Source organism: Nesoenas mayeri, assembly GCF_963082525.1.
Source record: "Nesoenas mayeri genome assembly, chromosome: 2".
In the NCBI taxonomy this organism is placed as follows: Eukaryota; Metazoa; Chordata; class Aves; order Columbiformes; family Columbidae; genus Nesoenas; species Nesoenas mayeri.
In genome coordinates, this window is record NC_137543.1 from 162,642,463 (window position 1) to 162,714,551 (window position 72,089).

A 72,089-nucleotide genomic window follows, 5' to 3' on the forward strand; every position below is an offset into this window, starting at 1 on the left:
TTAGGGTTCCTGCATTACAAGTTAGTTAAAGCATTAACCACCAGCCAAACATCACCTACAAGCAATAAGAAGCTGTTGTGACTTATTTTTTACTCAGCACCTATGGTTTTAATATATGAGAGAACTGAAGAGACACGGTGCAATAGAGAAGACAACAAATTGAACCTAAAATGTGTGTATTCCATCTGTGGGTTGTCAGTGCAGTCCCAAACTGAGCTGCCCTCCAAAAAAGTCAGGTGCCATCATATAAGCACACCATTCCCTATCTTCTTTCATCCACCTTAAGCTTGCTCTAAGGCAACAGTGTTGGATTCACCGTTAAAGCACAGGACCAGCTTCCCAGAGGGCTTGTGCTTTGCAGTGGAGTTATATATGGGGAGAATGCTTTCATTCGCATAAATGCAGATTTCTCCACTGCATATAATAGTCAACAGGGATTGAGTCAGTACAGCCTAAGGGATATTATCTTTAAAAAATGAGCTAAAGTCCTGGGTTTCTTGCTACAAGTCCTATCTGATTTTATGATACTAATGGTATTTTATGATACTAATTGGTAGTAATTCTGAGATAATATAACTGCATTGTTTTGGGATGCAGATCAGTATCTCCTCAGAGCTCTGCGTTGTACCAAGCTGCTAGTTTGACAGTCACCTCAGGAACTCTTTATGCTAAGGATTTATAACCCATCAACATTCAGTTAAACCATCAAGAAGACTCAGGATCATGCTGGTCCATTTTCTTCCCAGGTAAATCATGGCTTGAAATTACTCAAGAGGGTCCAGTGGAGGGCTACAAAGATGATGAGGGGTCTGGAGCATCTTTCTTATGAAGAAAAGCTGAGAGAGCTGGGTCTGTTCACCTAAGGGAAGAGAAGCTGAAAGGGATCTTATTTATGCTTATGAATATATCAACAGCGGGTGTCAAGAGGATGGGACCAGACTCTTTTCAGTGGTGCCCAACAATAGGATGAGAGGAAACAGACACGGACTGAAATATGAGAAACTTATTTTCTTTGAGGTGCCAGAGCCCTGGAACAGGCTTCCCAGAGAGGCTGTGGAGTCTCCTTCTCTGAGACATTCAGAACCTGCCTGGACACCTTCCTCTGCAATGTGCTTTGGGTGAACCTGCTTTAGCAGGTGGGTTGGACTAGATGATCTCCAAAGGTCCCTTCCAACCCCAAACATTCTATCCTTCTGTGATTGGATCACCTATAGACATAGAAACAAGCTCTCTTCCTTCTCATCCTTAGGATAACGGCTGATATTCTAAGGGGAGGCTGGGACCTTTACAGGTCCAGGGCCTGGCGGTGGGTATTGGTACTACTTAGTCCTTGGGGTGGCATTCAGGTTGCAGATTCAGACATGTGAATTCAATCATCTATGTACAGTGTGTTCATATGCATAGGGTGTCTTCGTTATCATTATAGTTTATGTATGTAGACATGGGGTTAATATAATTTGCTAAAACACAGACTCCTATGGCCATTTAAGACACCCTGAGTTATCTGAAATTTTCCCTTGGCTCTTATCATGGGTCTTGTGGGAAGCAGGATACTTGGCCTAGGGGATCTCAAATAGCACCATGTATCTATCTTGAGAAAGTCAAAGTGAGTCTTGCCTCTCTTGAGTATGATAGGAGGTAGCAGTGCACAGGCAGTCACAGGTTGATATCTATGTGTGGGAGTCTAGATGTGGATCTGGCTCTAAGACAAGTACTTACATTAGGAAGTTAATCTTTCTGAGCCCACTCTATAAGTAATACAGAAAGATTCCCTCGAGAGGACAGCTCAGAACAATTAATTGGATCATTCCTCTAAAGCAGTCTTTGAAAGAACCTGTCTCTCTCAATTGACTAGAGGGTAACATTAGGGTATCCTGACTCTTAGTGTTGACCCTAATTTAGATGTCTGACTTTCTTGCGACCACTGCTACAGCAATATATATCCCAAGCAATGCACATGTGCTTAGGAAAATCTCTACCAGCTTCTTTCCCCAGGGAATGGAAAGTTCTGTTGTTATTTTAGTTTCCTTCCCACCCACTGCAAGGATGGGGTATAAAACTAAGTATATGTTTGGCTGTAAACTTTGTGCTGTCCCAGACTAATCCAAACCTCATCAATCTCTAAAGCAGATTTGCCCTGACTGGGGTGGCCCTTGAGTCAGGCCTACAAGATCAAAGATAAAGGGTAAAGAGAGCCAAAGACAGATTTAGAAATACAATAGGCTAGCCATAGCTACATTCTTAATTAAATTGCTATAGGCCAACAGCTGCTCTTTAGGGAGTCTCTAAACTCTAACACATGCCTCTATATTACAGTAGTAAAACCAAGGAATAATTTTGCTCGACAATAGCTTTCCTGTGTGCATTGAAATAGCCTAATATACTTTCATGCCTGAATTTAGTGGTTTGAGGGTAAATATATAACTGTGAGGCTTTCTTTTTTTTCTTTCCTGCTCCTCCAACCATGATGTCAAAGTAAGGGAAAATATTCTGTAAAAAGCCAAATTAACAAACCACAAGAAATCCATATGGCATTTCCCCTCATCTTCCCCACTGTCTAACTCTTGCAGCTGTGAAATCCAAAGTATACCTTTCTCCACAAATATACCTCTCTGTGGACGTCAGTACCACAGATCTTAAACCAAAACTGATGGCAGAGGCTGAGAAAGCAGCAATGACCTATTTTAGAAGGAGCTACCCATAAAGAAGCTTGAGTGTCCCATTCATTCAAATGGTAAGAGACCACAGCAAGGGGAAAGTGAGAAAAGCCAAGGGAAAGGGTTCAACGTAACCCAGAAGATATCAATCAAGCCATCTGAAGTGAGGCCCTGCTTCCCAGAAAGTGGCTGAACATCATCTGTTGGTAGGAATTAGAGAATAAATATTTTTGTTTTCTTTAGCTTCTGTGCACAGCCCTTGCTTTTCTATGTTAAACTGCCTGTATCTTGATCCATGAGACTCACGTTGTATTTTCTCCTCCTGTCCTGTTGAGAAGTGGGAGTGACAGAGTGGCTTGGTGGGCACCTGGCAGGCAGACAAATTGAACACACTGTGCAACATCCAGCTCTATCTTCTTGACAAACTACTCACAGGTACTTGCAGGCTGCTATTAAGTCCCCACAAAGCCTTCTTTTCTTCAGGCTGCACAAACTCGGCTCCTTCAACCTCTCTTCACAGGGCAAATTCTTCAGCCCTGGCCATCTTGGTGGTCCCTGGTGAACTTGCTCCAGATCACCAATATCTTTGATGTAATTTCAACCCAAAAGCAGGAGCAGTATTCTAGATGCAGTCTAAATTTTGATCCAAAACAACAGCAAATCATCACTCCTTCTTTCAATTGATTGAAATATGTCCCCCAGACATTTTTTTTTTTTCAAGAAAATACAAGAAAACCTAGGCCTGAGATTAGCTTGGACTGACTTTAGATGCCTGAAATATAGATGTCTAGCTATAAAACCTTCCTTCATTTATTTTCCTCTACTACAGGTCCCTACTCTCCAGCCTTCCCTGTGCTGATTTATCTGAACAGTTTCTGGATATCTTCTAGCATAATATGAACTGGGTTTAGGCAGATCACTTTTAGCTGTCTAAATCTTGCTCATAATACCCCAACCATCTATAAATACTTGGGAACATGTATTTCAGTGCATTGGTGCAATGAATGTCATAGCCTTATTGAGAAATTATGAAAATGTCTACAGATAACGCTATCCTGCAATCCTATGGCAAAATGAAGAGACTGGGAACTTGCAAATAAATACACTCACAAGCCAGTCACATGCCAACTTAAAATGGTGTCTCAAGTGAGCTCTCAAAATTGTGCCTTCCAACCTCTTCCCCTTGCATGTTTTCCCACTCAACGCCTTCTGTCGAAAGAAGAAAATCTCATTGAATAAAGGGTGTGAACTCCATCAAAGTAACGCACGGTACATTTGAATTCTCCTTTATGAAACAGTTGGTTATTTCATTCAAATTTGTACATCTCTCAGTCTCTCACATCTCTGAATGGCTTTCTTCCTATTGACAAGTTTGCCTTTTTACAGATTGCACTTAAAATACGTATTAGTGTGATGCAGATATATATATGTGTGTGTAAAATAATTTTAGGCTATGGTTAGTGTTTTAACAAAAGCAGAGTAAAATAGGAGAGTTGTTTCTGGAGAGAAGCCAAAAGAGACCGAGAAAGTCTAGCATGCTGAGATGCAGAGGTTTTTCAGAGGTCAAGTAGTCGAGTGCTGGGTGGCCAAGGGCTGTGGAAAGGCCTCAACACCTAGGAGAGATTCAACATACCAGGTCAGTGGCCAGTTCAGCTCCTCTGCCTCGCTCGTGGGTTCACAGAGACAAGAAAAGCAGTGACAATGTGGTATGATGCCAGCAGGACAGCGTCCCATCACCCACACTATCCCCATCATCCCAAGTCATACCAGAGACATCACCCAGTGGGAAGCACCACTGAAAACCAGGGCAAAAACAATCTGAGATTCTTAGGACCATAGTTTACAGGTAGACTTGGCAGTGTTAGTTTGATGGCAGGACTCAATGACCTTAAAGGCCTTTTCCAACCAAAATGACTCTATGATTCTATAAGAGATCAGCATGAGCTAGCTGTAAGTGACTTATTCTGGCTGCTACCAGTGGCTTTCTGCAACAGAGAGCTGCCAAATCCACCTGGCTTTTTGGGGAAAAATATGCCCACTTTAAGCTCTTAGGGAGCTGCAGATGGTGTGTGGAGACCTGGTGTCTGCAGCATCAACACGTATGGCTGAGTTAGTCTTCCTTCTTACAGTCAGCAGAAGGGAATTGGGATTTTAGGGAACAGCTCATCTGAGTTACCTTCAACGGAAACTTTAGGACATGAGGAACCACACTCAGGTTCTTAAATGTATTGAACACTTCTCTGATGACAATATAAAGAATTCAGATGTATCTATCTCTGGTGGAAATGTTGACTCTTAGTCACATAAATCCCATAGTAAATACTTCATGACAGCCACTATATACTGCTGTCCTACAGGGGTCTGTTCACGGATATTTCCTATGAGCTTTGCCATCTTGTAACAGATGTGAGAAATTAAATCTGTAAAGCATCAAAGGATATTATTCTCAGAAATTGCCACCTTGTTGTAAGAGGAGATTGATTCCCACATAGATAGCAGGCAGAGAGCACCTCAGTGAGTCCTCATCACATCTCTGTCATTCAGCCAATTGTTTGCAAGGTTCTGATTACAATCAGTGTCCACATCTTTCATTGTACAGAGGTTGATATTCGTAAATCACAGAAAAACTGTCAGCCCCCTTAAATCAACCCACACCCTACAGAAACTGAGAGATGGGGACACTTGGAAAGAATATGTCAAAGTATGATGGGAATACAGACTGGTTTTCAGCAACACACGCTTCTGCCAGTTTTTCTCAGACTTTCATCAATATGTGCCCTTCAAGAAAGCCAGTAAGAAATCAACAGTTTCAATAGCACAAATTTACACTCACAGCTAAGTCAATAATTGGGTATACTTGGCTTTTTATTTATATCAGTGTGATGAAACCTTCAGAAGGTTTCATATGTGGAAAGGAACTCTTACAGCAATTGATTCCTCACTCCACTCCAGATAACGACTCTATTCATGTTTAATTTAAACAAGTCTGTAATATAAATGTTCACTTTGTCCGCATGCAGAAGTAAAAAAATATCCCTCTCAAATTTCTGTGTCAATTTCAGGATCCCCACAACCTCAAATCAAAAACCCTAAAAAGAAAATGTGCCATAAGAAGGAAATAGGAGGAAGCCTGGATATTGACAATGTCAGAAGACCTTGTAGAGGGAAAAAAATAAAAGGAAAAAAGAAAGGGAAATTTTCTGCTGAGTTGGGTCATTGTCAGTTCAGAAGCAGGAATTTCCACTTTTGTTGCTGTATTTGGATCAGACCTAAGCACAAGGAATAACGTTGCCTCAGACTGCCTTTAATTTTTTTGAAATAAAAAATCCTACTTTCCATCGTTCAGTGAGAAACTGTGGCACAGGCAAACTCACTGTCATACCCAAGAAAAGATGCTCTCTGTGCTACACAGATCTCTCAGGAATATTCTCACTTGACGCATGGAACAGACTGAAGGAAAGGATGCCCCTGTGTCAAGTCCCATACTAGAGATCAGTCTTCATGAAAAGAGCTGGAAAGATGGAAACAATGAAGAAGGAGAGAAAGCCGCAAGGCTATAGAAGTTTGGCTGTGGGAAAGGTGAGAGGTAAGTCTGCCATGAGTGTTTTGGGTGCTGTGGACACAACTGGAAAGCCTGCACAATTATTTGGCGAGCCAAGGCTATAGTCTTGTCTGTGGGAGCTAAAACATAAATCTGTGTGAGTGTTTATGCCACTGAACCCCTGCAGAGTGGGGACCATCAGAGGTTTTTGTGGCTGGGGAATATTTCCTGGGTAAAAAGGTCAGAGCTGAGGCTGGAACTGCATGTCCCTTCAAGTCTGAAACATTTGCCCGTCCTTGGGGAAACTTTGTGCTTCTCTGTCTGGTCATATCCCCACATCCTTTTGTTTACTTTTTTCTATTTTTATGGGTTTTGTTTGTTTCTCTGTTGTTTTTTTTTTTTCTCCTGGAGGGGTTTGTGAGAGAGGTCACCCTCTGGGGAGTAGAAGAAAGGAGGGAGAAGGGTCTGTCTTTTATTTATGCAACATCCAGGCAGGCTGTGGACAGGCTGAGCATCTTGCTCTCTCTTGAAAAAACAAAACAAACCAAACAAACAAACAAACAAACAAAAAACAAAGACAAAACAAACCAGCAACCACAACAAAAAAAAACACACCAAAAAGAAAAAAAACCATCTCTTTAATGGTGGCACTGGGGAGATGGTGGTGGAATATTTTTGGGTGCCTTTAGGGGGTGTTGTCTTTGGCTACATTGTCCTGTCTCTAGATGCTTCCTGTCTTTCTGAGGTTTTGTTAGTTTATAGAGTATCTGTCTCGGACTTGAGTTTCACCAGGGAAATTTGTTCTTGCTGTAGTCAGCAAAAGGGAAAAGAATAGAGAAAAAGACAGTTTCAGACTCCCTGGCCAGCAACCCACCTTCCTGTGAAGCCTCCAGGGCGCTGAAATTTCCCTTTTGCATTGGAGGCAGCATTTTACCCTTCAGCCAGTGTGGGACCAGACCAACTGTCTGTGAAATGGGAAAGCAGATCTTTGATAAACACGATGGCTGGACTGAGCGCTTCCTATAACCTCATTAGCCACGCTGTTTTTCAGACATCACATCTTGCTCAGGACGTATCTTGAGCATCATACACCTGTATCAGTTCTACCATCTCTCATTAACCTTACCCTGTAAGCATGATTATGCCACTCATTAACAAGTTGTCATTTCTGTCTGTGTAAAGGCCGGGAGGAGAATGGATGGAGAGAAGTCCTAAAGAGAAAGACTTGAGGGTGTTGGTTGATGAGAAGGTCAACATGACCTGGCAATGTGCACTTACAGCCCAGAAAGCCAACTGTATCCTGGGATCAATCAAAAGAAGCATGATGAGCAGGTAAGGGAGGTGGTTCTCTCTCTTTACTCCACACTTATGAGATCCCACCTGCATTGCTGTGTTCATCTCTGGGGTCCCTAACATAACAGGGACATGGACCTCTTGGAGTGAGTCCCTCCTGTGAAGACAGATTGAGATAGGTGTGTTTGTTCATCCTGAAGGAGAGAAGGCTTCTGGGAGATCTTATACCAGCCTTTCAGTACTTAAAGGAGATCTACAAGAAAGCTGGAGAGGACTTTTTACAAGGGCTTGTAGTGATAGGACAAGCAGTAATGGCTTTAAACGGAAAGAGGGGAGATTTACATTGGATACAAGGAAGAAATTCATCGCCATGAAGTTGGTGAGGCCTTGGCCTAGGCTGCCCAGAGAAGCTGTGGAGAAGTGTTCAAGGTCAGGTTGGACAGGGCTTTGAGCAACCTGATCTGGTTAAATATGTTCCTGCCCATGGCATGGGGGTTGGAACTAGATGCTCTTTAAGGTCTCTTATAGCCCAAATCATTCTAGGATTCTGTGATGAACACAAAGGGAGACATAGACCACCATACTATGACTATCCAGACTTGGGTACCTACATAAAAATACACATAGACAGACGTATCTGCCACATTCACCCCTTCCCAAACATATTTTCACCCTTGGATGGGAAAAAGACACAGACATGGGATAACTTTGACATAGAAACATTGGTTGCAAAGCCGTATGTAGTCATATACATGCAAACAAGTAACTCAGATAAATACAAAATGTGTGTGTACTGATATCCATAACAGATGTTTCTACAAAATCTCATCTTATTGATAATGACTGGAAAGGGGCTCTTTAGAAAAGAGAAGGGTATGTTGATTGAAGAGAAATGTTTGATACTGGTGTCTGAGCTGTGATTAGAAACTGATCCCCAAAACTCTCTCTCCTGGTTTCTGCTGAGATACAGTTGATTTTCTTCTTAGTAGCTGGTCTAGTGCTGTGGTTTTGATTTAGTATGAGAATAATGTTCATAATACATTAATGTTTTGGTTGTTGTTAAGCAGTTAAGGACTTTTCAGCTTTTCATACTGGTCTGCCAATGACAAGGTGGAGAATGGACAAAAAACTGGGAGAAGACACAGCCAGGACAGCTGACCCCAACTGACCAAGGCGATATTCCACACCAAATGACATCATGCTCAGTATATAAAGCTGGAAGAAGAAGGAAGAAAGGTGGGGATGCTCAGAGTGGTGGCCACAACAGTGCCCATCAAGGAATCTCATTGTCTTTTCAGCCACCACAGGATGGCAGGCAGCAAATGCAGCAAGCTAGTGATGTCCTCAATAAATTAATGTGGGAAGGGTCTTCCCTCGGGTCACAGGTACCTGGTACAATCTCTCCTTCCCCACAGGACAACAGCAGCAATGTCATCTCCATTTCCTTGTGACATTATTTCTATTAGGAAAGCATCCTGTGATTTCATTTCCCTTCTTTGTCCTGCACCTTTTTCCCTGCAGGTCTCATGAGCAGGAGCAGTTCATCAATTCTCTGAGGTGATCTTAGTCAAAGCTGCTCTGTATAAAATAACATGGCTCAAATTATCTTGGTGTGTTCCCATAAATTGTGGCTGCATTTTCATCCCGAGAGGACTTTATTTAGCTCTCTAGATGGTTGTTGTATTTTAAGCTCTGTCCAGGAGCAGCATGAAATTGCCAACACAGCCCAGGGCACACAGTGTGCCACCCACAAATCTGTATGCCATGAACCAAGCCTAACCTTGAAACTTCTTAAAACAGTATTTTTGACTTCTGCTAGAAATATAAACCAGTCCCCTGTGGCACATATTTTCAGTCATCTTCTGGGGTTTTACATTTCAAATCCTTGTTTTTATGGCAAACTGGGCACTGGAGCAGAATCTGGCATCTTGATGCTATTTCTGCATTATTTATGAATGTTTATCTCATTGCATTTTTTTGCAGTGGTTGTGTACATAAAAACAGAGTCTGGACAGTAGTCAGTAATTCTTAAGTATTTACCCTGGCTCTGAAACAGACTCCAGCTTTGACCTTGGAAAGAATCACTTTAATCCATCACCCTTGTTCTAAATAACAGCAATGGGAAGTTGGCTCTGATATGTATGTCAGTGCCCTACAGCAGATGCTGCTAGGCTCCCAAACCCATTTATCATAAGCATTATATTGTTAGCTATGGACAAAGAGCCTCTTTTAACAGAAACAGTCTGTTTCTTTAGGGTGATGAGAATTTCAACGTGCTCTCAGGCATCCTATGGCTCTCTGAGCAGGCACAGCATCCTTCTAAACTCTGCAGCTGTGAGGTCAATTATTGTCCTCCCAGAAAAAGCCCCCTCAGTTGATGAAAAAGGGCCATGCTATGAATTCGTAACATGGATGCTGCACTAGTATCAGCATTTATTAATACTTGTCCTACCTGATATTTCATGCACTTAAGACTGAATCACTGCAGAGGTGTCATTACAAACACATTGCTGCTCTACCTGTGACACTGTGGTGAATAAAATCCTCTTATTTGCATCAAAAAGCACCTAGGCATGATGTCAGATGCATCATCTCCTCTGTGCACATGGTCAAAGACCTTGATATTTCATAAATTCACCAGCTTGATCTTTAACCTAGGTTTTATTAATGCTACATCTCTCAAAGCGGGCTTATAGTAGGAGAGCTTTGATCAGGCAGCTTCACCACTGTGCACAGACTACACCAATTAAGAATAAGCAGTCTTGCTGGTGTAATTATCCTCAGGCCTTCTGAGGCAGAGCTCCATCAGACAGTGCTCACACCTTTTCATGCTATCGAAAAACACATATAAAGGGAAAAACAAGCATAAACACAGCTCACTGCATCAACTTGTGTTTTGAACCAGTTCCCTTTAGACCTGGTGTCACATTTATTCTGGAGGGTAAAATTATCATTATATCACCTGCAGCAAGTGCAGAAATCAATCCCACCGCTGTCTGCAGGGTACTCAAAACCAACAGTTTCTGGTCCCTAAGGGACAGCATCTCCTAAGGGATAGGATCAGAGAGCTTTAGAGCAGGGCAGTTGTCTTCTGGCAATGCCTATAAACAAGGACTTTGAGCATGTAGTTGGAGATGATGCAGTTTCCAGCCTTTTGTGCCAAGGTTAGACACACACAAGTCGATAGGACTGGATGGGATCTACTCAAGACTGCTGAGGGAGGTGGCAGAGGTGCTCACCAAGCAATTGTCAGTCATTTATCAGCAGTCCAGGCTAACTGGGGAGGTCCTAGTTGAGTGGAAGCTGGCAAATTTCCCAGATCCTCTTTCTGGCGGTTCTTGTAGATGGGTATCTATAGGTCTGATAGTCTGACCTCGGTGCCAGGGAAGGTCATGGAATAGATCATCTTGAGTGCCATCACATGGCATATACAGGAGAGAAAAGCAATCAGGCCCATTCAGCATGGGTTTATGAAAGGCAGGTCCTGTTTGACCAACCTGATCACCTTGCGTGACAAGGTTTGCCCAGGAGAAACTGGCGGCTCATGGCTTAGATAGGTGTACTCTGCTGGGTAAAAGACTGATTGGATTGCCAGAACCAAAGAGTTGCGGTGAATGGAGTCAAACCTAGTTGGAGGCTAATCATGAGTGGTGTTCCACATAGCTAAGCATTTGGGCCAGTTCTCTTTAATATTGATCAGTGATCTGAACAAGGAGATCAAGTTTGCAGATGACGCTGAGTTGGGTTGCAGTGTTGATCTGCTGGAGGGTGGGAAGCTCTACAGACAGATCTGGAGAGGCTGGATCCATGGGCTGAGGCCAATTGTATGAGGTTCAACAAGGTCCTGCACTTGGATCCAACAACCCTATGCAACACTACAGGCTCGGGAAAGAGTGGCTGGAAAGCTGCCTGGCAGAGAGGATCTGGGGGTGTTAGCGACAGTGGCTGGACGTGGACCAGTGTGCGCCCAGGTTACCAAAAAGACCACCAGCATCCTGGCTTGTACCAGCACTAGTGTGGCCAGCAGGCCCAGGGCAGTGACCGTCCCTTGGCACTGGGGAGGCCAAACCTCAAATCCTGGGGTCAGTTTTGGGCCAATTCAAGACAAGAAAGCTCTCGAGGTGCTGGTGCCTGTTGAGAGAAGGGAATGGAGCTGGGGAAGGGGCTGGAGCACAAGTGTGATGGGAGCGGCTGAGGGACCTGGGGGGTTCAGCTGGAGAACAGGAGCTGAGGGGAGACAGGGACACAAAGAAACGGCCTCAAGTTGTGCCAGGGGAGGTTGAGGTTGGATGTGGGAACAATTTCTTCCCCAAAGGGCTGTGGGGCATTGGAACAGACTGTCCAGGGCAGTGCTGGAGTCACTGTCCCTGAAGATATTTAAAAGATGTGTACATGAGGTTCTTAGGCCTGTGGTTTAGAGGTGGACTTGGCAATGTGAGGTTAACAGTTGGACTTGATGATCTTAAAGATTTTTTCCTACTCAGATAATTCTACGATTCTGTGATCTTCAGGTGATGAAATACTCACACAGCCAACATGCCCACTCTTCGCGGCTGAGCGTGACGTAACAATGTGAGTCAGTTGTTATGTGAATGCAGGAGAGGTGCAAAGAAAAGTGTCAGAAAAAAAAACTCCATCTTGTGGGGGTGTTGACAACTTTTCTCAGACTAGAATTAATCCTCATTCTCCCAAACAAAAATATGAAATTAGTCTGCTACTTTTCATTTATAGTTTCATCCCAGAAAGTCATGAAAATTTTGGCTTTGTTTTGAAGAATTTTCTTCTGTCATTTTTCATCCAGTGCCTGCACATTTTAATGTTGCTTAAAAGTGTGGGTTTTTTCAGTTGCTCCTTTCCTGTTTGATGAATCACTATTCAATCATCATAAAAATGCATTTTGATGAAAACAATGGTTTTAAAAGAAACTAGACTGTAGATGACACAGCGAAGTAATTGTCTTTTTGTTCTGTTTTGCTCTAGCATCAAGCACAGCACAGTCCCAGTCAATGGCTGTAATTCTTGGCAAGATAAACGATTAATAGCGATTTAGAAAATAATAGCAATTAATGATGAGTAGTGGTTTCTAATAATTCCTCTGTTCATTCAGGGCTCATTGTGCTGGTGATACTGGAATGTACTAATATTTTGCACTGGCCAGCTGTCTCCCACATCCATGCATCAGCCTTCTCTCTCCGCTTTCTTTTTTTTTTCAAAATGTGTGAGAGTTCATTTCTCGGACAGTAAAAGAGGGTCCTTCCTGGAGCCTCCTGGGGAAATCTTTCATTGCTGACCCAGAGGAAAGAAATTAATATTTTAAGACGATGAAGGGAGTGGAGCATCTCCTGTGTGAGGAAAGGCTGAGGGAGCTGGGGCTCTGGAGCTGGACAAGAGGACACTGAGGGGGGACCTCATTAATGTTTACAGATATATAAAGGGTGAGTGTCATGAGGATGGAGCCAGGCTCTTCTCGGTGACAACCAATGATAGGACAAGGGGTAATGGGTACAAACTGGAACATGAAAGGTTCCACTTAAATTTGAGAAGAAACTTCTCAGTGAGGGTGGCAGAGCCTGGCCCAGGCTGCCCAGGGAGGTTGTGGAGTCTTCTTCTCTGCAGACATTCAAATCCACCTGGTCACCTTCCTGTGTAACCTCATCTGGGTGTTCCTGCTCCAGCAGGAGGATTGGACTAGATGATCTTTTGAGGTCCCTTCCAATCCCTGACATTCTGTGATTCTGTGATTCTAAGAGGACTTAGCTGAAGCAGAGATCTCTGCAGTCCACTGACAGTGGTGTTTCTGCTACCTCATGTCTTTCCATTCTAATCTGCAGCCTTTGGTATAGGTTTTGTCATGAGTGTCCCAAATGACACAAACTGAAGGAAATTTTGAGGACATCCATAGTCCAGGATTACAGTGGCTTCAGTGAGATAGGGACTTGCAGACACATTAACTTGCAGGTGGTCAGATAGTTTATTAATATGGTATTATTACTATGGATGCTTCGGAAATACCCACAAGCAACAAGTACAATTCAATCCCATGGAGTTGTCCCATGGTCTACTCAGTTTATCCAAAGATACACTTTTACGTAAATAATTACATCACTATTGTAAAATTTGCCTTTTAAAATCTGGGACATGTGCAACCTCCACAAGGTCCAGTCTCCACTCTGCAGAAAATACCTCACCGGACTCGACCCTTGCATATCAAACAAGCATGTGTTCTATTCAAAATACAAAAAAAAAAATCAGCAGAACCTCTTAAAAAGCTCCAGAAGGTTGAGGCTTTTTTTGTTTTGCTTGGTGGTTTTTGAGTGTTTGTTTGTTTTTTAGTAAAGATGTTATGTATCTGTAACCTTGGAGAGGTTCTTCATAAAATTTATGGCAGATCTGCCTCTGGGCAGAAGTTTGCTTTGGATTGCTCCACTATCAAGACAATAAATCAGTTGTACAGAATAAACCTGCATTTGGCTTTCAAATATAGTTACTTGGAATTCCTCTCTGTCCATTTTCATTTATTGTACTACAGTGTTGGAGAAATGTAACTCAGAGCAAACACTTATCCCAGGCAGCTTCAGATATGACATGAAGCTTCAGGTATTCAGCTCAGCAAAACAAAACAAAAACAGTATGGTGAACACATATCATGTTTTCAAGGACTTGTCCTTTCGGATCAAGGTAGCAGAGTGAAAACCCCATCAAACACAGGCATCTAGAGAAGAGTTGCCCACCCAAGCTTTCCTCATTGGTAGTTTAAATATAGATAATATATTCAATGGAGTTCTGAACATGAGATGTTTTATTCTAATGTTTAAAATGGAAGAGCTGAATCATGACACAGAACTGAGTATTTGCCTTTTTCGACTATGATGGGTGCACCGATCTGCATATCTGTACTGTAGATGTTTAAATTATGTGAGATTTCTGTCTGATTTGCAAACTGATGCTGTAACTGTCTTGAGGGAGATTTAGCATCCAAAGTTATTTTGTGCTTTAGAAACATAATTTTACATATTTCCCCAGGAGAAGAGAGAGAACTGACTCCACTACTATTAAAATAATCAGTGATATTTCAGGCTCAGGTACCCTGTGAGAATAAATAAATGCTACTAACAGCACAGGGACCTGAGATGGACTGAGACAATTGCAAATATATTGTTTTCTGCACACCATAAGCACTTCAAAAACATTTCCCTTCAATAAATACTTAATTCTCAAAGACGGGCTTTGCACCGATTTATTCTGTGACTGTTTATGGTTTCTTGAAACATCCTGGCACATTCCAAAAATCTTCGTTCACATTGTTTACCAACTTCAAGGATTTAAAAACTGCAATAGAGAGGTATTAGTCATGGGTTCAGCACCTTCTGGAAGGACTTTTTTCTGCAATTCCATTGACTGGGATAAAGGTCTTTTTTTTTTTTCTCCTTTGTTTTTTTAAAGATTTATTTAGTGGGTGATGTGCTAAAATACAGGCAGGCTGGCAGGAGTAAGACATGACTAAGTATCACCAGATAATGAGCTCCTCAAAACTGAGACAATCAGTAGAAGCATCACTCTCTAAGCTTTCAAGTTGCTCAGATCAGCTAAGGTAAAACCTTTTCTCTACCACAGATGTGATTTTTCATGCTCTGGTGGGAGCAGGGATGAATTGGGGATGAATCTGCCTAGATCAGGACAGAAATCCCCAAGGATGTTTTGTTTACTTCAGTCAGAAAAGCACTGCATGACAGGTTTATGTCTCTTCTTCTGGACTTGCAGCACATATATTTTTCGCTTTTTCTACAATGGGAATCTTTTTTGCTCCTGCCTGGTGCTCCAGTGATAGCTGATCTGCCACCATTAAAACAGAATTGGGTCCATTCTGTAGACAAGTGCATACTCATGCAGCTAGAAAGTTTGAAATATGGGACAAATGGGAAGCGACAACTCACATAAAAGGTGCCTTCTGGAATGGTAATTGCCAAAGGATTTTCATGTAATGTCCTTATTTTCATATGTCTGTGCATTTAAATTTGTCTGTGAGTACATCTGGAAGGGGCTGAGTTTCTGCAGAAGTTTATTCAGATTTGACCAGCCCTGAATGTGTGACCATGATACTGTCTGGTGTAAACAATACAGAGCATGTGCTGAATTTCTACTTCTTCTTTACAGAAGCTACAGGAAGATGCTACTGAGGTTTTATTTCTGTCAAGCCAGGATGAAGTTAAAGTAGCAGATGGAGGTAATGCCACATAAGCCTACCCAAATCAAATGAAGTTCTTCAGAAGTTTTGAGCTGGTTTGAAAACATACGCCAAGTTCAAATTGGAGAAGTACTTCAGCTTCAAATGCTAGTGCTGTCCCAAATGACACACAGTTGCTTCAATTCCGTGTAAGTCTACCTACACACATATATAGCCTTCTTTCTTCATTTCTCCTGTCTTTTATCTTTAGCATGCATCATAACTCTCCCATGGCACTTTTATTACAGAAAAGTGAAGGAATCCACAGAACAGATAAGTCAGAAATGCAGGCACTTCTGGATTTATAAATGAAAACATTCATTTTGCTGTTCTGTTGGGCTTCTGACGTATTTAGGCAACTTCACCAGATAAATGGGAAAAGAAGAATAGATGGACATAGGCTACATAGGAAACTTTAGGGAATTCAAAGAATACTCTATGTTAAATAAAACTGGGAAAAAATAACCCCACTGTATAACAAGGCATTTGCTGAATTCATAGCTCATGTTGTCTACACTGTGCAGTGGGGTTATATCTCTGCATAAAAACTCATATATATATATATTTAATATGAGTATCTGCAATCAGATATTAATTATACCAGTAAATGTTGATTCATAGGTATTTTCACATCATTATTCCTCCAAAACACTGCTGCTACAATCAGATAAAAATAACCTCTCTTACCTTGAAGAGGGCATTGCCTTGGTGGGGAAAGGAGAGGGTAAAATAGTATGTAGCAAGGTCCATGAATCAACAGTCTCTGTGAGCAGTTTGGTCAAGCTTAGGAGTTGAATAGGATGAGTCTCATCCATAAAAACTCAAAACAGGACTTGCAGCAGACTTGCCACCAAACTGAGTTCAAAAGCCTATTTCTGAAACGTTTGTTCAGGGTCATTATATTCTCAGTGGAGGGAGAACAAAAGCGTTTCTAAGGCAAATTAATCTCATCATAAGAGAAAAAGTTATGAAAAATCAGAAGGATTGTCTGAGAAAAATAAATCTTAAAACCAGTTCTGAGAAAAAAAAATACAGATTCTCTGGTGAATGACATTATGGAGGAAATTCATGCTTAAAACCAGCTGCAATTTTGAGAACAGGTCTGATTGAATAAAAATTCTGGTCATATAGGAAAATGTTGAAAACTTTAAAATGTTTCATTTCAAAATAATGCAGATGGATACATTTTATTTTTCACTCCAAATAATAATTAATTATGCCAGGTTAAAAAATAGCTTTTAGAGTGATTAATAATTTAAAAAATGAGCTGAACATATCACTAGGGGGGAAAGTATTTTTAATTGACCCCCCCAGATTAAATTATTGCTGTATTTATTTCCATGTAGACATTACTGAAAAATTATTACAGTATTCACTTTCCCTCTGGCTTCTGGACCAAAAAGCCCCACATTTACCCCCTGCTTTAATCCAGGCTTGGGTGGGTTTAAGGAGAGGGTAATGAAACACCAGCCAATATCCTTGCTCCGTCTGAAACCCCTTCTGCATGACTGGGTGTCGCAATGCAAGTTACTGCTGGAATGTACTATGTAATTCTGGCAAGAAGTCAATAGGCTCGAACTCCTCAAATAACCAAAGCGTGGTACTAAGAAATCAGCAGAGCAGGCAGCAGCCCAGACAGCCAGTCCATTAGCAGCTTAACCACAGCAGATGTCAAGTCACCAACAAAACTCCCTACGGAGTCTCCCAAAGAGCCAGATGCTACTGCTATAAAAAGATCTTCTAGAAACTTGGCATGGCTCCTGCCCACATTTTTTTTTTAAAGAAACATGCTCTAGATAGGAGGTTATTTTTTTAAAAATAATTGGAGTAAGGGGTAAGGGAGAGAAGAAGGGGAAAGGAAGGGGGAGATATTGCTTATTTATTCTGGTTTGCTTGCATGTGAATCTTGTGCTCATGAAAATAAAATTCAGCGATAGCACGTCCTGAGACATGGAAGGCAATAGGCACATTTCCAGCCTTCTCCCACATGCAGCTTTGCTTATGCACCTTGGACTGATCTGGGGATCCTTCCTCAAAAAGCCCTGCCAATGTGTTTGGAGTGAAACACCAGCTGTTATTTTACTCTGTTCTGCTTCACTGGGTGACCAGTAACTCCAGTTTGCCCCACGTGCTGCACTTGCACTCTTAGCTGGTCCACATCAACTCGAGTGGTTGTGCTTGGCCTGTTGGTCTTTGCCTCTTATGCTGCTCCATCAAAGGACTTCCTCTCTCACTTGCAGCACTCCTTGAAATGTTCCTGAAATAGCTATGAGTCTCGTGTAAGTCCCAGATGATGGACTCACGGGATAATGGTGTTTCAACTGTGATTTTAGTAACAACAGAAACAGTAAAAATAACCCTAACAATATGTAATTCTATGGTACAGATGCCAACTGTACCAATAAGACAAGCATTGAAGCCTAGGAGAGGTGGAGACTCCAGCTCTCCAGATATCTGTACCTAGATGGGTGAATGCCACTCATATGCCCAGATGAGAGGCTCACCTGCATCTTTGGATGAGGACAGATGTTGTTTGGGGAACATATGGTGAAATATTCTGCAAGATTTAGGAGTCTGAGTAGCAGCAGGGTGGTGGCTTTATGTTTGGCAGTTGAGGAAGAATGTAGCTGGTGGCCCACTGGAGGAGAGATTAAGATTTCTCCACCACCTGAGATGCACCTTATGTTATAATTAAATCTCTCTGAAAAGAATCATAGAATAGTTTAGATTGGAAGGGACTATCAAAGCTCATCTAGTCCAACCCTCTGCCATGAGCAGGGACATCTTCACCATCTCAGGTTGCTCAGAACCCCATCAAGCCTGACCTGGGATGTCTCCAGGCACGGGGCATCCACCACCTCTTTGGGAAACCTGAGCCAGTGTTTTACTACCCTTATTGTACTAAGTCAGAACAAATAACCATGCTTTGATTTTCATGGAGATTTTGATAGATCTGACCCTAGGCTAGGCCATATAAGGCTCATTGTGTGATGGTAATAGCTGAAGTTCAAGATTAGTTTTAGTGACAGAGTAACAGGGGATGGAGGACAAAGAGAAGATAGTCAGATGGTTGCTGCTGCCAGAATGTTTCTGTACTCAGCCTTCACAGTGTCCCTCAGCTGTACGAGTCCTAGAGCTCAAGGAGACTTTAAAGAGATACCCTTGTAAGAGTATCACAGAAGAGAGAAGACACTCCCAAGTGACTGATTGCACCACCAGGAAAGGGAGAAAAAGCTGCATTTTCCAACTACAGTATTGATTCAAAACAATATTAAGTTATCATTAGAGTCTAAATATGGATTTACAAGACAGTGAAGGGAAGATACCTATGAAATGTTGCTTGGCCAAGACAAAGTAGGCCCTAGGAAACCACAGGAGCCAACGCTGCAAATGGAAGTGGATGACCACAAAGAGAGCTGTGAGGAGGAGATGGATCACTGGTCACTATCTCTCGTGTCCATCTCTGAAGCACTAGAGCAGACCTAGTTGTTAATCTCATGGCCTTATCAATGACCTCTTTAACACGCAGCTCTGTTCAGGACCACTGCTTCAGATAGTGGTTTCTTCAAAACCAGTGATTCATGATGGTGATATTTTTTTGCTTCTTACTTGCATCTTTGTGTAAAGTTAACCCAGGCTGGATATAAGACATTCTTGTCATTATTAGCATGTTTCTACTCCTCCTTTTGCACTAGCTTTTTGAATTTCCTTTAGCATTTTATTGTTATTGCCATCAGCTTGATACTTCATTAGCTCTCTAGCTGCTGATTTTCTATTGTGGCTATTCAATGGTTCATTCTGTTATGGCTCATATATTCATGTAATTTGATAGTTTGTGTTCTCTTGTTCACAGCAAATCTTCTCTGTGGGGAAGACCTATTCAGTCATTGCTGTGCAGTTTGTAACCCAGTATTCCAGTGTTCCACTGATTATCTTTCCTCTACTGAGTTTCCAAGTTGTTTGTTTTAATAATGCCTCTTGCTTAAATGGAGTGTTACATATTCAGATTTTTGGTATTGCCTAATAAAGTGTACTAGCCTCTAACTTCTCCCTTTTCCATCTCCAAAAGATACCTTTTTTTTTTCTCTTTTCTTTACTTTTAAAATTATTATTCCCCAGAAAATAAGCCAACTTACCCCATGTGCTTTTTCATGCTTCTCAGATTTCCTTTGCCTCTGCTGAGGTTTTTCCCATCATTTATTTCTCATTTCCCCTTCCCTCACACAGACACAGAAACAATGATAAAACCAGGTGACAAAGAATCCCATGTTTTACTGCAAAAAGCTACAGGACCAAGATACATATATCAGAACAATTTCCAGTTTGCATTGGGAAAGACTTTTTACTTGTTTCATAGTTCAAACTGTTGGAGTGGGCAGCAATCCTTGTGGAGAAGAGAGGCATTTTGGCAAACATTGTGTACACTTCTGTTTTGCCTTGTTTTTTTCTTTTTCATCTTCAGTGTTAGGGGTTGTATCTTCCAAAGCTGAGAAACATGTGAATAAGGTTGTGTTTGTTGCTGATTGCCAGGCATTTTACTTTTACTGTTTTCCTCTAAAGACTAAGAGTATTCCTTGCATACGTGAGATTTATACAACTCATTTAGTTGCTTTTCTTCCTTACTCTCTTATAGCTATTTTTTTACAAATGTAATAAACACAAAGAGAAAGGTCCAGTTGTTTTGGAAGGAAGAAGGGAGGGAAGGATACAGCTAAATGACAAATACATTTTTGATTGAATTAGTCATGAAAAAAATTACTTCCTTTTTCTCCCCTCTCTCTTAATAATTTCATATTGCTTGTTTACATTCTGTATTAAAAAGAAAAAAAAAAAGGCAATGCCCAGGTATTCATAGTTCAGATTCCAGTTTCTTCAGTTTCCTGTGTGTATTGAATCTCCACAGAGGCCACCCTCTTCTCATGAAGGAACAAGACAAAACAAACAAAAAAACATTTCTCCAAATAACTTCAGGGACAGCACATTTTGTAGCTCTGTAATGGGAATCTGGGCTGAAAAATGAGAAGACATTCCATTACAGTGAAATCCAAGGCCAGCATCTGGGGTTCTCAGCGCCTATCTTGTCCTGAAAAATAAAGTTATTTTTAATCATTAGAGGAAGAAAGAAAAAACAAACAATGCCACCAGGAATCAGCCTCAGTTGTCCTAATGTATCTGTACGCAGCTTATTGGCAGCGAGGGCTGCAGCTGAGTGTCTCTGTACTATGTAGATGCCAACTGACATCAAAGAGCAATCGCACAACACGACAAAATATCCTTAGTCAGTCCCAGTCCCACAATCTTACACTCAAAGTGTAAATGATGGACAAAACATGGGAAGCAATGATATGGAGAGGCATCATAGCCATGACAGATGAAAAGCCAGGGTAAAGACTCGGCTTTTCAGAAAAACAGACTAGTTCCTTGCCAGTAGACAGTTTCTCCTACTTCTGTTATTTTCTGCAGTCAGTCTCCCATCAGCAACATGTGAGCACAGGGGGTTCTCTCTAGCTAATGTCTAGATTTCAAGCAGGATTCAGTTCCCAACCCATAAACATCTGATGCAATTTGAGATCCCCCAGGTGTTCAGAACATTCCCATACAGATGTCAAATATGACATAGTGTACACGGGAGATTTGTCCTTCTCAACATTGGCAGCTGGACTCCCTGCATCTGTGTCCTTTCTTCAGATGAAGTAAATCACTCTTCATGTTCCTTCTAAATGGACCTCCTTTAGGTTTGGAAACAGAGATACCCCACTTTCATGTAGACACCTACCTGTAGTCACTTTGATATAATGTGAGCCAAGGATGACTATGTCATCTGGTCAAATACTGATGGCATATTCTAGGATTTCACTTAACTTCAAGATAAAGGGCTGAATTCACTTCCCCACACCTCAACACCTAGACCCTGCTTGGCTGCCAGCTGCCACAAGTCTACCATGGGCTCTGCAAACCATCTGTGAGTCCATGAATATCTGACACAGGTGGAGCATCTCAAACAACATGAAGAACCTACATGTGGAACACTGAATCGAGCCTCATGTACACACTATGAACAACCCCTCCAGCTGTACTGCTCTACTACTTGAGCTTACATGATTAAATAGGGTAGTTTAGTAACATAGGATTTATAGTGCAGAAATAAGTATCTGAACAATTCAGACAACATTCAGCTTGATCTCAAAAGTGTTCCATCCTGGCATTTTGGGCTGTTTGATGAGCTCCCATGAATGGATATGCATCCAAGAGATAGGCCATGAGATAATGTTGACCACAAGTAAGGTACAGTGCTTTCTAGCTATGTGAGAAAGCTTAATGTCTCCTGATGCCCATGTGTTTCCCAGTGAATAGTGCAAGGAGTAGATGTGTAGACAAACTGGGAGTGTTTTTTACAGCAATATCTACTGTGAAGGAAGAACAGTTGGTTATAATTCTGTAGAGCAGTTGACCTGGGGGGCAGTGGAGGCAAATAAAAACACCTGGAAGAGTCATTAATTGAAGATGTAATTGATTACTTTGTGTTATAAATAGTACACAACACCGGAGGACAAGCTAGTGGAGAGGCTATATATAAGAAAAGTCAATACAGAGTAGTCACAACAACTATACTCAGAAAATAAAGGAAGGGAAAGTGAAAGGGAAAGAGACAGTTCAGTTCTTATGTTGGGATACAGCTCTAGCTTTCCTTCAGCATACAGGAATGGCCAAGAAACATGAGCCATCGCTTTATTTTTTAATTCAAATCCAGATTCCCACTGAGTTCAAATCCAATGTTTTGGGATTCTTTTGTTATATCCTCTATGGCAAAGGGCCATCACCCTTTAAAGGGTAATGACCACAATTGTCTTTCCCTAAAGGTGCCAACAGTAACACAGCAGGGAGTGGAAGATGCCACCCCCAAATGACGACCATCATGGTTCATTGGCAAATCAGTGGCACATTGGTTCTCTGTGAGTCAGGAGCAATCAGCTCCCTTTCCAAGCCCACATCATAAGCAAAGATACTCTTGCTGGCCTCTATGCTACATCTCCCAGCCCTGTGCCAGCTTTACCAATGCTTGTTTGTCTTCCTTGGTGGCTGGCATTTTGTTAGGTAACTAGAAAGACCTTTGGCATTAGAATAGGAATTTCCCATGACAGTGGGTTTAAGATGGGATTAAGGATTGAAAACATCTCTAAACAACATGTAAGGACCACCCTAACTGCTGGATTACCCACTATGGCTGTGGGCCAGTCCAGATCTTTGGAACTAAAAACTGAGAGCTGGTGCTGAAAAACTGAGTGTGTGTTCGGAGAAGATAAATGCCTTTAAGAAAGATATCTGGACCACAATAAGAAAAAAACAGTCATCTTTTTTAGCTGGTTTACATTTTGGTCAGTTATGTCTTGGGACAGAAGTCCCAAAGACCTGGATGTGACTCCTGCTTAATTCTCTCCCTGGGGTGCCAGTGAACACAATCAAAAGTCACCACACAGCAAACAGGTCCTGGTGGGCTGGGATAATGTCAACTCCAAAACCAAAACAAAGCCAGACCTGGTCAGGACAGAGTAGAAAAATAAACCAAAGGAGAAGAAAGAAAACCCAAACAAATTAAAAGCAAAAAAATCAGAACCGATCTGAAGGAAGCCACTCTGTTTCCCAGTCTGTCAGATACTTTACAGAATAGATGGAGTTGGTTAACTCTCAGGTCAGATCTTCAGCAAGACTTGAATGGAGATAAATGATGGTGAATGCCAGTTGAAAACAGTGGCTGCCTTTTCCAGGAATACAAACATAAATGATGACCAGGAAATACTGGAAATGGAGTTCAGCTCATTTGCAATGGTGGGACAGAGATACCCTTAATGGTGCTGTGGTTTGGACAACACTACTGAATAAAGCCAGAAGTTGTGCTGGACAAAGCTCTTGTGTTTTTCTGGAAAACCAACCCATTTTCAGGAGATGTTAGGAGCCAGATTTATGGAAGGCAAATAATTACCATCCAAGTGTAGGTTCAGTGACATAGGCGTTCATTACTCCTTCTTATCTACTTTTCCATGTACTTTTTGCCCAGTTTTTCTCTAGTCATCTCATTTCTATCTCATCACATTTTTAGGAGAAGTCTAGGAGCAGAGACTTGTAAGTGGACATGAAAAATGTGCATCCTTTGAAGTTTCCAGTCAATCCTCTTTGGAAATCAAATCCTTTTAGGATATATTACAATGGACTTCTAAAATAAATATGTCCAGATTTACCAGACAATTGCAGAAAGGTCACTGATTTTCTGTGCACTTGAAAGGATGAAGAAAACATTTTACTCCTTCTTGTTCTACTTGTTTGTACAGCATCCTGAAAATATTCAGTCTCTTTGATTAGTCACTTATAGATTGTTCAAGCCTATCTCAGATACCAAAACCACAATAATAGGATATGCAAGGAGGACAGAAGAGACTCACCTGGTGTTCAGTTAGCCATGATATGTTTCACAAAAGCTGTAAACAAGAGAAAGAGAAGGGTCATTTATCAACATCCTTTCATTGAACTCAATAATGTCCTGGGTATCTCAGCCTGTTTTTTATTTAAATTCACTCTTGTTCCTTCCTCCGACGCAATGAAGACTACACCATTTTGTAAATAAGACTCAAGATACTAGGTGTTAAACACTTTGTAAGTCCTTATGATAACATATATATACAGTGCAGTGTAGCCAGCAGTCTAGGTAGCCAGTGGAAATGAAAGTTACATCAGTCAATATATAGTTTGCTTAATCCCTTACCCCTGGCAGCCATATGGAACTGGCTTTCCTAAGTATACAGCCATGAGAAACTATGGGTCCTCATCTTGCAAGGCTTTCAAGAATTCATCACATTTGTACTAAGGCAGGGGACACTGAAGATGCCTTGAGTTAACCTCCAGATTCCACAGCAGGTCACTACGTCCAGTATGGTGACCTTATCTCTCCAGTGAACCCAGGTTAATAAAATAACAAGGTATTTTAAAGTCAAATTAAGCTTTTGTTTCAAAAAATTTAGACTTCAATTTTTCTCCATTAAAAAAACAAAACCAAATAAAACACCCCACACACTCATTTTATACAATTTTGAAATTCAAAAGGGAAAGGAAAAATATGTTTTGAAGTTAGCAAATAATTTTCCTTCCCAGTTATCTCTCCATGCTCTGAATTTCTCTGAATTCAGCATGAATTCATTAATCATTTAGATAGGGTAAATCTACAGATTTCTAGCAACACAATACTCATAAGAAATGTTTCCCTGAGCTCAGACCACTGGTATTTTTAAATAGAAGGAGATCACCAACCCAAATACTCACAAAAGGCTTAGATAATATGACAGATGGGCTAAATCACCAAGATGATCAATGGTCAGCCACCAGTCAACCTAAAGGACTCAGCTGTGTACAAAAAAACATGTTCATGATCCCTACTAAAATATTGTTGCTTTATTGAATGGTTTGAAGCACGTAGGCTTGAAAGACACAGAAGAAAACCACGATCCACATGTTCATGAGCAATGAAATGAAATGGGAGGTCTTTGGAAGGTCTTGTAGGAGTCTTAAGACACCAAACAGGATGCTAAGGATAACATTTTTTACTGGGCTTTTGAAGGAAAATTTAGCAATTCTTTTTTAAAGAAGTCTCAAAAGGAATGTGTATCACTTTTTAAAAGGACAAGGAACTGTGGGAGTAGGTAGAAAAAATAATGTGTTGGGTTTTTTTTTAAAGCTAAAGAAAATAATAATATATAGCCCCTCATCCTGAGAGGGCCACAGCCATTCAGCTATGGAAAATACAAGTAAGCTTCAATAGATAGATAGAGTGCATCAGGTGAATTATAGAAACTGAATTGGTCTAAAATTTGGAAAAGCACACATCCTGATTTTTGGAAGCCAAATCTTCCACAGGTTTGAAATTTCTCAGGATAATTGCAACAAAGCCTTCAAGCACATGGCCATGGCTCAGACCAGAGTGGTCATACCTACCCTCATAGTTGATACAGCCATTGGCATCTTCTTGACCAGCCATTAGCTTGTCAACTTCCTCTTCAGTCAACCTCTCACCTGGGTGGAAAGCAAAATGCCTCTTCAGTACCTGGGCCCTTTTTAAAGAATTTACAGAGCACAGTTCAAAGAATAAAGAAGAAAGTGAGAGAGAAGGGGTGGAGGTTTTCTCTTCACTTTAATTTGTGGTGCTGACTGCTAGGAAAGCTAATTTTGTACTTACAAGCTGAGCAAATTTGATCTGGAAACCAAAAAGACAGAATAAATAAGGAAACCCACATGACATCATGTCCACATACTCATTCTTCTAAGAATAAACTTTCTCTAAGTGCCAAATTCTGAAGGTTTCAGTCACTTTTTAACCAAGCCCTCACTAAGCAAACTCTCCGTAGAGTCACCATCTAATTTGCCTCTGAGTTTGAGGTTCATCAAGATTCCAAGGTCAAACATAGGATCTCTGATTTGGATCAGTGATTCACTCAATTTCATTTTCTAAATATTAGGTGCCTATTTGCCTGCAAGGCTTCATTCTGGTTCAGCAGAGATCAACCTGAACCCTTCCCTTATTCTAATATTAGGTACTGATTTTAGGATAAGATCAAATGAGTCCTTGAGAAGTAAATGAGAAATTTGAGGTCGATTTCGGCTGAAATAAGAGAAAATATAAAACAAAACAAAACAAAACAAAACAAATGAAATGAAATGAAATGAAATGAAATAAAATAAAATAAAATAAAAGTAAAGTAAATAAAATAAAATAAAAATAAAGTGCATTGCATGTGCCCTGCTACTCATATTGTTCTGGTTTTTCATCCCTGAGTCCTGGTACATGAAAACAAGACTTCAATTGATGTGAACATGTGAAAATTCAACCAATTTATTGAAAATGGAACAGAAAAGCATGCTAATTTAGAGAATATTTGGATGTGACCAATATTTAGCAATGCCAATCTAAACAGGATGGTTAATTCTGAAGGTTAAAATGCTTCCTATCAGTGCTTGAAAATTAGAAATTTCCATGTTGTTGTGAGTCACTGGAAATAGAAGCGTAAGTACAGAAATATTTCTTGTAGTACTGAAAAACTCACAAAACTGCCCAGAGTGATTTCCTTGTCCCAGGTAAGTTTAGATAGGGCATCAGTCCTGACTGTGGAGTTTTTTGTCATCACTGAATTTGATCCCAAACTAATCTCATATCAACAGTGATAAAAAAAAGAAAGTAGCATTTCTTTCTTTTCTTATTCCCTGTGTCATTACCAGAGATGGATATGTCATGGAATGAAAACTCCTGGGCATAAAAGCGTTGGCTTTTTGAATTGACAACCCAGGTCAAACCCCATCATTGGAATCCTTTCTCCAAATCAAAGCTCTTTTGTAAAGGCTCATTCTTTCTGAAAATAGTACAAAAACACTAGTAGAAAAGGGTGATCTTGAGAAATGCTTACTGAATTCAGCTGACAACATGTCAGTGCCTTCTAATCCAAATTGGAAACCTGTCATTAAGTTACAGCCAAATTTTCTGTCCTTCACTCATTCTGTTGTCATCACTCTCTGTGAAAAACTGAACTTCTGAAGTCAAAATTTGACAGGACAGAGAAATATTGATCCCTATTTTAAAAACAGGAGCTTTCCATTTCAGAGACACTTCTGTTAAACAGGACACCTGATAAAAAAGTGCTTAATCTTAAAACTCTTCTTGAAAGTGCAGAAAAAAATGAGGAAAATATTGAAGAAATAGATGGGGTTTCCAATGTTTGAATAATTTTATTATGATAGAAATGTAATATTTTTTTTGAAAAATGAAATACTAGAGGAAAGAAGGAAGTTGGGAGGGAGGGAGGAAGGAGGGAAGGAAGGAAGGAGGGAAGGAGAGAAGGAGGGAAGGAAGGTGGGAAGGAAGGAAGGAAGGAAGGAAGGAAGGAAGGAAGGAAAGAAGGAAGGAAGGAAGGAAGGACGGACAGACAAATATTTGAGATATAGGTCCATGATTTTCAGCTTAATTATTAAAGAACTATTTTTGGTCATTATAACTGAGGACAATGTGATGGCTGAAGTCTTGCTCAGTCATTTTCTCCATAAAGGTTATCCAGTATTGTACAAGTTATATAGAAAAGATCTCAGTGATGAAACTGCATGAAGAAAGGTTCACCTTACCCAGCGTAGCCAAAACATGACGGAGTTCAGCCCCCATCACTGTTCCATTTCCCTCTTTGTCAAACACACGCAGACCCTCCACAAAGTCCTCGTAGGTGCCTGTGTCTTTCGTCTTGGCAATATGCTGGAGCATGGGTAGGAAGGTCTCAAAGTCAATCATCTTGGAGTTCATCTCTACAATGACACAGATGGAAATGAAAGGTTGGTGGATTCTGGGCGAGCTGAGGACTAATCGTGGGGCATCCACCATGGGTAGGTTGTATGGGTAGAAAAACTGTGGCAATAAATGCCAGCTAAATGGAAGAAAAGTGTGTAGGAATATCATAAGTACAATTGGACAAATGGATAGTGTAGGAAGGAGGTCTGGCAAAGAGAGGAATATGAGTTTTAGATAGATAGATGGATAGATAGACAGACAGATGTGTCCAAGTATCTGACATATGCAAACATCAAGGAAAGAAAATCCTCCCAAGAAAAGTCTCCCAAGACCGTTTCACGCAGCATAAAAGTATGAAACTAAACAGAAGAGAGTAAGAGAAGCTCATTCTCAACCCAAAATCAGCTTTGTTTTGCAGCCCTGTAACACAGCTGTATAAAATCATACTGGGAGAGAAGATTCAAAGCAAATAGGCAGGACCAGGACTGTGTATCTCATTTTCCTGATTCTCTGCCTTTCAGGAGCATCAGAGGACATTTTGTTTCCATATAACTCCTTGTACGACCTGCCACTGTGTCACTACTATATCGTGACATAACATAGCTGTTGGGTGAGGACCTAATTGTCTGTTCCACCTCAGCAGAAGGAAAGGACAGAGAACTCATCTAGAAAATGCCTGAATGTGGATATGGTCTGAGGGAGATTTCCTTTGTTCTGAAGAGTTATCCAGACTATGGTGGATGTTGAAGGGAGATATTACTGGAATCATTACAGACCTTCTAACACATACTTTTGTGGAACAAGTTGTGTCCTCACAATCAGTCTATCCCTTTGCTTCTTTGGATGTCTTCAAAATGTCTGTGTTTTTAGTAAACACAAGTGAATGTCTGTCATCAACGCAATTTTTACAGACAAAACTTGTCATTGTAAAACACACTGACGCACAAGGACATTAAATTAATACATTCTCCTAAATTTGTGACAATTATATTGACTGCAAGATAATTTTTTCCCCATTTACTTTTCTGCTAGTGATTTGCAGAGGCTGTTCCATGTATTTTATTATTTCAAAATTAATCTTTCCATCAGAAAATGGAGACATCATCTGCTTCGCAACTAATTCTTGGAGTGATCTTTTTCAAAACAAACACAGAGGAGGACACCAACCTTCTGGTTTGGGTCTGCCAAGAACTTTCATGACCTCAGCCTGGGTTGGATTTTGCCCCAAAGCTCTCAAGACATCTCCACATTGTGCATATGTGATTTTCATCTCAGATTTAGGAGTCCGGTCGAAGAGTGAGAACGCTTCCTTAAATTCTGGAAGACAAAAGATAAAAAGAAATGCATGCCATGCTCCTTCAGATAAAGTCAAAGGAAGACTAAACCTTCCCCCTAACTAACTCTGCCTGACCCTTTTATTTTGCAGTTTGGGAACAAGTCTGATGAGCTTCATTGTTGCTGTTATCTGCAATGTTTGTGTTCCTCCTATCCTGCATTTTCCATTTCAATCAGGGAATGGAATCAGAGAGGTCAAAATGCTCTTCTCATGGTATTTCCGTCTCAGCTAACATTGGGAAGTGCAGAAAACCTTATAGAAACTGTTGGCCTTGAGAGCTTTCCAGCTCATCAGGAGCACTCAGGATGGCATAGAATTCAATAGCAATTCTGCTCATTAGCTAACTGGATATCCTATTCAGCGTTATACACTTAGAGAGCACTGATGCAGCCCACTGAGCTAAAGCAGCACTTCTATTAGCAGGTAACAAGATATAACATGATAACCAACTGGAATTATCACACAACAGTCTATTGGTGGGGGAGGGTGAAGGTAAATGGAAAACCCTATAATTGATCAATTGTTGTATTTAACAGGAACAGAACTAGAAGAATCCTCTGATTTTTCTTTTTTCTACCGCCTAGTCCAATTGCATTGTAAGAACTAAAGTTTGGTATGCCATCATCTATCGATGCCAGGCCACATCCAATGTATGGAGATGCAGTCATTCTCTCCAGTGGTTTCACATCTGCCTGCTCTCCCCTGTGCACCCATGCAGAGACACCTCCCTTGCAAGACAATCAGCTCTCCTCCACTACATCCTCTTGAACATATCCTCACATCTTCTCTTTACTTCTGGCCAAATAGGGAGTCGCTTACCACTGCAAGCAGTATTTTGACATTCCCATGGCAGAAGGTCCCTGTTCTACCACTAATTAATGGAGTCAGTGCAGGATCCCAGGGGAGACTTCCCCAGATGGTAGTTACTCAAGTTACATCTCTATCCTTGAGTTGCAGAGACAGAGGAGCATCTCTGGACGCAAGTAACCATAATAGGTTGTTATCCTTACTGAACACACTACACAGAGCAATGTCTATAAGTGATCACAAATATCCCTTTGGCTGTAAAGCTGTGAATCTGTGAATCTACCCCTTTCCCTGCTGTTACTCTTCTGTACGTGTTTCTCTCCTGCTCTCCAAACACAGAAAGGCTATATCTTTTTGCCTAGATCCTGACTCATTCAACCATTCAGCCATGCATTCTTCATGCCAGATTTTCTCCATCTTTCCCTTCTCAGTTCCTTGTCCTCTTCATTATTCTCCCTCCATCTTTATTCTTTTTCTCCTTTGTTTATTTTCCTCTCTCCTTCCTTCTTCCCATGTTGTTGTGTTTGCCTTTCCTTCTTTCTCCCTCCCTTTTAATTTTTATCATTCCACTTGTATCTTACTCATTTTCTTCCTCATCTAACACTTTCAAACAGTGATGTAGTTTCTCATTTTTGGACTAATTAACTCTCCTCTTGTTTTCTTCTTTGCATTCTCCTCTTTGTTTCTTCTTTGCATTCTCCTCTTTGTTTCTTCTTTCTTTCTCTCCCTCCATTTTTCTCTTGTATGTTTGTCACCAGCCAGAGCCCAGGTCTCATTGGCCGCCCTCACTCCAGCAGAGGGCAATAGTGGATTTTCACGGATCCTTGCTGAGAGTGGAAGGGGGTCAGAACTCTACTCCCAGCTCTGTCCTTTCATGGGGGTCTCAGCAGCTGAAGTAGATGAGAAGTATTATACACACACCTCCCTGAGCTCATCTGCCTGCAGCTTACCTACTCCCTGAGGCCAATTGCTTGAGCACCCTTTGCTTTGGATCCTAAAGCTTCACAATCTATCATAGTTACTGTCAGTGCTCATTTGTCTTTTTTTTTTTTTTTTTTTTAATATATATAAAATTAAAGTCAGATGTAACCGCCTCCCACCAGCACATTGCCCTGTGGGTTTGGAAACCCCATTTTGTCAATATACAGAAGCAGTCTTTTTTTCATTTGTATTTGCATATTCTGGCTTAATGTAAGTTTCCATCAAAGCAATGAAATCAGCATGGCTATGGTCTCCTTTGTCCTCCAGCTAGCCATTAAACCACTGGCAGGAGCACTCTATATTTTCATATGCCTAATTGCTGCCTATCTTCTCATCTTGAATACCTCATATTATTCCCTTTTCAGCAATTTAGGGGGTTCAAGATACCAGGAATCCAGTTTTATAAATACACATTGCCACAACCAATGAATTTCTCTCGCAGTTGAGGCAGGAGGACATGTGAAGATGGAGTGTTACACACAGCTCCACCCACAAACCATTCTTTTTCTGAGAGGAACATTTTGGGGATTAACATAATAATGAATCCTTGCAGGGAAGTAAGTCTGGTGCAACGAAGTCATTGCATTAGCAAAAGGAAGAGGTTTAGAGTATCCTAGAAGATAGGACTGGAAAAGCCCTTGAGCTGCTGTACTGCCTCTTCCTCCTCCACCACCTCAATTCAGAATCAGCTGCCAAAGAAAATCAGTTGAGTCAATGTTGAGAGACTAACAGTCTATAACATCAAACACATAGGATGGACTTGTTATTGATCTAGTTTCTGTTGACATATGGGGAAGCATCTAGTCTCACTGAGACACCTATGTCCTCATCTGGTCAGTAGAAAGAGATATTATTATTATATATTAAAGCTATAGTTTAAAAAAAAACCCCACATACAAAGGTATGACAGGTGACCCTGACCACCTGATGACTCCCTGAAAGAGGAAATTTGACAAAATTAACAGCATAGCACAGAGCTGAAAATGATCTCAGAACAAAACAAGTGCAACTGAAATCCAGAAGAAAGGAAAAGCTGGCAATCTGGAAAGCCTGAGTGAGGAGATAATGGGAAAGGGAAAACAAAACAAAATTAACATATTAATCTAGAGCTCCTGTGAGTCCCTGTGAGTCATGCCAACAGTCAGTATAACAAGTGGTGTTTGCTTCCTAACCTGTGCTTTTAATACAAAATAAAACAGTCTCAGGTGCTGGAATACTGATTGTCCACTTTCTTAAACTGGTGACAGATTTCTTGGCGAGGTTTTGACATGTGCAAACTAGTACAGAGGACAGGCCAGGAACAATCCAGGGACAACAATGGACCGTGCTGTAGATATAATTCTATATCTGCAATATTTAATGGAGGAAGGGAAGGGAAGGGAAGGGAAGGGAAGGGAAGGGAAGGGAAGGGAAGGGAAGGGAAGGGAAGGGAAGGGAAGGGAAGGGAAGGGAAGGGAAGGGAAGGGAAGGGAAGGGAAGGGAAGGGAAGAGAGGGGAAGGGAAGGGAAGGGAAAGGAAAAAAGTGGGAGAGGAGAGGAGAGGAGAGGAGAGGAGAGGAGAGGAGAGGAGAGGAGAGGAGAGGAGAGGAGAGGAGAGGAGAGGAGAGGAGAGGAGAGGAGAGGAGAGGAGAGGAGAGGAGAGAAAAAAAAATGAAAAAAACAAAACAGAAGAGGGCAGGAGGAAAGGAACTGAAGAGCTGACTGATGAGCAGTACTTTTCTGCTTAGTCCCCGGGTGATGTTCAGGCCATTAGGGACTCCTTCCAACAACCTGTGAACCAAATGTGAGTTTAACCTTGAGTGGATTTAACATTTCTCCCAGAGCTATCACATAGTATAACTGTCATGCTGTTGTAGCTGACGTGGAGTTCTCATAGCCTTTCTCACAGAGATGATATCTGCTTCCTGCCCCATTGCTTTCCCTTGGATATTTCAAGGACATCCTATTTCACTAGTCTTGGATTTCCAGCTTTGTGTGTGTGGTGAGTACAGCTAGACCAGAAGGCAGCCGTAAGGAGAAAAGAAGATGCAACTTCTCTTTCTGGAGACTGCCAACATCTCCTCTTGACCTTTAATGGCAGGACTAGGATTGCTCCCAAGTTTGCCATTTCCTAACCATTCCAATGGGCTTATGGACACACAAGCATCCTTTTTTTGTTTGCTTGTTTTTTTCTGAACAGGTCTTTTATTTTTCCATTCTCTGACATAGTCTCTAGAGCTAGTTCTACTCATGGAGAAAGAAAACTAGGCATGGAAACTAGGTGGGTCCTAACCAATCCCCAAAACATTAGCTGATGAAACACCCAGCTGCTGTGTGCTGCTGGGATAGTTCAAAGGTTTATGGCTCAGCATTTTGCCTCTCCTAAGGTTTCTGGGACTGGAAAAGGGGCAGGTTCCCAGAAATTAACAGTTGCCTCCAATCATGTGTTACTTTTGACCTGTTGTTAGAAAATAGAAACTAAAGCCAGTAAGGGGGGCTTGAAAATGCCAAGGTAATGTTGGAAGTCTGTGGCAAAGCCTTGATCTCTAAGATAGTATGGGACTTGATTGCAGTTCAGAAAATTCTTCTTTCTATATCTCTCCTCTCTGAATCAGCCTGACTGGATAGACTGTGATTTTGTTTTCTGTCTGTTCTAATTAACCCATTTTCTGATACCCTATTTCATAGGCTCTACCAAGTTTTCCAAAGTGTTTAAAAGACCAAAGCATAATTCTGCCAGATGTTTGACTCAATCTATCAATTATCCCTTTAAGTAAAAAGCAGGCTAGTAGTTGAGGAAAAAGGGGACAGCTGCAGAGGTAGTGTTCCCAGGACTTCAGGCATGAGGTTTCAGTATCAGTTTCTTGGGCTGAAATAAGGGGTTCAGAAACTAATCATGATGTTTTGCTTTGAAGCAAACAAAAAAATCCATTGCTGTCACTATTTGCTGATTTCTGTAGATCTGTGACAAAACTGTAACACATTGAATTCTGATCGAATACAGGGAAAAGTTATCAAAAGCAGAGCTGTGAGACTTTCCCTTGAAAGTCTGATATTTTGTTAATGGGTTTTCTTCAAGAAAGATCGTATATTTGGACCGAGGTTTTCAGAGGGCTGGGTTTTCTTCTATTTTTTGTTTTTTGCCTCACTGGCTGATGTTTTCTTTAATGAAGTAAGTACCTAATCTGCATGGTGCATGACTTTCCCCCTTTTCTCTTGACCAACTCAACAGAGGATTTGGAGGAGGGACAGAGCAGGGGTAAAGCCATGAATTAATGCATGGGAGCCAACTCCCTTCCCAAAGGAGATCCAATACCACACCTGTGTTCACCCCAGCCCTCGCCAGTACTTCTCAGTGATGATATTTACTGTGCACAGAAGAGAAACACATCTTGCTTACCTTCAATCTGATCAGGGGTAAATTCAACCTGGAAGAGAAAAAGAATAGAAGTCAGATAAAAACAGAGAACTGAAGCAAATAAGAAGAGCTCTAGGTTCCTCCCTGTGTTATGGTTCTGTGTGCTTGTGAGGTTCATGACAAATACTGACTCATAAATCCATGAAAATAGTTTTATAGATGTGGTATATTGTTCTTTTTTCCTCTTTCACGTTCCGCACACAATAGCCTCATCTTTAGGACCTCTGTCCCCAACATAGTATGGATTCCCTTCTGCTGCTTCTGTGTTCCTGCTGTAGTTCTCTTTCACCTACCCCAAGTGTCTCCCTGCCACTGATGCCCTCTCCAGAGATGATTATGGTAACAACATGGTAAATCCTAAGCTCCTTCACTGAAAAAGTTTTACTGGTTGACATATGGGGATCTGCTATCCATAGTCTTTTCCAGCAGAAGAACTAGGGGGTATCAAGTGAAGCTGTCATGAATCGGGCTCAAAGGAAAGTGAAGAAACTGGTTCTTGGCTCTTAGAGCTGAACTGGGGAAAGCTGGTCATGGGGTACTGTGGATGTTCACAGCCTGCATGTGTGTAAAAGCTCACAGAACCACCTCCTGGAAAAGAATTCTATTTCTGTACATTACCAAATGTATAAAAATATTACCTTAGGAAGTCTCTGCTTGGTGTTTAGGAGAGTGTTTTGGAGGTTTTTTGCTGTTCTTGTACCTTTTCCCTAAGCATCCTCTAACCACCACTTCTGCACTGTATTGGACTACTCTCTGGACCTTGCTCTGATTCTGCCACCTGTCTCTTGTTTACTCATCACTTCATATTTCCCTCCATTTCCTAAGTTTTAAGGTTGTTCCACTCCCTATTCTTACACAGCACTGCACTCTTACAGCTTTACACTTCAAAAGTGCTCCGAGATGCCAACAGGCTGCTGCTGAGCTCAAATGGAAAAGAAGGGAACACAATGTCAGAACATGAGGCCCAAGCCTCTGAATGAACAGGCGCAGGTCAGCAATGTGAATTTACACCAGAATTTACATCTGCTTCCAGCAAAAACCAACAGGGTGGGTATCTCTTCTGACAGGAGCTTTTCTACAGTGCAAGAAGACTGGCATATTGCCCTTACATGCAAACGTATATATGCAAAGCAGGCACTTAGGACAGACCTAACTGTACATGAATATACACCCTTGGACATATTCTTTTGTGGACATACATGGCCTTTCATCGTTCCCCAACATATATGCAACCCTACATAATTTAGGTCAGATTTTCCTCATGAAGCTGACCACCTCTCATTGCTTAGCATCTTATCTCATTCCTCAGTAGCAAAACAGTCAAGAGGAACAGAGGCATAGGAAGAAACTCAAATGAAAACTCCTAATTTCCTTGATTCAAGGTGAAACGCAACATGAAACGTCCCTTCATCATCTACTTGGGGTTTTCATAATATTAAAGGGTGGAGCTGTTGTAACTGCCCAGCTCTCCAGCCAGGACGGCTGTGACATGTCAGAGCATGACACCACCAACCTCTATTCCACCCAGGGCTCAGTGGGCAGTTCCCAGATGCTTTTATATCTCCAGGTACCTTGAGCAGCACAAGGAGCTCCACCATTCACAGGACACTATGAGGGCCTACAGGGCAGATACAGACAGTCCAAACCTCATATTTCCTACCACTGCTCTGCCTGTCTCTCCCTCTTACAGTGTTTCTGAGCATCTTCTGGCTTAGAAGGAAGAACCAGAAAATATCTGGTGTACTTGGAAGGCAAGACTCAACACTAGTCCTGCAATTGCTGAAAATCAGGGCACTATTTTTGTGTCTGCCCTGTTCAGTCCTTATCTGAACTTGTTCATTCATGGAATTACCACTTTGTTTGCAATTCTCAGTCATGATTTACCTTGAATGAAGATCAATTAATAAAATAGCTACCTAAGTGATAGCAAGGAGGCTGTGTGGAAGGAAGCATTTAAAGAATGCAAGAAAGAAGTCCCCAAAAGAACAGCAACACTCTTCCCTTTCCTAACATATGGAGGGATCCAAATACATCTTTCTCATGAAGAGTAAATCATCTACATTGTGTCTTATTCCAAATCCACATACCTTTGTTGAAATAGAAATAAATACACACAGGGAACACATTTATGTAGGTGCATTGTCAGCAGCAGCCTTATGCCCAGTGTCTCTAATTATCTCAAGCTTTGAGAATTTGACTGAAGCTAATTGCATATTGAGTTTATTCAGTCATCAATAACCAGTGTGGGTGAAATAAGAGCAGAGCTGCCAGCAAATTGTATTTGAATCACTGTGATGGGTGGCTCTTGAGAAATAATTAATCTTGGCTACACTTTGATGTAGATATCCACATGTGTCGGCAACCCCACATTTGCTTTATAGCAGCAGAAGGGAATGGGCACTTCTAGGCTGTGATTTGATTTGTTTTAAGTCTATACTTGAGGAGAAGATGAATTATGCTCTACTTTTCATGGAGTGCATCAATCATTTCTACAAGGATGATAAAAAGAGTGTGGGTGACTAGGACAGATGTAGACGTCCTTTTCTGGTGAGACCCACCCAGAAAGCATGTGCTGGCCCTTTGCAGACTGCAGGCCAGAAGAAACTGTAAGAAACTGTGGCAAAGCAAAAAAGGATGGCTGCAGATTCCCACGGTTGGATCAAAAGGAAGGGTTGAGCTGAAGGGCTGAGCGTGCCCCAACTCCAATCATGGCCCCTATAAAAACACCACCCAGAGGTGGAGGACCATGTGTGACAGCTTTCAAGGCAGAGATAGACGGTTTGACCAGACCTCCACCCAGGCATGGCTTCCTCTTAGGAAAGCTACAGAGATGTGTGGGTGGTTGCTGCTGCAATTTTCTCCCCTCTCAGCACATACCACCATGGAGTTGTAGGAAAAGGCAAGTCATCACTTACCCAGCCACAAGGTATCATTGAAGATGGATGAAATGAACTTGAAGCTATATTTAGACTGAAGATGGCTGAGGTTTTGTTCTCCCACCACTCTCCCACAGGATGGTGTGGAGGACACAAAATGAAAACCAAGGGTGGAACTACCTTGGAGACACCGTGCAGGAAGGATCCAGAGGGCAGGCTGTAAAAATGGGGTCAAGCTAAGGCAAAAAGTGGGTCCAAAGCTGGAGGCTGCAAAACTTGCTCACAGGTTTAATGCAGTTTTGCTTTCTCAAGTACAGCTTTGCATTCTCCAATTCCTTGCAAATAGACTGGGATGATTTCCCTTGGGGTTTTGATTATTTGTTTGGGGTTTGGTTTTGGTTTTGTTTGGTTTTTTGTTTTTGGTTTTGTTTTAAATACACTGTCACTTCAGAAGATTTTATTTTCCTCCAGCATTTTTCCTATTGGCAAATGAGGTTTTAAAACAAGGGCATTCCTATAAGTGCCAGGCATCCACAACACCAAGGTTCACAGTGGTGATATTTGGTACAAATCCATATGAAAGACAGAGCTGCTGAATGCTCATCTCTTTCCACTCATCTCCTGCCCTGATGTGCTGTGCTGCATGTTCTTTAAAGACACCAAATGTCTGAATTAAATCCTTTCCATTGCAAATGGAAAATGTTATGCTAGCTTTCCTGCTGTTTTAGCAATCTTGGCTTCAGGGGTTCATCCTCTGGTCACTGGTGGCATCAGCTACTGTCCTCTCTGCCTAAACAAGGGAATTAAGTTGGTTTTGTCCCAGAGATTCCAGGAGGGATGCACGCACCCCTTGGTGCTGTTAACGTCATTCACAGCTTCATATGTCAGGGATTTTTTTTTACAAATTTATTTAACTCTGTGCATGATAAGTCAGACATAACTAAGTCTGAAATATAAGTTATATAAATAAAACTGTTGCTATCCGTCAGTCAAAAGGTTATCCAGGGGGATATAGTTAGACGATGCGAGCAAGGAGCTCCTCCAGAAAAGAAACAATATTCTTCTCATTTCATAGTATTCTTAGGAATCCTAATAGAAACAGTAAGGTTTGCACTTAGCCATGGCAGGGCTAGTTTTGGGGAAGGAGAGCTTGCTTTATTATTATTATTATTATTATTAATATTGTGCTTTTGGGAGACTGATTTAGGAGGTAGGAATGCAGCAGACAGAAAGAGGCCCAGAAGGCTATCGAGGTCAGTGTCATTGTGTTGAGGTTACATTTATATTTCACAAGCACGTGGTTTTTTTCCACTAAGACCTTTTAAAACCGATTAATACACATCATCCCCTTTCTCACCACTTTCTGTGAAGGGCAATTATGATGTCCATAAGCTCCTCCACTGCCCATGGAGAAAACTTGACACATAGTCAAGTCTTATACAGTTCCTTTCCTTACTGTTCTTTGATCTGTCATCTCCTCCGATCTTCCAGCCACTCCTGATCTCTCATCTCCTCTGCGTTCTGAAGTCTTTTGGTGCATCTACATTTAGATCCTGGGATGATCCCCAGGATTTTCCTCATTATTTCTATTCTGCTCATGGTCTGACGGGAAGGAAGATATGGTACCGCATACAGACACTTGACTAATATGTGAACTGTGACACATGGGGAAGAGTTAAAATATGCTGAACATTTTGCAGAATGGAAACCAAACTGTAAAACTCTACCGATACTCTGATTTTTCAGTTTTATGTTTGGTCCCCAGTGTTTTCAGAAGAAAAATCTTTTCAAGTTGAATCGAAATGACAAGTCATTTGGGGATGGCAGAAAATATGTTGTTTGGGAGTCAAATAGAGAACTGAATTGTTGACCTTTTACTGATAATGAATATGAAGTCAAAATAGAAATCAACTGTTATTGTCTTCTGAATTGGTAAAGCCTTTCATTAGAAAGATATGCATTTCAAGATCAAAAAGACAAGGCAAAGTCTTTGTCAAGGTCTTGGAGAACTTGCTGCTACATAGGGAAATGCACAAGCACTTTTTCTCCAGTCTGCACTCTTTTCCACCAGAAAACAGTCACCTTGCATCTTTCTTTTTTTCTGTGTTTCCTGAGGGCTGAAAAATCACAGTAGTATATCACTAACGCTCCTACTATAACTTCTAGCAGACTTTATAGCCTCCAGGTCCCTGCTTTATTTTGGAATAAACCTGGATGAGGTCTGCTACATTGTGGATTTTGATTCACCAGGTCCCTCAAGGAATGGATGTGAGAGGCTTGTGTGAAGAAGCAGTGTCTGGTTTGGGATCAGGAAGCACTAGTTTGGGTCTCAGAGTCACTCCATGGGATGTTCCCAGATGGAGACAGAGGTGGAGAGCTGAAGCAGATGAAAGTGATGGGGAATGAAGGACTGTGGAGAGACTGAGAAATGAATTTGGGGCACCCATGAGTTTCCTACCTCAAGGAAACAAACACAACACAATCCTGAACCTTAATATCTCAGACTAAATCTGCTCAGCCGTACTGTTGTGCTTTGAATTACTACTGGGTGAGGAACCGCAGCCCTCATCCACAGGGCACAGGTTTGGCTTTGTACATGGTAGGAAGCTTATCCAAATACCTTCTGGGGCTGAAGGAACAGTGTGATTTTGAACCACTGCTTTTCCATCAATGTGCTTTTCCAGCTCTGGTAAGTCACCTAGAAGTTGATAGTTCCCATTCTTGGATGGGGAATGTGTTGCCACAGCGTTCCGGAGTGGAAAGGGAAATTTCAGAGCCTCAACAGCAGAATGACAGAGCTGCTTTGGAGAACTGAGACAGCTTCTGGCAACGGCCAGCACCAGAAATATAAAACACTTTGTAGACTGACTGTTCTCTCTGTAGCAACATGGTTTTGGATTCTCCAGCCGTTTGTTGATGGCTGGCTTCCCACCTTCTCTGCAACTCCCCCCCTTCACCAGCCTCACCAGCAGATGTTTGTTCAGATGTTTGCAACCATGGAAGAAATTATAAAACTTAAAAAATACCCTCTGTCAAATCCTGGTGGGGAGCCTGGGGTGTAGGAGAGGTCAGACATTGCCTGTGCTGTCTGCTTGAATCAGACAATAGCACACGGGTTGGGTCTCTGTTGGAGAAGAACCCCAAGGATACAGCTTGTGGACCACATTTCAACACTTTCTGGGGGCTTTAGGCCCTCAAACATCATGGTAAGTAGGTGCTAAGAAGGAAAAAAAGCTCATCTCCCAGTCCACATGCACAGGGACAGGTAGGCTTCACTGTTCCATGTGTATTTACAGTACAGCATTGGACTCGTGCCCTTGCAATAAGATCATCTTAAGGTGGAAGTTCTCAAACAGGACATGAAAAGTTATTCACTAGATAATACAATTGGTGAATAGGATATGTTGGAAAGTGTGCAGGAAAAGTGAAACATTTCTTTATTTAATTTGGTAAACATTATTTTGACATAAATGCCCTTCTCTTTGTCATTCATTTCCAAATTAAAATTTGTATTGTAAAGACTGGCAGCTTTTTCTTTTTCCTTTCCTTTCCTTTCCTTTCCTTTCCTTTCCTTTCCTTTCCTTTCCTTTCCTTTCCTTTCCTTTCCTTTCCTTTCCTTTCTTCCCTTCCCTTCCCTTCCCTTCCCTTCCCTTCCCTTCCCTTCCCTTCCCTTCCCTTCCCTTTCCCTTTCCCTTTCCCTTTCCCTTTCCCTTTCCCTTTCCCTTTCCCTTTCCTTTCCCTTTCCTTTCCTTCTTTTCCTTTGTCTTTTCTTTTTATTTTTCTTTTTCCTTTCCTTTTTCTTTTTCTTTAATCTTAAATTCTAATATTTTCACACTGAAATGGCATATTTCATGAAAAACTGACTTAAAGAATACCACTCCCACACATTACATCACTCCAAACCCTACCAAAACAACCCTTTTTGGGCTGAAAAAAATCCATTTCAAGCTGCCAAAGTAGAATTTTTGCGGGTATTTTTGTGTGTCGCTGAAGTCTTCTCCTGAAAATTCAAGCTGGTTTCTTCTAATATTTTAATTCCTCCACCAAGCTTAAAAACAACAACCCTTTGCTGAACTAATTTTGTTCTCAGATGACATGGTTGTGTAACTCTTCTAGGTTGCTGATTGACATGCCAGTCATGCTCATAGTGAATGAGAGCATGTGAGACATTGAGTTGGTCTAAGTGAAATTAGTTTGATGGGTGTCAGGCAAGACATAGCAGAAAGGTGTCTGTAAATGAATAATCTAAGGAAAAGAAGTCATTTCTGGCTCTGGCAGCTGAAGCTCCCGCTCATACACAGCAAGGTACCCCAAGGAACAAAACACCTTGACAAAGTACTTCCACCAGTAACACCAGCCACCACAACTATCTACCATGTCTTTCTTCCCCTGAGGTCTACTATGACGATCTTCACAGCCCAGCAAACATCACTTTCTCCTAATTCTGTCCCAAAACTGTTATTTTCCTCCACCATTGCCACTGCAGCCATCACGACCCCAATTTTTCTCTACCATTGGCATTGTAGCCATCACCACCCCAAGCCTTCCCAGGGATGGGATGATGCCAACCAGTCCTCAGCAAATCCAGTCCCTCCTCATGCACTTGCAGCTCCGGCAAAATCAAACAGTAGCCAGACCCCTTTAAAATGTCACACCCCTTGCCCTGCAACTGTCTTAAAACAAAAAAAAAAAGTGCGATTAAACTGCCAAACAATCACCACGATAACAAACGCACGACGGGGAGATCTCTGCTTTTGTTTCACGATGCTGGCAGGCGCAGCACACATGCCGCTCCCAAAATAATCACTCTGTAACCCAGCCCCAGTTTCAAATGGGCCAAAACTTCTCTATAGAAAACCCACGAGCACAAACTAATATCTGCCGTACTTCATACTGTGGGGGTTGGTTTTATTTGTCTTTTTTTATTATTATTATTATTGTTTTCCAAAGCAGGACGTTGCTCATTGTGAGCTGGAAAACAGTGTGCTCTGATCTCACTATGTAACCGCAGCCGTACTGGATGTTCCTGCCCATCCCCACCATCACCAGGGAGCTCCAGTATGAAAAGCTGAGCCCAAGCTGGGAGGTTGTTCGAGATGACAGAAATTTCAAATCCTGCCCTTTTACAGAAATTCCAGATTCCAATGGAAAAAAAAGAAGGAAGGAGAAACTCTTTGCCTTTTCCTGCCACCACCACGAGTTTTCCCTTTCAGTTCAGCCTGCCAGGGTCCTTTGCTTTATTTAGAGGCTTATTTATTTATGTAGAAAGAAGCCAAATCTTCTACAACCACAACTGGAGCTGACATTTCCGAGTTTTTGTTTTGTTTTCATTCCTCATACAACAACGTCAAAGTCCAAAACTCGATCACATTAACAAGTGCTCTGACCCATCACAGTTTTCTCCAGGCTTTGACACAGAAAAAAAACAAGTTTCTCCCAAAAACCACAGGGTCTGTGCATGTCCCGCTGACTCAGCCCCCAGCGCCTTTTCCCGCTCCTTACAGCATCTCCTGCCTCTTGCTCCCCATGCATAAGGTTGCTGGAGGCAGACGCAGTTGCTGTATTTACGAAGTGCTGTCAGCAAGCAGCACAGCATTGCGATGACATTTCATTCCTGGACAGAGAGGGGTGCAGTTTGGGTGTGGACGTTATCTTTTCACAAGCATTAAATTAAAGAAAGAACATTTTTACCCCCTGCCAGGCTGTGACTTTTACCTACTAGTCAGCACTAACCACAAGCACTGAAAAGTTTGAGCTATTTTCCTTAAAACATTTTTTTGATTATTATTTTATTTTATTTATTATTTTATTTTATTTTATTTTATTTTATTTTATTTTATTTTATTTTATTTTATTTTATTTTATTTTATTTATTTTATCCAAGTCCTCAGCAGTTATTGTCAGTCTGCACTTAACCATAACTGGGTTCACAATGACACCTTTTGTTTATTTCCTTCTTCCCCAGTGCTGTTTTTCTAAGGCTGCGTGGGTTCGTGGGTTATAAACCAGTTTGTTTTTCTAAGATCATTCACAGAAGCAGACTTCTCACAGGAGATTTTTTAACCACCTCTGCCCAGTGGCTGCAATGTTCCACTGTTTCTAAGAAAACACAATCAATGGATTGTCATCATTTCTATTATGGGTTTTGGATGTGTAAGTTTGCTGAAGCAGAGAGGCTTTTGTAGGTTGGAGGCTGGATTGGCTCCAGCCGGGTCATGGGCTGAGTGTCACCTTCCTTTTCAGATTGATCCCAGCAGGATGAGCTGTGGGGTCTGGCTCTCCTACACCTGTTGGACGGCTGAGAAGGTGACACTGGTCCCCAAATAGGCCATCCAGGCACATTGCATGGGTGTTTGGGCAAAAAAACAAGCTACACAAGGGTGTATGCATGGGTACGAATATTTGCTCATCCATATATATGTCTGTATATGTGTGTGTATTTATTTGTATTTACATATGAATATACATAAATGCAAACTCACTTTTCTTTCCTACACACATCTACGAGCACATGCACATACCATATATATTTGTATATCTATACTTACTACAGATACATATACATAGAATGATTTGTGTTGGAAGGGACCTTAAAGATCATCTCATCCAACTCCTCCACCATGGGCAGCATCACACCCCACCAAGTCAGGTTGCTCAAAGTCCCATCCAGCCTGGCCTTGAGTGTCTCCAAGGATGGGCATCCACAGCTCCCCTGAGCAGCCTGTCCCACTGCCTCACCACTCTCATCATGAAGAATTTCTTCCTAATACATATATTGTACACACAACTCACATTCACAACCATACACACACATTAAACCCCAAGCTAGCCAGAAAAAACAAAAATGAGAGATTCTACACTGATCCTTTTAAATCTAGAGGCTGAGATCTTTTGGATCTAGAGCACAGATGTTTGGAAAAGTAGGATGTAGGTATTCACCTGGGATAAACCAGCATGGGAGTATGTGTGACTGGAGGGGGCTGCGCTGATTGATGTGGACAACATTCATGAGCAAAAGCTGCTAAATCTCTCCTGATCCCTGTTATTAGTGGCAGTAACACCCAGTTCTCTGGTTGTGGCTGGGATTCTGGGAAGCAGCCATCTCATCAAAGAGAGCTGGGCTGCAAGCTGAGAGCATGCCCTGAGCATAGCACAATGATTTCAGTCTAAATTTAAGTGACTCCCTCTCTGCCTATCTGCTTTTTTAGGATTCAGGTTGCAGCTACAACAGGGGAGGGAACAATGCCATGTCAGACACATGTATAAAATGAGACATGAACTTAAACCCCAACATTCTGGAGATAACATTGGCATTGCCCCTCTGCTAATATTACATCAATTTCCTTTCACATATTGGTTTATGCTTCTTTACACTGACCAGCATATGATAATTTTACACACACGCACACTCACATATATATACATAATATTGTTAGAAAATATGCTTTGATGTTGTTTTGTTGTTGCTGTTTTAAATAATACCTGGGCTTTAATCAATCCTTTTGTCACTAGAAAACTTTACAACAAAGCAAACAGATCAGTCCCTGAGCTGGGGGAGGAAAGAAGATGGAAGTGGAAGAGCTTGTTATCAGTCTAACGTGAGAAAGTTCTATATTTTGAGACTATTATGAGCCACTACAGCTTTAGGAGAGACTGAGATTATTTCAGACCCAATGTCCCAGAGCCTGTGAAGCCAGGTGAGCAGTTCTTATCCGCTAGAGCCGTGTAGGTAGAGAGGCAGCAGGAAGGTGGTAAAATATTGGGCCAGGTTGGCCAGAGAGGTGGTGGATGGACCATCCCTGGAGACATCCGAGGCCAGGCTGGACGGGGCTCTGAGCAATGTGAGCTGCTGAAGATGTCCCTGCTCATGGCAGGGGTGGCACTGGGGAAGCTTTGAAGGTACCTTCAACCCAAACTATTCTTCCCCCAGACAATGGGGAAAGGTGCACCCAGACACCTCTGCTTAAACACTAATGTCTTTGCAAAAGTTAGGGAAAACCCAAAGTTTCTGTTTCTGTTAAGAGCCCCTGTTCCTCTCCACTCCCAACCCACCTTTAGCTGCTCTCAGCATTTTTTCCCCTTCTCCAAGTTAAGATTTAACTGGTTTATGAGAGAAGTAAAATTTCTGTCTCCACAGTCCAGCTTTCCAGCAACTTGGGAAAAGTTAGCACTTTGGTCAGGGCCTTCTGTATGCTCCGAGCTGTGCATTTAATTTAAACCTAATAGTTACTGCACGTTACACAAATGGCGATTAAAACCATATTGATTGAGGTTTAGCAGCTATGTGAGAAATGCAGATCTTATTACAGAGCTGCTCCATATCCAGAGTGTGCCTTTAATAACTCACTGCTCATCAAGGGGCAGATTGGAGAGAGGAAAAGGAAAAGGCAAGGCTGTGAGGCACCGTTTGGAGGGACGGTGGTAAGGCTGTGGTTTGAGCAGCTCTCGGTCGCTTTCCACCTCAGATACACACACGCATAGCACTAGATCTCCACATCGATATGTTGCATACTTGTTCATCTACAAATCAAAGAAAACCTACCTTACACACAACTGCAAGCGTGCAAACAAGCCCACAGAGGCCACATCCACACCATGTGCTAGATAAGCAGGCAAACGTGTTGGCTCAGATCTCAGAAGATAAATGTCCATGGCAGAATGCACTCTAAGGGCTTTCTAAGTCAGGATCTGCTGCAGAGCCACTTAAAAACCCCAGAAACTGTTAAAATCAAGTTTATTTGCTATTCTCTCATGGCCTCCTTTTTCAAAAAGCTGCGAAGTTAGTTGGGTGGCAAAGCAGAAACAAATAAGCCCTTGTGTACTAGTTTGTCTGACATAATGGCTGAAAAGAGAAAATGAACCTGGAAAATAATAATCGCATTTAAATCACTCTGCTGAGAGCGGTGCAAACCCTCTCAAAATGAACTTTTGCTTTTGCACAATTCTTAGCTTTGCACAATTTGTACAATTTCTGTTCTTTACACAGAAGTGAAAAGCAGGCTGGAAAATGATGCAGAGATAAGGGGGGTATAAATATCAAGGGAGACAGATAAAGATGTGAAACATGCAAGGGTATGAGGGGAAATGTAGAGGGAGATGAAAAGAAAAAAGCCTAGACGTATTTGCAGAAAATCTTACTTTCAGTTGTTTCAAATGACTCAGTAAAGCCGGGCTGCACTTGGGCAGGGTTTACTCAGTGCCATAGACTTTTCTTCATTATTAGGCAAAGAAAGTTACTGGCGTTTAAGACCCTCTACAGAAATTATCTCCTTTCCATGACAGACTAAGGAAAGTCACGTACAGAAAATCCCTGTTGCCTCTCAGCAATCCAGACACAGAAAGTTGCATATTTTGCCTTAAGTGCTCCAAGGCCTGAGGATTCAGTAATGCTGCAACTCCAAGTTACTTCAAATAAAAAAAAGAACATGTGAAACTTGACATATTTTCATCTCTATGTCCTTCAGACCAAGCTGAGCTGTTTACAGGCTTGGTTTTGTACATCCCGGTACCACAGACATCAGACATTGCAGAAAAGTTATTTCTTGGCAGCTCTGTAACAAAGACTTGGAAGTGGAAACTACCCTGAAAAATTATTTAAAAAAAAAAAAATCATACTACTATGTATTTTAGGTTGCCGCTGAGTAATTTCCAATTTTTTTTTTTAAAAAAAAAAAGTCATTTTGATTAAGAATGAAAACAGATTTGGGTTTTGTGTTCTACTTGATGACAGTTTTAGTTGGAAATGAGGGAGAAAAATTGTTCCAAATTGGTCAAAATGTTCTCTTCTGTCCAAATTGAAGTAATTTCAATCATTTAAAATTTCTGGGTATTTTTTTTATATAAAAAGGAAAGAACTCTGCAAAATTAATAGCTGCTTTAGATCAAAAATATCTAAACAAGGAATTAACTTAAAAAAGCTGAAACTGGCAATTTTCTTTATTCTTTTCAGATTTTTTTGAAGAGTCTTTGCAAAATAGCTGTGTATTCACAAAACATTCTGCTACTACCAAACTGCACTTTCCAAGTCTCCCCAAAAACTATTTTTACGAGAAATGTCACCCAGCTCTGTGAACAAGAGGCATATACAAAGATAGCCAGATTTTCGTTAGCCCCTAAAATTAATCTGGAAAGCTCCTTCAATTTCCAGTGCTGTTCGGTTTTGGCCCTAAGAATGTGGAATACACCACAGAAAAAAAAAAACCTTTTGGTGTGTTTCAATGCATGCCTGTTTAAAATATTACTATTTCTTCGCCATTCTGCATCATGGCCTGCATCTCTTGGGCATCATCTGCCCTTGGGGCCACCTCCAACCTTGGGGTCTTGAGTCCTCCCACATCCCTTCTTCTGATGAAACATTTCACTGGGTTAAGGCTACAGGTTGTTTCCTAATACTGAAATACCCATTATACTTTCAGGCACTGATTCATTTCTGTCAAGCAAGCTGCTAAATTCATCTCAGCCTGGGGCCAGCTACTCAAAAGGTTGGGAAGGGAGGAAGAAAGTTGCTCTCTCCACTATTAAAAGTTGTCCCACAATGGCCAGCTGGTCTGAGAACTTCCTGTGCATCCAGAGCAGCATAGAGTGTGATAGATAAAGGAGAGAATAAAAGAGCAGAGCTGCCTTTAGAAGCCTGCTATGGCAGCATGGCATTTCAGTTATGTTCATCTCTGAGGTCCATCCAGAAGCACTGAAGAAAATTGCTAATGGGGTATAATAAGAACAACCATCACCTGATTTTAATGTGTAAGGTAGTGTGTCTCAACCATCAACTACGGAAAAATACTTGTGGCAGCTGCATACAACAATCTCTCAACAGACAGGGAGGCTTTAGGGACAGAACAGAAAATGTGATGACACCCCTGACAGCATCCTTGACTTTTTAGTAGGTCCTGTTGCAACAAGACAAGGGCTGATGGTTTAAAACTAAAGGAGGGGAGATTCAGGCCAGAAATGAAGAAGAATTTTTTTACAGTGAGGGTGATAAAATACCAGAGGAAGTTGCCCAGAGAGGTGGTGGATGAACCATCCCTGGAGACATCCCAGACCAGGCTGGATGGGGCTCTGAGTAACCTGAGCTGGTGAAGATGTCCCTGCTCATGGCAGGGGTTGGACTGGATGGGCTTTGAAGGTTCCTTCCAACCCAAACCATGCTGTTCTGTGGTTCTGTGATTTTAGCTGTCTTGAACTGGGAAGGGAATCCTTTCAGGAATATGATCTTTTTCCTGTTCCCACTCAAAACAACTGCTGCCCACTACAACCTGAAATCCTCAGGGTAGATTCTTCCTAGGCAGGATCATAGGTTATTGAAGTTGGATTCCCCCCAGCTTTGGGGGGATGATGGATGGGGAGGATATGGGATTTTCTTTCAGACATGATAGAGATTGTTCAGGTTCAGTATCCTGCAGATCTTCTCTCCTCCATGGTCAGTCCAGAGCCAGGATTTTGAAACAGGTCCATCATTTCTTTAAGAGTTGGGCCTTGGGCAGAACTTGAGATAGCAACTTGAACTGGGACAGACAAAGGTTTCAGGGTAGAGCTGCTTTTTCTTTCCTATAATCAGCTGAGATAGACATCTCATTTAAGTTAAATATTCCCTACATGAAAGCCAGGCTGGGCTTTTTCCATTTTCAAATTTCAAATTTCTGTTATTTGAAATAGATGGCATCTGAAATCTTCCTCTGGAGTTACAGGAGTTCATATCATTATTAGGCTGAAAAAGCAGATGTCTCTGTGCACCTGAAGATATTTTCCAGATCAATGAAATTTTTGAACACATACCTAGGGGCCATTCGACGCTTGCAAAATTAAAAATAAATCACAACAAGCTTACCAAAGTTCTCACACCTCACCATAGCAAGAACAGTGAGTCAGAGGCAAATCCCATAAAATGCAAAAGGAAAAATTTCCTACTGACTCCCAGGAGCTTGCAGCGGGCTCTCTTGTCTTGGCTAAACTTTTAGTCGTTTTTGCATGGAGCCTCCTCAAGACTCGCTACTCAAATTTCTCTGTGCTTGAAAGGCTCAGGAAGAAGCCACTGAGAGCAAGAGGACCGGCATGGGCTCAGTTTAGGCTGGCAGGTGTCTGCCCACTTCAGAAACCTTCAAATATGTGAGCACAGAAGGGAAATTGCTCTCTAAAAGCATTTCTGCTAAGCTGCACTGCAGGCCAATAATAATAATGGTGATGACAATGGGAATATGTAGCACCTGGAAGGAATGAAACCAAGGGTAAAAATAGGTTGGAGAGCGAAAGATGAGAGGGTGTTGGGAGGATGAAGGCATACAGTGGCCGCCTTCCACTGTCTTGGTGACTGGTCTTGGAGGTTCAGGTACACACATGTAAAGAGTTCCCATGTCATCCTCAAGGAAGACTTGGCCAAACTCTCAATGTGATATAACAACCTGGCAGGTTTCAAAGTAGGCAAAGACTGGCATCGCCCTCACATCTTACTAAAACATAACATGATTCCATCTTCCAAGCTGGATCTGATACGTGTACACTGCATGGGATATCCAGACAGTCTTTCTTCTGAATTGGACAAGCCCTTAATAGTCTGGATGCCTTCAGGATGTCCCAGGTCATCATCTACTCAGAGACTCAATTAAATGGTTCTCACTTTGTCCCAGCAAATGTTTTTTCTGTCAAGAAAAGCTCCCTGTCTTTCCAAAGCAACTTCTGTTGCTTTGTTTTCCATGGGTCTGTGTCATAAAGGACATTACAATATTGTCACCAGCCAGCTAGAAAGTTACCTGCTGCTGAGCCTCACACACCAGAAGAGATGTGCCCCATGAACTCATCTCGTTTCCCTCACACATCCAGCAAAAATACCTCTTTTTCACACTTACAATCTCTCTCAAGTGGGCCAACACTTCAGCTTTCTCATTCACAAAGAAGCCTTTTTGTGTAAAAACCCCTTCTCCCACACACACCCCCTCCCCTTCATACAGAAGTCAGGGATGTAGCTAAATTCCTCTCTCTGAATAACAGCTACATTCAAAACCTCTCAGGCAGCTACAAAACTTCAAGAAATGGGGGCAGATGCCCTATGGCTACTGATTGCACACACAAACTCCTCAAAAAATGGGAATACAAAACCTCTGTCTCACACACGTGCCTCTGTACACACAAAGGTGTCCCATGCTGCTTTACCTTGTCTTGCACACACATTTGTTACTGCTGTAGACTGAATTTCTTTAATATAGCCACGTTTAATACATTTTTTTTTGTCTCATGCACACTAATGCAACACATTTATAGAACAAACAAAATCCTTTTTGTCTACAAACTCCTGCTTTCTCATTCCCAGTCTAAGCCCTTCTCACAAGTATGTCCAATGTCCACTCATACACATTTCTACCACATTCAAGCTCACTCTGAAATAACCATTTCAGTCACCTCAGCACAGAATAAATTCTTCACTAAGTACCAAAACTGCTCTGAGAAGCTCATCTACCAGGGCATTTGTTAAGGAAATTGGATTTATCTCCTTGACTTGTACCAGCACTTGTGTGGCCAGCACATCTAGGGCAGGGACCATCCCCCTAGACGGGGCACTGGGGGGCCAAACCTCAAATGCTGGGGTCAGTTTTGGGGTAATCACGCCAAGAAAGGCCTTGAGGTGCTGGAGCGAGTGGAGAGAAGGGAACGGAGCTGCTGAGGGGCTGGAGCACAAGTGTGATGGGAGCGGCTGAGGGACCTGGGGGGTTCAGCTGGAGAACAGGAGCTGAGGGGAGACAGGGACACAAAGAAACGGCCTCAAGTTGCACCACGGGAGGTTGAGGTTGGATCTGGGGAACAATTTCTTCCCCAAAGGGCTGTGGGGCATTGGAACAGGCTGCCCAGGGGAGTACTGGAGTCACCATCCCTGCAGGGTTGGACAGATGGAGACGAGGTTCTCAGGACTATGGGGCAGCGTTGGATTAATGGTTGAACTCAATGATCATAGAATCATAGAACCATTTTAGTTGGAAGAGACCCTCAGGATCACCGAGTCCAACCATGACCTAACTCTAGCACTAAACCATGTCCCCGAGAACCTCGTCAAAACACCTTTTTAACTCCTCCAGGGATGGCGACTCCACCACTTCCCTGGGCAGCCTGTTCCAACATCTGACAACCCTTTCCAAAAGATTTTTTTCCTAATACCCAATCTAAACCTCTACTGGCACAACTTGAGGCCATTTCCTCTTGTCCTATCACTTGCTACGTGGAAGAAGAGACCAACACCCTTCATGCTACAACCTCCTTTCAGGCAGTTGTAGGCAGCGAGAAGGTCTCCCCTCGGCTCCTATTCTCCTGACTAAACAGCTCCAGCTCCCTCAACCACTCCTCATCATACTTGTGCTCCAGGCCCCTCACCAGCTTCTGCACTCTCTCTAGCACTTCAATGTCTTTCTTACGATGAGGCACCTAAAACTGAACACAGGATTCAAGATTTGATCTCATCAGTGCCAAATACAGTGGCAGAATCACTTCTTTAGTCCTGCTGGCCACACTATTCCTGATACAATACATCTTGAGGTTCTTTTCAAACCAGAATGATTCTGTTTCCTTCCCTTTCCCCAGACTGTGGCCACCTTGAGGTCTCCTCAGCCCTGTTTCATGCTGCAGGGGATGCTCAAACTTGCACCCCTGCACATCTGCTTGGCTGCATTCCTGCCATTGCACCACAGCAAGCATGATGCTTTGGAGCTGATCACACAAGTCTGATGGGATCTCATCTTTACTGGTGCTGCATGATCACAGAATCCCAGAATGTCAGGGGTTGGAAGGGACCCTGGAAAGCTCATCCAGTGCAATCCCCCCATGGAGCAGGAACACCCAGATGAGATTACACAGGAAGGTGTCCAGGCGGTTTGGAATGTCTGCAGAGAAGGAGACTCCACAACCCCCTGGGCAGCCTGGGCCAGGCTCTGCCACCCTCACTGAGAAGAAATTTCTTCTCAAATTTAATTGGAATCTCTTGTGTTCCAGTTTCAACTCATTACCCCTTGTCCTACCATTGGTTATCACCGAGAAGAGCCTGGCTCCATGCTCTTGACACTCACCCTTTACATATTTATAACCATTAAAGAGGTCACCCCTCAGTCTCCTCCAAACTAAAGAGATTCAGCTCTCTCGGCCTTTCTTCATACAGGAGATGCTCCACTCCATCATCTTTGTGGCTCTGAGTTGGACTGTCTCCAGCAGTTTCTTGTCTTTCTGGAACTGAGGGGACACAGTATTCCAGATATGGTCTCACCAGGGCAGAGTAGAGGGGAAAGAGAACCTTGTATTTCCCTCCTGACTGTTTCCATCCCAGATGCTCTTTCATTTTTTCTTGCATAAAAAGGGAAGAAACTTTCCTTATCATGCCTGCAGCTGTTCAGAAGCCCACAGGGCCTTTCAGGGAGAACAGGTTTCACATGGCTTCAAGATCACAGCACTGCACAAAAATAAACGATGACTGCTTTTCCCTCGGCACCTGTATTACTGCATGCTGCTACAATAAGCATATCAAGTGATGACAAGGGAAAATGTGGTTATTAAGGATAACTCTATATGGTAAGCCGTGTCCCTTCCAGGTCCTCACATACACCAGCTGTCTCTCCGTGGCCTTTTTGTACCCAGGACTCACCGGACTTCAAGCACACATCATCTCAGCTAATTTTAGCTTCCGAAATATTGGCACCCAAATACCTGTCTCATATCCCCCTAACAACAGCTTCTCCAGAGGGTGATGCAGTCCGTCCCAATATAGGCAGTTAACACTACTGCAAGGGACAAACCTCTGGAGAGTTTCTCTCTGCTAATTATAGATGATCTGCTTAAAATCAATGATCGGTTTTCCTATGGTTAAAGCTACGTGGGTCAGTCCCACTTTCTGTGTCCATAACAGATGAATCCTGTTTTGCATCAGCCATATTGCTTTTCAGGAGAGCAGTATATATTTCTGGCAAAATGTGCCCTTCTGCTAAAAGACAGCATTTAGGTAGAAATTAATTAGATATATGGTATAGAAAATCTTCTTGCTACAAAATCTCTTCAGGACAATCTTGTCCCCAAATTAACAAGGTTTCTCCAAAAAGAAGGCTTCCTCGTGGATTCAGTCAAACTCTTATAGAAAATAAAGACACAAAAAACCCCAAAAAACTCTTTTCTTTGAGTTGAAAATGCCATTCAATCTACTTTGAAAATTTCTAAGAACTGGATCAAATAGTATGGGAATGCTTACGTGAGTAACATTAAAACTGTAGATTTTTTTAGTTTACATTTACTTAAGCGGATGTATCTCACACTTAGTCTACTATAACTGACATCCTGATATAGACCCATTACAGAGTGAGACCATGAAGTGCAAGAGAAAGACAATGGGCAAACCTAACATCATGTTGGAGTGCAAAATAAGACCCTTAGACCATTATCATGAGAGTAGACTGTAACAATCAAGAAAAATGAAAGAAGCAGCACTTTTCCTTTCTGCAGAACTATTTTGTTTTTGAGACTTTTAAGTGTCTAAACAAAAAGTTTTAAAATTCCAAATACAAAATTGTGCAATAAAGTCTGCGAAGAAGTATTGATAATTTGAGACATTTCCATCAAAAGATGCATTTTGATAATTTTTAGCATTTTGGTTTGGTACATTTTTTTTCTTTTTTGATACACTATGGATTATCTTCTGCATGAAAACAAGAACCAGTTTCACCCTGGAATGCAGAAATGGGATGTTTGGAGAATTTCAAAACTCATTAAAGCATTTTTTTCAAATGTTGTACAATGATCTAGGGAGGTATTCTGATCTATACCAGATGGCCTGAGCTCCATCAGAGCTAGGTTTATGAAACAGGGAAAAATATACTTGCCAGACCCATCACTTGCGCACAAATAGCTTCAGTTTTGACAAAAGCATTTTTGATTAAAAACATTTAATTGAAAAATTCCTAGGAAAATATCTCTAGAGAATATAATCTCCCCTTGCTAAAAGATTTGAAAAAAAAATACTCCAGACTCAAATCATGCATTTACCAATGCTTTCCCTAATACAATTCGTTATACAGCAGATAATGGAATATTCTCTGCAAAGATTAAGAGATGTTGTCATGGGAGTATTGGATTTACTTTTTTTCTTAGGAACTCAAGACATATTTTTTAGCATTTTAAAAAACATAAGATTCCATAATTGCAAATCGTGATGGAGAGAAAAATAAGAATTTGCATTAATAAGTGTGCCAAGTTTTGGGGTTTTTTTTCTGTTTTTTTTTGTTTGTTTGTTTGTTTAAAGGCAGAAATTAGTTGCTTTCATATCCTATCTGGATAAAAATGTAATTTTTTTTTAATTACAACTCATCTCTCTGCTGGACTGAGCTGCCCTTCATACCACAATGTCATAGGATCTCAGCTGAATATTACCACAATGTCCTGGCACCCAGGCTGAAGGTATCTGTGCCCTCTAAGAGAAGCTATTGCAATTGTCCCTTCTTCCTTTCACAGTGCAGGAATGTTAAGTACAGAGACATTAGCAGAGAGCTGGATCCCACCAACACCACTTGCCCAAGGTCATGGTGCAAGTCCTTCTCAGAGCATAGTGCCTACCCTTTTCTCATTAGTCTAAAAACTAACGCAAAATCAAATTTCTTGTAATCTGATTTTTTTCTTGATATAGCAACAAATTACTGCTCATTTTCTTTTTCTGTTTTTCCCCACCAGTACTTAAACTGAAAGGTTTGCAAGCTCTTTACGATTCCAGGGAGGACAAACCCACTTTCAGTGCTTCCTCTGTCAGAAATCTCCAGCTGCAAGAGCCAGAATAATGTCACAGAAGTAAATGGTTTCAACAGCCTGGGATTTCTGAGCCACCCATGAGACCTGCTGCAGTGTGTTCAGGAGATGTGCGGAAGAGACAGAGTAACATATCCTCTTTTTCACATAGTTTCTGAGGGGGAAACTTTACTTTTTTAGCTAAAAAGAGAGGGTGTCAGAGACATTAATCCCACATCTAAGCTCCAAGGATCTGGTCCCGTGGATGCCAGTGAAGCTCTATCTGTTTTCCTCTTAGGAATTATCTAGTCTTGTCTCATGTCCTCTGGCTCACCAATAGCACAAGTGACCACCAGTACTCCCCTGTTGATTTCCCAGTTTCTTGGGAAAAACAAACAAACAAACAACAGGAAGGAAAAAGAAAGCCCCATGAGAAAGAAACCTGTGAGATGCTGCAAAGCTCCTCTTTTCACCAAGGGCAATGCCTCTTCCCAGAGGACAATTCCCAGAGGACAATTCCCAAAGGACAATGCCTTGCAAATAAATCCTGCAATGTCTTGCAACATCTATCCGTTGTGTGTGCAAACAATATGTCAAAGCTGTTCCTAAAGATGTATGCGGGGGTCTCTGACATCACCTGCCAATGTGTGTGGTGCAGAAGGAGGAAAAGGGAACTAGTCATTTTTTGATCTTTGCATGCTTATTACATTTTTATAAGTCAAGAAGTCACTCTTTGACAGTCCATTTCACTGTCATTTCCTGATGAATATATTATTTATTTCTCCTCATCATTCTCTGAGATATTTTTTTTTTCAAATAAAAAGTCACTCAGATATCTGCTGAAGAGTCAATTCCTATTGAAAATTGTGTTTCAAAGGGAAACAGATCTTCAGCATAATTTCACTGGAATTACCTATTTCTTGGCTTTAAAACCCTGGGTGTTTCGTAAACATTGGCAGTTGCCTGAAAATGAGGTGGTTCATTAAAAGGAGAACATAATGTCAGTTAGGCAGTGCAGGATTACAGTAGTAACCCCAAATTTTCCCAAAACCTATCTCTCAAATGGCTTTGGAAACCTAATCTTGTCCTTACACATTTGGAGCAAGACTTCAGCAAACCCTGCTGAGATCAGCAGTGACTCTTTCCAGCAGAGACTTATTTAAAAGAGAAAGAGTAGGAGAAGGCTCATGTCCTTTGAAGGAATCCTTGAGGTAGAACCTGAAAGTAGCAGGTCATTCAGGAAATATGGATTTTCCCCCTGGTTTATCTCTGTCTTCCAAAACACACACAGTTCCTTTGCAGTTCAGCTGGGTTTTTCTGGAAAATCATAGATGTCCCTGGCTCACTTTAAGGAAGTCCCCGCCTGGTGATGTCTGTCAAAGTGATGCATCACGGGCAGAGAGAAATGAATTCAACCCACGCTCCAAGCCTACTCCAAGCCTACCAGATGGCCTTGGCCATTGGTTAGTCGGTAGTCACTTCTGAGTACATTCGAGCCTTACTGGCATCTACCTGCAATATTGCCTGCATAGGACCAATAAGTTTCCCACCAAAGTCAGTGAAGTTTGCATGCAATTAAATGTGCTGCTTTAGGGATAAGACAAACAGGTCTGCACACCCTCAGATAAAACAAAATTCAGCTTTTAGCTTCTCTGTTTAGCAGAGCTGACGGTGACTTTGCTCCCACTCTTACTTTACCTGTGGCAATTGCGCTTGCTGCTCGCTTTCTGCTGAAAACCAAGAGCTAATTTTGGCAAATGTCATCTCACAGCTGTAAATACACAACCATCAGAACCATCACCAACACAAACCTCACCACCCCGCTTCTTCCCACACCAGGTTAAAAGACACGTACTTTGATAGAAGCTGGGTTAAATTCAACTTCTTTTTTTGGTTCTGGCTCTGCTGGTTTAGGTGCTGGTTTGGGTTCTTCCTTCTTGGGTTCAGCCTTCTTAGGCTCGGGCTTCTTTGGAGGCATGTTGGTTTGCTGGTGGGCTGCTTTAGAAAGGGAGAGAAGGAGACAGACAGACAGACAGGAGAGAAGCGGCTGCTGCAGAATAAATCACCAGCACACACAGGTCTTTATCCCTGTCCGGTCTCTTGAAGTCACACATGGTGTCAATCTCAGACCTGTCACATGCCAGAGCTTACAATAGGGCCACTGCTATAAAAGGACAAGACATCTACCCAGCTATTTTAGAGCCATCCGATATGGCATTGTTACAAGTTGGCACTTAAATGGAAAGACAGTTTGGGGATTTTAGGGCTGAGGCTGGGTCAAACATTTTCAGTGTGCGTGTGCATGTGTGTACGTGTACAAGGGGGAGGTTGGGTTATGATTTGGGTCCCATCGATGGGTTTTATCCTCTCCAAGGCCATGCTGACACTTCCCAGCTCACTTGCTGTAGAGCATCTCTCTTCCAGGGACACCCCTGGCCTTTGTTCTGTGGCAGTTCATTAAAAGACAAGCACAGATTTATATTTAGATGCGAGGATGGAGCTATATAGGAGGTTGACCATCAAAATGTCAGCTGGCATAGGGAATATTAGTGCCTCAGATCACACACTGGTTTTCTCTTGGGAAGGTGAAAAGAACCAGTGTCACTTATAGTAGAATGGATCTAAGGAGCAGGTAAACACATACAGACACACATGCACACACAGGGTTTGTGATAGCACTGGGTGCCTGTCAGTACGTCCTCGTGGCTGAGATTTTCCAGACCATTTTAGGCACTTGAATGCCAAATTCCTATTAAAATAACTAAGATAAGGGTATCCATTTGGAGCTTTTCTAATCCCAGACTTACTTTGATTTAAATAACCCTCCTTCAAAGCAAAATTGGAGTTAACAATTTTCAGATCTACATTTGTTTAAGTAATTTTTCTAAATCAAGAGGTGACTCTCTGAGCCACAGTCATTTCCACATTGCCTAGATTTTTTTTGTTATTATTATTTAAAACAAAAAATCACCCACGGTAATAAGACAACTACTCATCAAATAACAATATATTTGAAAAGGAGATCTGTGTTGGCATTTCAAATAATATCAGTTGAATCATGAATCCATTTTGCTTACTATGTTATCCTGATAATCTGCCATTCAAACCTCTTTGGGACCTGCTTTTCCCAACACCGTTGTCAGCCTGACCCACGCAGCGTCTTCCTCTCTGCTCTCCTCCATTCTCTGGGTGGCTTTGCTGGAAAAGTGTTTGTACTTTATTCTGCTCAGCTGCTCCTAAATTGAAGCACATCCATTACTGGCAGTACAACAAGCTTTGAAGCGCAACATGAATATTCCGCAGAAAGCTGTCCACCCCCATTAAACTGCTGTCTCCACCGTGGCTTCAACAAATGAAACCAGTTGGATATCCTGGAGGGGGAGTGGGGAAGGGCTGAGCTTTCAGCATACAGGTCCATATCCTACCTGATCCGAGGCAATGCCACAGTATTAGTGATAAATTCATCATCCCAATAGCATGAATACCACAGTAATGGTGATTTGTGCTTTTAGGGTAATGGGAAGCAAATCTCACTCCTCTAATCAAAGAGGACACTTTGGGAACATTGTCTATAACAGGAGCCATGAGCTGCTCCTGACCAAGGTGTTTTAGTGTTTCAGGGGCCGCCTGTAGAATCACATTTTTCCCAGCAGCCCATCATCTTCCAGGAAACTCAGTTCTGGTCCCCTCCATGGATCTGGTAGTAGACAAGAGATGTGTCTCCATGAAAAGTGGTGCAGAGATCTGTCTGCTCACTGTGGCCAGACCAGACTCTCATCCTCTTCAGTTCACCACAGCCACAGATCCACTCTGATGGAGCCCACCAGTCCCAGTCTATGTGTGGTCACCTGGGGAAGAACTTTCTGACAGCAGCTCACCAACATATTGACCCACTCGTTATAACCAGTGCAGCCAGGGGAGCGGTCCAGCTCCCCTACAGTAAAACTTACATTTGGTCCCTGGGTTATAGAGTGGTATTTGTTTGCATTGGAGATGCACCAGAGATGCACTAAATGATCCCACCTGGCCTTCAAATGGCTCTGTAGAAGGTCCTCAGTCTCCCGTAGTGTCTGTGCCATAACTACATACCTGCTAGTCCCATACACATCTCAACGTATCAGAAATGGCTCCAAAAACTCTTACGTAGGCAAATGAATTCCATCCCCTGATTAAACTACAGGACACCCACACAGATCTGGAGAGGCCACTGTAGTCAGAGGCTTCGTAGACACCAGATCCTTGCATTTGAGCAACTGAGTGAAACCATAGATACCTAAGGTTGAAAGAGATGGATCAGCATCACTCTGTGTGTATGGACTAGATGTCTGTTGACTGTGGTGGGAGCAGAGCCACAAAGTTCACATAAAGTTATTTGCATTATAGACACCTAAATTAAATGAGATGAACCTTACCTGGGCTGAATTCCATCTGTTGAGATTTCCTTCATATTGCAAAGCCCATGAGTAGAGGTTTTTCTGCAGGTTTTTATTTCCCATTTTCCCATTTTCTCTCCAGAGCAAACAAGATAAAGTATGTAAAGTACCTGATATACTCTGCTGATCAGAACAAGCAATCTCTGCAAACTTTGTAAGTTGTAGATATTTCTGCAAAGACATAACTGAAATCATGCATTGTTTTCATGCGCTGTAGAAAGTTTTGCTGCATAGATTTCTGCACTGAAATGAGTCATGGATGGAGAATTACAAGAGCATTCTACTGACCTGAAAAAACACCAGGGAGTAATTTCACCACATTCCCTTACTATAGACTTCTCAATTTACATTGCAGGAGCCAGCGCAGACCCAGCAAGTTCTGGGTTCTGCTAATTCAAAGCAGCAGAACTGCAGTGCAAATTAGTGTGTGCTCTGAGAGCAGCCATAATAACAAGGACAGCACCTGAGAAGACACCAGCCTAGGACATAAGCGTGTTTTACACAATATTTGAAAAATAAACCCAGCGAGTCTTATTCCTGAACTGAAAGCAGCACTGGAAAATATCAGGCGATTAAGATGCCAGCAGCAGCTCAAGAGCAGCTTGGGATCTTGTCACCTCCACCTCTGTGAGATAAGAAGAGACCATAATACAGAGGAGAGTCATATTGCACTTTCCCTTCCAAACTCCACAAATCTCGCAGCATTGTGGGGATTGTTGTTGGGGTTTTATGACCCTCTGCTGCTCTCTAATAAAAAGACATTAAAGAAATAATAGCAAAGATGATACAGAAAGGTGGCTGAAAGCTCACCTCAGTCTGATTCTCAGTCAAAATTCAGTAGTGATACTGTCAAAGATTATCTCAATATTTTTTTGGTATATTCATGATAACATATATATGCAATACACTTGGCTCGGCACAGTTCACAAAAAAGATCTTTTGCACTTCTGTCAAAATCAAAATGGTTGCATTGTCCTACCACTTTTTGTAAATTGTCAGTTCTGCTTGGAGGGGAGGCTTCTGGCAATGCCAAAAAATCCCAGTTAAATACTTCAAGATTTTATTCAGTCTCCTACCCGCCTGTTCCTTTTCTAGACCCATGGCACATTCCTTCCTGGCTTCTGTTTAGTTTACTTGTGTAGACCTGTTACAGAATCACAGAATCAAAGACCTCAGAGATCATCAAGTCCAACCCTTGGTCCAACTCCAGTCCATTGACTAGATCATAGCACTAAGTGCCATGTCCAATCTCAGTTTAAAAACCTCCAGGGCCAGTGAGTCCAGCACCTCCCTGGGCAGCCATTCCAATGCCTGACCACTCTCTCTGCACAGAATTGTTTTCTAATCTCCAGCCTCAATTTCCCCTGGCAGAGTTGAAGCCCATGCGCCCTTGTCCTATTGCTGACTGCCTGGGAGAAGAGACCAATCCCCACCTGGCTTGATGTTGATGACCAATATACCTGAACAGAACAACACTCTCTTACAGCTTCAGGTAGTTCTTCACTTTGCTTTTTCATCACAATGTAGCATAGATGACAGGGAATAGCCCCTTCTTTGTGATTACTGCATATATGTATGCTTATCTTTATTTAAATATACAATGTCATGACAAAACAGGGAGCTACATAGTGAGTTTTAAACACACGCAGGGCTGGCTGACTACTGCTGGGTGGATGTCTTGGACCAATTCCATGGATTAAAGATACTCCAATGCCCTGTAAATCCTTCTGCAAACAGCCAAATCAGTGCAGCTAATCTTGCCCTAAATCCCCCATTCGCCTTTTCCATGAGGATCCCTGGTGTCCCAGCAGCTGCCAAAAAAAAAACAACCCAACAAACTAACCCTGACTAAAAATCCCTCTCTCTATTAATAGTTTTTGAAGGGCAGGGGTGGGGGGAAGAGCTCTTCAGTTTTTCAGTTGTGCTCACAACAGATGCTAGCAGTAGTTCTCTGTGCCAAAAAGCTGTTCCAGTGTCAGCCTAGAGTCCTACATGGGAGGCTGGGCTAGCTGTGAATTTTCTAAAATTCTCTTGATCATCAGGGTATGATAAGTTTCTCCTAAGAGATAGACAGGGATCGTCTTCAAAGCGAACAGAGCTCATCAAGACATTTCCCAGAGGAAAAAAAAAAAAAGGCATTTAAGAACAAGGAAAATACAGTATCAGTGAAAACAAAATATTCTGGCTAAAATCAGAGTCATTTAAATTTAGGAATATTGCCACAGTGCTTTATGATTCTCTCGTCCTTGATAAGTCTGTCTGTTGAATTTTACTGGAATCATAGAAGAGCCCAGGTTGGAAGTGACCTCAAAAGATCATCTGGTCCAACCTTCCATAGGAAAGGGAGCCTAGATGAGATTATCTGGCAATCTTATTCCATTTACTGCAATTTGCCACACTCCTCATCAGATCAAACAGATGAGATTTTGTAGAGAATGTGAATCGCCTCTTTCTGAGGAAAATGAAGACCTGAGAAGAGTTAAAATTTTTCGTGAAATATTGCTGTGGGATATTTGAATTGGACTATTTGGGATCAAAATGTATCAGTTTTCAGATACCTGATTTCTCAACAAAATACCATCACCCCCTTGCCTCCCCAAGTAGTTTGTTCATTTATTTTTTCCTGTGAAAAATAAAAAATAAAATTAACCTTTGAGTTTAAACTTCAATGTTCTCTTTGAAAACAACCATTGATGGAAACTCTCCAGACATCTTTAAATGAGGGGCTGAGAGCGCGTCAAAGATGTTCTCTCTCCAACCAAAAGTAGTTGTGCAACTTTTCCCAATAAGGAACATTGTCCTTAGAGTTGTAAGATGGCCACAGCTTGAGTGTCTTCCCAAGAGAACAGAGAAAAAGTGGTTTTAGAAGATTCGCAAGCAGAAGACAATTTATTTTTCTGATTTTTCAGTCCCCAGCACAGCAGATGTCTTGTCAGCTGTTAGACGAAGAAAGCAAGCTCCAAACCACATCTGCTCATATGCTACTCAACCTCTGTACTTTAATAGACCCAAGTTATAAACAGAAAGTCAGATATTTTCAAATAGCAACGGCATTTCAAATACATTTATGAAAAGAAAAAAAGAATAGAAAACCAGATGGGGAATGTCCAAGAAATCTCTATAGCTCTCCCTATTTTTTGTCAACCGTAGAGCTCATCACATTTTCCATCCATGCCTTAACACCTGAGTGGTTAAAACAAGACAAGATGATACTGGAAGGAAGAATAGAAAGGGTTGTATCCACATGGAGAGAGAGAGAAATATGATGGTCCCACTGAGAGAGTGTTTGTCTGATGGGAAGCTGCCATGAACAAAGGTGGAGAAAGGCAGAAATAAAGGTAAAAATTAGATTTTCCTCTGAGATTACTGTTGCCTCTCCCAGTTTCCATAGGGTGAATTATCTGACCAATATTATGACTGTTTCCTATAGAAACATCAGCTCAAAAGCAGAGCAAACGCCTGCCTTTGGACCAATGCTTCAGCTGCTATAAATCAGTGAGTTCCACTAACTTCAAGGGAACTATGCTGATTTATACCAGCTGTGGATATGGACCAGAATAGTAGATTGTCTGGCAATAACCATCATTTACTTTCTGACTATTGGGATCAGGAGAACACATGTTTGCTGTTCATCAGGGTGGGGGGAGGTGTGGATAAAAGAAGAAGGAGAAAAAAAATGTATCTTTTATATAGCAAACATAAAATTAAACATACCAAGCAGTAAAGCAGTGCTGGTGACACGAAACTTGATGGAAATGTGATCTGGCTCATGAAGACGTATGTGACTTAGTAGAAAATTAGTATATAATGGATCCTGAGACTATGTAGGTACTATGGGACAAGGAACAGGACTTAAATATTTGTTTTCTGCATTACAACCTAAGCAAACTTCTGAAGTATTGCTGCAAAGTCAGTAAAAGCCTGGAAAATACAGGATCCTTCAGTGGTTTGTTGAAAGGAAAGTGTGTTAGATGTCAATTAAAAGGACTAATTAACAGCTATTTTGTGGGCTTTGGTAGACTACTTCTTTTAGGTATAGACTTATATTTACTTCAGAAAATCATCTCATTCCTATCAGAAATGTTAGGGGACGTGATATCACTTACCTTTAGCATCAATGAAATGTATAGTTTTTAGATAAGTGATCAGCCATGCCTTTTCTTTGTCAAAATGAAGAAACACTCCCAGATGGTGATTCTCTCCAACTTTTGGTCTTTATAACAAGTAGGATGAATAATTTTCTAGACTTTCCTTTCTCTCTCTATATATATATATTGGCCTTTCACACTGAAGGCTTAACTTTCAGATGCTTAAAGTGAGGAAATTCCACATTTTCATAGCTGTACAGCCCATTTCATCCCCACTAGGATATTTCAATTTTCTTTTCAGGAAAGGAATAAAATAATGCATTCCTTTATTTCCAAAAGGAGCATATCTACCCCCAGCTTCCATCCATCACAGGTTTTTATGCCTTTGTCTCTGGACTAAACAGTCTGAGAACACTTCTTCATTTTATACTTATGGGCTACAAGCAAATCAGCTCATTATTTTCTCAGCGACAAAGTAAAATGATCAACCTCAGCGACTGACAGGTTGACAAGAAGTTACTACCCATACCCTGACCACTGGTTATTTAGCAAGCAATTAAATACTTATTTTCAGGGTGACTTTGCAGATCATGGAGTAGATGCTGAAGGCAAAAGTGGTAGATGCATGTTGATTTATCCATAAGTCCCCTCTACCATCACCTGGTGTTTTCAACTTTATAAATACCATTAATAAGAAAATGAGATACACATGGCTGATTTCAGTGGTGCTGTGGGATTTTGCTTTCATACCTTTACTGTATTTCTCTATTTTTTGGTACTGGATGAGATCAGCAGCTCATATGGCACCGCAACTATTTTTATAGCCTTTGACTCTCCCCACTTGTACTGCAATATGTGGCTGCTGAGCATTTTGTGTTGTTACTAAACCACTGCCAGAGGCAGCTGCAGTTCAATGGGGTGGAGGAGGACAAAGGTGGATTTCTTCCTTTCTTCCAAGCTGTGTTGTTTTCAGTGGCATTAACTGAAAAACAATCCCAGGGACTGCATGTAACAGCTGCCTTCTTCTAGAAACCTGGAGTCACAAACGTCTAGCTCTATACTAAGAAAATGACCCAAAAGAGGACAGAGTTGGTCGTAAGAAAAATAAAAATAAAATAATAACAATTTAAAAAAATAAAAGTCAAATTTATCTGGATTCACAGCAAAACCTGAGAAGAGGACATCTCAGGAGACTTCTCTGACCTGGTACTGGACACAGGAGATAATTAATCATACAGCGTCCTTAATGGAATTATCTATAAGAAGGTGAATATCTCACCCCACACTGTCTGTTCACATGCAAGCAAATCTGTAGCATAAATTCATGTAACTTAAATTAAACCAATGTATCACACACTGGAGGGAATGTGGTAGGTATTTGGGGAAGCTTCTTCACCCAGACCCATCATCAAACATGGATTTTTTTTTGTCCTGACTTAGATTAATTACAGTGGCAGTTCAGACCTCCTAAAAGCAAAGTTTTTTCTGAACTTCTCCAGAAACTGAAGTCTACCAGTCAAGTCAAGAGTCTTAGCACTGGACACTGTTCAATATCTCATGTAATTAAGACTCTTGTTTTTAACCTCAAAAAAAAAATCTCTAGTCAGGGCCAGCAATTGAGTTTTTCTTTATTTGAAGACATCAAAAGGCAGCATATTCATGTGAAAACCAATTTTGCTTCTACACTGGATCTACAAGTCATTCTTTCCCTCTTTCCTCCACCCCTCTAAATACAAATATTATTTTGTGTTATTGTCCATGCAGGTTCCCTTCTAGGAACTAATAGAAAAACTTCCATGGAAAAAGAGCAATTTATCACATTCTCTTGGCAATCTGTCTCACTTGCATTTCAAAGGCATATGTATCACTCCACTTACCAGACAAGAACCCTGGAAGACTAATCAGGATAGTTAGTTATATGAAATGAGCTCCAGCTGAATAAAACTGTATTTCAAGCTGTGAAGTTGTGTTAACTGCTGCAAAATTGCAACTTTGGGGTTAGCAAAGGTCCCAGAGTGAGTATGAGACTCCCATTTTCCAGTGCTCTCAGAGTGATGTGAAAGAGGCACTAATGAATCTTCTGGGAGCTGTCTCTCCTCACTCCTTACCAAAGCCCAAGCCCAGAGTCCATCAGAGGAGGTTCCAAAGACATACATGAATATAGCATCAATCTTGGAGCTTGTGCTACCTCCTGATGGATGGGAGATGAAGGCTGAATAAACAGCTTCCAACAAGTCGTGCCTCTGTTGGAACTTTCTGTTCAACAATAAAAATAGTTTTACCCAGCTTTTCTCATTTCTGATTTCTGTAGGCCAAATCCTACTTGGAGATGAGCACTAATAGCTTCAAATGAACCATAAAGACTCATGATATGGCCCTGCTACTTATTTATCTTATTTTTTATTTTTTTTTTTAATTACCAGGCATACTTAAAATTCTTCACCATAACCATAAAGGCAATTTTGCAGTGATGGTCAAAATAATTTACACCTTGTTCTGTTTTATCATTATCATTTGAGTCACAGGCCTATCTTGACATACCAGCAGAAAAACCCAGTTCCAGCTTGCTACTTACAGAGATAAAGGAAAAAAAATGTGAAATATAGAAATAAAAATATAAAAATATGGAATATACATACAAGTGACAAAAGGAGAAAAAGTAAGTAGGGAATGTTATCCTATACCTTTATTTTTTTTTAATGGGAGGAGAGATTATTTGACCAAGGTCAAATAGAGAGTCTATGAGACGATTAGGAAATAGATACATTTCTCATTATGTTCCCACACTGTACTGAATACAATTCCTGCAGAAGAGACACAGTGTATGTGATGGGAACATACTTACTAAACTTACACGGTAATGTTTTAACAGTAAATAATTTATTTGGTATTGATGCTCTTTTTTTTGTTTGTTTTAATAAGTAGAGGGGATATTAAAAGGGAACATGGAGTCTTTTCTTGTGATGTCACAGGTGTAACATTAATGTCACTTCCCAAAATACTCATCTTCCTTTTTCATGCGGTGGAATTTCTGACCTGGTTGTGAAATTCAACCCCCCCTGTCAAGCGCTGTAACCCAATCTGAAGCAACAACTTGGGAACAATAGTCACATAGAGTTGTCTGGCAGAAGAATGACAGGAATGCCCTGGGGTGAAGGACTCAAGGGTTAGCTCCACTCCATGGTCTTGAAACCCTGGGGACCTTCCAGCAGGCACTGCTTGGCTGAAGAAACCACGGAGGTGTGAAAAGAGAGATGAGCTCTGGCAGGCGAGTTAGTATTCAGATATGTGCAAAGTACATGAAGATCCAGATCTGCCCCTGGATCAGTTTGGGATATACAGACACAATTCAGCCCCAGTTCCCATGCAATCCTTCCATGACTTGTCCTTGGGTATATTTCTAGTTACATTTCTTGCTCTGCCTTCATTATCATCTTATTTATTAATTATAATTTATTAATTATATTTTTATTTATTATTTACTTATCCAATATTTATGTTTTAATTATTTATTGTCTTATTTAGTAATTATTATCTTAGTTATCATCTTATCTTCTTATTATTATATTATCAACCGGGAGTCAGGACAGCTCCCAGTATCAATCCAGGTTGGGAGATGAAGGAGTTCAGAACAGCCTTGAGGAGAGGACTAGGGGATATTGGTGGATGAAAGACTGGACATGAGCTGGCAATATGCACTTGCAATCTTGAAGGCCAATTCTATCTTGGGCTGCATCACGAGCAGTGTGGGCAGCAAGACAACGGAGGGGATTCTGCCCCTCTGCTTCCCACTGGTGAGACCCCCCTGCAGTGCTGGTCCAGCTCTGGTGTCCCCAGACAGGACACACATGGACCTGCTGGAGAGGGGCCAGAGGAGCCACAGAAATGATCTGAGGCTGGAACAGCTCTGCTGGGAGGACAGGCTGAGAGAGTTGGGGTGTTCAGCTGGAAAAGAGAAGCTCCAGGGAGACTGAATCTCCTTTGAGATAAGAAAGGCACAGATTTGGGGACATGGAAAGTTGTTTGTCATGATTCACTTCTATTTAATATGGATTTTTCACTGGTAGGCCAGTACATGTCATTGACCCCTTGTTACTTTAGGTGGAAGTTTTTTCCTTTGACATTGTGCTCTGCTGACCACAGAAAGGGTAATGATGGTGGATATCCTTCCACATGGAGAATACATCTGAAGAACTGATCTTTTCTCTCTGGAGATGAATGATAGGACCCAAGGGTATGGCAGGAAGATGTGCCAGGGGAGGGTCAGGTTGGACATTAGGAAAATGTTCCTCACTTGGAGGGTGATAGAGCACTGGAACAGGCTCCCCAGGGAGTTGTCATGGCCCCAACCTGACAGTGTTCAAGAAGCATTTGGAAAATGCCCTCAGACAATTGATCTGAATTTTGAGGTTGTCCGATGCAGGGACAGGAGTTGAACTTGATGATCCTTATGGGTGCCTTCCAACTCAGGACATTCTATAATTCTATAAACTCTTTTCCCCATTCACTGTAATCCTCATATGCTTGTCCAAAATGCCTTTAGTATGCTGACCTACGAGACATCTGCCAAGCCTACCCATCTGACTTTGCCAAAGAGATCAAAATTATGCTACTTGGCAGTGGGAAGACAAGTGAAGGTGGATTGTATGTTGCAACGGTCCTATGGTTGTGTTATGAGAAGACACAAGGGAAAGAAAATTGAGGTTCTGGTCTTAGGATTTCTTACTCCTTCAGTTTTCTATTTAAAGACATGCCAAGGGTGTCCTTACAGGTTGTGCTTTTTTTTGTGAGATACATTAAGTTGTCAAACTCTCCTACTAAGATACAGCCCACTCCAAGAATATCTAGTGAACAACTGTCCAAATTAAAACAAACAAGCCCATCCTCACAGACAACATCTATATCTCTGTACAAACATTGATAGAAATTAAAAAAAAAAAAAATACATAAAGTAGATAATAGCCTGGTCCTGCCCAGTTCCAGTTACAGGAGTTTCTGCAGACATGATATTGTACAGAAGAAGGCCAAAAGGTGTTTTGGGGAAAGGACATGGGAAACACGACATTGAACCTGCACTCTGCCAAGTGTCCTCTACGCTGTGGTGCCCACAGGGGATATCAACCTGCTACAGAAACAACTAAGGCTTGTGTGGTGTCTGCAGGATATCCTTCACACAGAAAGATGATCCTTTCTGCCTCCAAAATAACAATTTGTTACCAGTGGTCGGCACCCAACAGCAGTTGAAGACATGTTGGGTATCCCTTTCATGATCCCAAAGTGATGTCTGAGAGCACATCAAAGCTTAACCTACACTGGGACTAAGCTCACAAGTGGACCTTGGACTTCAGCTCATAGGATAAGAGACACGTAATCCCCAGTAGCTCAAGCCAGTCACATCTTGGTTTAGCAGCACACCACAGGATGTAATAGAAGAGGATAGTTCCCGTAAAGAATTATTCCAATTCATACTTGTTGACGTCAACAAACCAGAGATATGCTTGACCATTTTAAATTATTTCCCAAAACCCAAAAGTGGTTCTGTAAAAATGTTCAGAGGTTCTCATGTCAAACCAGATGTGTTGGCTGGCTGGCTGGCTTGTTACACTGGCTTATCTGGAGCAGAAGTACAGATTTATTTTTGTGCTTGCCTTGCCATATGCATGCCGATGAATATGTGTAGCTTACTGTGTACAGACATAAATACATAGCAGGAAGTGAAAACTACAATGCATTTCAATGAATCTGTCAAGGAAATTTTGCATTTATGAAGATACATATATATGAATTTGTGTATATCACAATTATATAATATATCACAAATATATAAAGACGTACTTGATGAGCAAGCCTCAGTCCCACAGGCATGAGTGAAAAGACAGATGCTGTGATTGGTTCAGATCTCCTCTGATGGAAGTGCAGTCATGATCAATTGTTCAGTGTATCTTCAGAAGATGTGCAACTTTGATTATTTTCTGGGATTCACCTGATTGAGAGAGGCCATTCTCCCTCTCTACTCTGCCCTGGTGAGGCTGCATCTGGGGTCTTGCATCCAGTTCTGGGCTCCCCAGTTTAAGAAGAAAAAGGAATTACTGCAGAGAGTCCAGTGAAAGAACACAAAGATGCTGAGGGGTCTGGAGCATCTTTCTTATGAGGAAAGGCTGAGAGAGCTGAGGCTGTTCAGCCTGGAGAAGAGAGGCTGAGAGGGATCTTATCCATGTTGATAAATATCTCAGGGTGGGTGTCAAGAGGATGGACCAGACCCTTTCCCATGGTGCCCAATGACAGGGCACCACTGGAGTATATGAGGAAAAACTACTTTGAGTGTGCCAGAGCCCTGGACCAGGCTGCCCAGAGCAGACTTGATTCTCTTTCTCTGAAGATATTCAAACGCACCTGGATGTGATCCTGTGTGACCTGCTCTGGTGACCCTGCTTTAGCAGGTGGGTTGGACTAGATGATCTCCAGAGGTCACTTCCAATCCCAACCATTCTATAATTCTGTAACTGTGCAAAGTAAACCAAACGAAATTAATGCAGAGTATACGTGGTAATGGACACTGCTACATCTCATTTCCCATCCTCGGCTGGCCAAAACTTCTGTAAAGAAGGAGAACTGCCCACAGCTGCTTATTGATATGAATTTTATGAAAATTTTTCGGTCAATGTCAGCCTGCTGGGCACCCTTCCCTGTACACAGTCACTCAGCATAGCAAAACCACAGAAAAAGAGAGTTTTAAGAAGAATAAACAGGTCAGATAGAGGACCCACCAGGTGGGTTTTCCAAGTTTTGTAGAGTTGGATTTTGTCCCTTTTTGTGTCACATTGAGTGACAGCTGTAGAGAGAACAGTCATATTCACAACAGCACTGCACGGCCTGAAACAAAACAGCATGTCAACCTTGTTTACATCTGGACAGCCAAGAGGGAAAGATTAAGTGCAATCTGATGACAGCATTGTTCTCCCCACTCTCGTAAAACATGGGGTCTACCAGATTTTCCCTTCTGGTTCATCAGCTGTGAAATGCATGGTTTCACAGAATATCAGATCCCTGGCCACCACTCACAAGGTGTTGGATGAAATTATGGGAGTTGCTTGGATCTCAAGGAAATAGGAGCCATATGACCATCTGACTTGTTACAACATTAGCTCAGAAGTTGATTTAAAGGGTGGGAGGAAGGGAAGTGGCTCCCAGTTATGTAAATCCTTGTCCGATGAGTGCTGGTTGGTAAGGGGTGATTGGAGACGGCCATGTGCTATGCAGCCCACCCATCTCACCCAAATGACAACCCATCAAATCCTGTAGACAGAGACACAGAAGTAGTTTTGATATTTGGGGACTTCTCCCAGATCCTGCCTCACAACAGAGACCCAGATAATATGAACTGTGAAGATAGGCTGGATGATCTGAGGGTTGTTTGGGCTAAAGAGAAATCAGATGAGAGAGAGAAGAAGAGAAGGAAAAAAATTGATAACCTTCAAAAACATGAAAAAAAAGCCTCAGAACATACAAAACTTCTCTCTTCCTGACGTTTGTAATAATCAAGAGCTTAACTGCAGGATAGTTAATCTTTCTGCTAGGAGAAACTCTGCATTAGGAGGAACGCTGTGTGCTGGAATCCATCTGATGGAAAACTTCTGCCTGCTGGAAAGCTTTCAGGTGAGTTTAAACAAACTGCTGTCAGGAAGAGCATAGATGTAATTGTTCCTGCCTTGGGACTAGATGGTCTTCCATGGTCTGTCAGGATGTTGGGATTCCCACTAGGAATCAGAACTAATCCCATCCTCTTGATCACACAGGGATGACAATCAGCTGGTTTAGTTTCCTGTCACGACCCTACAACAAATAAAAGTCAACATCTCCCTTGTCTATGGCCAGTTCATTGGTATATCATGCCCTTCAGTTGGGTTTGACATCCCCTTTTATCCAGGTCTTGTTCTCATTAGCTGATCAACAACATGCTTGTTCCTTCTTATTCAGAAAGTTTTTACAGTGATATAGATTAAACAACAGAAGAAAAAAAGAAGCATCAAAACCCAAATAAATATCACTAAATGTAGTTAAGACCAGTTGGTTTTAATCAGAATTGTCTCAAGGCTTCGATGCCAAAAGAAATCTGAGCAGAGTCTTATGGCATGATCTGTTGATCAGCCAACATCTTTTGGGGGTTTACTGTAACCTCTGCAGTGAAATTGCACCCCTGTGTAACACAATGACAGTGCATTCCAGACATGTTTTTCTACTGAGAGACAGTGTTTTGGATGCAGTGGAAGCAATTGCTGTCATCTGATCTAAGGGGTCTGCTTTGTGTTTAAAGCATCACATTGAAACCTAGATGGGTTCCGTAACCAAAGTGACCTCATGGGAAGGAGCCACCACCATGGAGGGTCCTCCAGTGTGTTGGTGGGGATTAT

The 72,089-nt window shown here is 41.6% G+C and overlaps 1 protein-coding gene across 2 annotated transcripts; it reads right to left on the minus strand.

Annotated features, from left to right (window-relative positions):
- Positions 1-24,160: 24,160 nt before the first annotated feature.
- Positions 24,161-57,135, minus strand: MYL3 (myosin light chain 3; the record flags this gene model as incomplete). Of its 2 annotated transcripts, XM_080338994.1 has the most annotated exons (6): positions 24,161-24,189; positions 25,697-25,774; positions 27,869-28,042; positions 29,193-29,342; positions 34,528-34,555; positions 57,013-57,135. In XM_080338994.1, the coding sequence occupies 6 exons, from the start codon at positions 57,133-57,135 to the stop codon at positions 24,161-24,163; spliced, it is 582 nt and encodes a 193-aa protein (XP_080195120.1). The 2 variants fall into 2 exon arrangements, with proteins under 2 accessions (XP_080195120.1, XP_080195119.1); XM_080338993.1 differs by lacking the exon at positions 24,161-24,189 and having other exon boundaries at positions 25,566-25,774.
- Positions 57,136-72,089: the final 14,954 nt, after the last annotated feature.